At 30.4% G+C, this 52,434-nt stretch overlaps 6 protein-coding genes and 1 pseudogene across 20 annotated transcripts; all 7 read left to right on the top strand.

Moving 5' to 3' along the window:
• The first annotated feature begins 4,004 nt into the window (after positions 1–4,004).
• On the top strand, positions 4,005–5,845 carry LOC145949270 (sugar carrier protein C pseudogene; annotated as a pseudogene).
• A 2,037-nt stretch (positions 5,846–7,882) lies between these two features.
• Positions 7,883–10,418, top strand: LOC109807303 (elongation factor 1-alpha). The gene is made up of 3 exons (XM_020369826.3): positions 7,883–8,037; positions 8,615–9,105; positions 9,215–10,418. Exons 2-3 carry the CDS (start codon positions 8,644–8,646, stop codon positions 10,094–10,096), a joined length of 1,344 nt encoding a protein of 447 aa, XP_020225415.1. The 5' UTR covers positions 7,883–8,037; positions 8,615–8,643; the 3' UTR covers positions 10,097–10,418.
• Positions 10,419–14,727: 4,309 nt separating this feature from the next.
• LOC109807297 (elongation factor 1-alpha) lies at positions 14,728–17,628 on the top strand. Its single transcript, XM_020369818.3, has 3 exons — positions 14,728–14,884; positions 15,535–16,027; positions 16,454–17,628. Exons 2-3 carry the CDS (start codon positions 15,566–15,568, stop codon positions 17,339–17,341), a joined length of 1,350 nt encoding a protein of 449 aa, XP_020225407.1. The 5' UTR covers positions 14,728–14,884; positions 15,535–15,565; the 3' UTR covers positions 17,342–17,628.
• A 716-nt stretch (positions 17,629–18,344) lies between these two features.
• On the top strand, positions 18,345–22,642 carry LOC109805700 (pentatricopeptide repeat-containing protein At4g39620, chloroplastic). Of its 11 annotated transcripts, none has more exons than XM_083060000.1 (5): positions 18,345–18,833; positions 19,538–20,830; positions 21,600–21,664; positions 21,761–21,947; positions 22,333–22,642. In XM_083060000.1, the coding sequence occupies exons 1-2, from the start codon at positions 18,543–18,545 to the stop codon at positions 20,801–20,803; spliced, it is 1,557 nt and encodes a 518-aa protein (XP_082916126.1). In that variant the 5' UTR covers positions 18,345–18,542; the 3' UTR covers positions 20,804–20,830; positions 21,600–21,664; positions 21,761–21,947; positions 22,333–22,642. The 11 variants fall into 11 exon arrangements, with proteins under 11 accessions (XP_082916126.1, XP_020223491.2, XP_082916125.1 ...); XM_020367902.3 differs by having other exon boundaries at positions 21,751–21,947; XM_083059999.1 differs by having other exon boundaries at positions 21,596–21,664.
• Positions 22,643–25,223: 2,581 nt separating this feature from the next.
• Positions 25,224–35,603, top strand: LOC109805988 (alpha-taxilin-like protein). The gene is made up of 13 exons (XM_020368310.3): positions 25,224–25,381; positions 26,037–26,252; positions 26,333–26,488; positions 28,597–28,685; positions 29,802–29,907; positions 30,184–30,251; positions 31,548–31,625; positions 32,475–32,539; positions 33,475–33,541; positions 33,638–33,820; positions 34,809–34,865; positions 34,986–35,081; positions 35,270–35,603. Exons 2-13 carry the CDS (start codon positions 26,042–26,044, stop codon positions 35,402–35,404), a joined length of 1,311 nt encoding a protein of 436 aa, XP_020223899.1. The 5' UTR covers positions 25,224–25,381; positions 26,037–26,041; the 3' UTR covers positions 35,405–35,603.
• A 1,141-nt stretch (positions 35,604–36,744) lies between these two features.
• On the top strand, positions 36,745–39,813 carry LOC109818606 (ER-based factor for assembly of V-ATPase). Of its 4 annotated transcripts, none has more exons than XM_020384146.3 (5): positions 36,745–37,063; positions 37,157–37,295; positions 38,534–38,619; positions 38,727–38,895; positions 39,494–39,813. In XM_020384146.3, the coding sequence occupies exons 1-4, from the start codon at positions 36,800–36,802 to the stop codon at positions 38,883–38,885; spliced, it is 648 nt and encodes a 215-aa protein (XP_020239735.2). In that variant the 5' UTR covers positions 36,745–36,799; the 3' UTR covers positions 38,886–38,895; positions 39,494–39,813. The 4 variants fall into 4 exon arrangements, with proteins under 4 accessions (XP_020239735.2, XP_020239725.2, XP_020239743.2 ...); XM_020384136.3 differs by having other exon boundaries at positions 39,461–39,813; XM_020384154.3 differs by lacking the exon at positions 39,494–39,813 and adding an exon at positions 38,978–39,253.
• Positions 39,814–45,522: 5,709 nt separating this feature from the next.
• On the top strand, positions 45,523–48,507 carry LOC109791052 (uncharacterized). Of its 2 annotated transcripts, none has more exons than XM_020350307.3 (4): positions 45,523–45,703; positions 46,627–46,765; positions 47,181–47,474; positions 47,760–48,507. In XM_020350307.3, the coding sequence occupies exons 2-4, from the start codon at positions 46,649–46,651 to the stop codon at positions 48,375–48,377; spliced, it is 1,029 nt and encodes a 342-aa protein (XP_020205896.1). In that variant the 5' UTR covers positions 45,523–45,703; positions 46,627–46,648; the 3' UTR covers positions 48,378–48,507. The 2 variants fall into 2 exon arrangements, with proteins under 2 accessions (XP_020205896.1, XP_020205903.1); XM_020350314.3 differs by lacking the exon at positions 45,523–45,703 and adding an exon at positions 45,730–45,852.
• The last annotated feature ends 3,927 nt before the right edge of the window (positions 48,508–52,434 follow it).

Below are 52,434 nucleotides of genomic sequence, written 5' to 3'. Positions count from 1 at the left end.
AAATTATTCGGAAATGCTTAACCTAAAAGAATTTTGGTGAGTTGAAATATGTTCTAGAATTTTTTTTTTTTAATTATGTAAATTATGTTCAACCTCTTCCAAATATGTTATTATTTACATATAGAATTGAACGTTCCTTAGTCAAAGGATTTGAATGGTCTTTTTATGTAAGAGATAGTGTGTTGTGACTAATTGTCAGTTGATTTTCAGTAGTGATAAATTTCAAATGCAAGTTAGTTCATGTTTTGACCTTTTTTTAATGGTGAAATTATTTTCATGCAATATTTTTCGTCTCAGATGTAATTAAGTTCCTTTAAATAAGATTAAAAGAAGTTTTATGTAAATCATCTGCTGCCATTAATTATTTATTAGAGAAACTAATTAGTTCTAATTAATCAATACCAACATTTTTTTTTTGTTGCTGAATACCGATGTTTGAACGTGAATATATAGCTAATTAAAGACATAAACAAATTTATTGCTATCAAAAAGTTTAGTGTTAATGTAAAGATTAAAATTACCTACAAATATAATTTTAATAGTTATAGAGAATAAGTATAATAATTTTTTATTATATTTAAAATAATATTTTAATGTAAAGAATTGTTGGTGTAAAAAAAATAGTTCTAGCTAACAAAACAATAATTTACTCTTTTTAAATAATTTACTTTTAGTTTCCATTTTTACATGAATTATTTTATCCTTTGTTTATTTTACAATAATTATTTTTTTATGAGTAACTTTTCATTTTTTTTTATTATTTATTTTTTTAATACAATTCAGATACAAAATATCTTTTTCCTGCTAGTATGTATAAACGTAATAGTTCTAGCCAAATTAGAAGATTATTGATATTTTTTAAAGCGTTTTTTCTTATCGTGAACTAATATTTTCTGAAATGTTAATGCTCACTTTAAAACAAACAAATGAAAAAATTGTTTTCGAATTGACGTAAGTACAGATTTAACGTGTTTTTAAGTCTTCATGATTTTTTTATTTTGATTTTTCATAAATTTTAAAATTAGTTTTTGATAACATATCGTGAATTTAGTTGTAACACACCGCATGTTCTTTTTTGAATTTTGAGTGCTTTTTTTTTAACTGCTTTTTTTTTTGAATGCTTATTTTAATACGATATGACTAGATCCACGGTATTGAAAAAATAATTTTAAAAAATATTATGTTTAAACAAGGAATTTTAACAATAAAAAGTATATATATTCTCATTACAAAAGAGTTTATACTGACACTGAAATCACAAAATGAGATACATGATATTTTTTTAAAAAATTTAATAATTATCTTAAAAATACTGTATCAATAATTTTTGATAAATTACTAATATAAATTTTTAATTTGTGTTCAACGGGACAAAAAGCTTAAAAAGAAATTACACAGATATAATATGAGAGTAGAAACTCCTAAAAGAATTCCTAAAAGCAACTTACTCAAAAGAGCATGAGATTGCTCAAATATAATATTATATATATATATATATATATATATATATATATAAACCTATATGATCGTTAAATCGATATTTTAAAACACTAAAACTAATTAAAATCATATTTATATATAAAGATTTAAACATATTTCAGTGAAAATGAAGTATATTTTAAAAATATGTTGTTAGGATTTTTATGTGAAACAAAATCATAAGCGAGACATGTGCAGTTTCAAAATGAACCCTAATTTACAAATGGACCGCGTAACATATTTAATCTAATTGGGCCGCGTAACATATTTAATCTGATTGGGTTCATACTTTATAATGAGTTCGGGCTTATGATATATTCACTTTTTTTTTATATAAATATATGTCTTTTATTTTTTTAAATCTTAAAATATTTATAATCTTTTTTTTATTTTTTAATTTTACATTTTTAACTTTCAATTTACTACTTTTTTCTTCTTCTTTTTTTATACATTTTATTCATTCTCTTTTAATTTTCACATGCACCTGTTTTTATTTTTTCATTTTCTACTTATTTCAGTAGTTATAAATCTATTTTCATATTACTCTCTTTCCCCTCACCTCTTCTACTTTTTTACATATACCCAGGTAGTAAAAATGGTGCATGATGGTATTGTATGCACGTACGACTTCTTTAACAGTTTTTGTCAAGTTAGATGCATATTTTTTCTTCCAATACGTCCTCCCCTTTATACTTTTGAAAACCTTAATGTTAAATTTAATATTACGAAAAATACATTCTGGAACACTAGTTTCACTATTTTGAAGTATTTTCTATAATAGTGAAATTAGTGTTTCAAAAAGTATTTTTTAGAATTGTGTTTTCACATACTTTTGAAAAGTACTTTTTGGAACAATAATTAAAAAATAACATCAATTCAGAGATCAACTTACCTACTAAAGAGTTTCAGACTCTTAGAGCACATCAACGTATACATGTACAATGGGATATCCTAATTTCAAAAACAACATACTCCCCTCTAGTATTTGTGTATCATAACTAAGACATGTATCTAACCTACATGCCTATAACTTAACAACGTAACAACTTTATCAATTATAACAACATGCAACTCATACAACACTCAACTTTGAGCTTCACAACATATCGGCTTGAAACAACTTGAACATCATACAACTTTACAACATGAACAACTTGATAGAACAACAACATAAATTAACTTAAACAACATAAAATAGCTCACAACTTCACAACATTTTCAACTTACTATATACCAACACATAAATCCTCTAACATCATCATTCATACAATTACGTCATCATAAATAAGTTGTTAAACAACTTAAACAATCAACTTTGCATCATAAAACTCATTTACCATCAATCAATTGTAAAGCAACATTATATAACAACTTTTCATCATATAACTTGCAATCAACACCACTCATTGGGTGCCTGGTGCCACTAAGGCAAGGAACTCCTTGTCTCGTCCACGTCTAACGTTGGACCATTTGTGTTTGACATGATTAATGTAGAGAATGCCTCCTTGTCTCGCGCTTGGCGTAGTGACACCCACAACCAACCTCATTAATGCAGATAACTCTTTTCTTGACTCTCGCCAAGCATTACTCCACTAGCGTTTGATGTGAATCCAGACAAAGATCAGCTTCTCACACTCGACACCATTTAAATCACGCTCGACATAATTCCAACTTGAAATGAGTCTCCCTCCTCATGCTTGATGTCATCGATTCTACATCAAACGTGAGTGAGACAAATACCTCTCTTTGGAACTACGTCTGACGCCATAAAGGCGTACTTAATGTGATATTTGGTTTTGCACTTTTATAGAACCCGATTTTGTCCAATCTATCTAAAAATCAACAAAATTTCCAACATGCAAGCACATACTCCATGAATATACAACCTATACAACTTAAAAACAACTCATGAAAACACATGCAAACAACGATGTACAATAATCATGAACTACACTTCATGCACCATGTCTTCCCAATCTCAACTTTCAACATTCATCAATTTAAAATTCAATCCCACGCAACTGATGATCAACGTATTCAATTTGTTATCATCTTCACGCAATCCAGCAAAATTTTGAGCACAAGCTTCCCTTACCTCTCAGAAAAAATCCACAAAGAGAAAAAGAAGATGACTTTGTACTTTGACCACTTAAGCTTCAACCTTAGAAGCTCGGATCTTCACTTTCTCTAACTAGAATCAGTTCAAAAAATGATAGAAAATAAAGGTTCTTAGTGAAATGAAGAAGAAAGAATGGAGAAGGAAAAGGGAATTCTCCCCCTAGTTTCACTCTGGAATTCTTGAAAAACTTGAATCATGGTAATTTCTCTTACTAGAAGCTTAGAAATATTATATATATTGTTATATTCTTTATAAATTAATATTTAATAGTATATATGTATATTGATTATGTATTTTTCTATTATGTATGTATTGTAATATATCACATGATATATATAGAGAAAATAGATTAGAGTTTATCCTATTTTATTTTGTTACTCCCTAACCTAAGTTTCTTCTTAAGATAAAAATATATATAAGATAATTATTCAATCATTTTGTATCTTGTTTAGCAAATAGTACTAAAGATATAATTAATGAAAACAAGATATAAAAGAAATATAAAAGATAAAATTTTATAGATAGAGATATGATAATTAAGACAGAAAGTCGGCATGGGTGTTTTCATCAATGGCTTCGCCCAACACGTGTGGATGTTGATCATGGATTGGATCTTGCTTGGCTTTGGTATCGAATTTGCCAATTAGTTTGTACCACTCTACCTCTCTGAAATGGCTCCATACAAGTACAGAGGAGTACTCAACATTGGCTTCCATTTATCAATCATTGTTGGCATACTTGTGGCCAGTGTGTTGAACTACTTCTTCGCCAAAATCAAAGGTGGTTAGGGATGGAGGTTCAGTTTGGGTGGTGCTATGGTCTCTGCCCTCATAATCATAGTTGGATCACTAGTCCTTCCCAACACCCCCAATTCCATGATCGAAAGGGGTGATCGTGAAAAGGCCAAGGCTCAGCTCCAGGGAGTTCGTGGCATGGATGATGTTGATGAAGAGTTCAATGACCTTGTGGCAGCTATAGTGAAGCTTCAAGCATAGTGGAGCACCCTTGGAAAAACTTGTTGCAGAGAAAATACAGACCCCACCTTACAATGGCTGTGTTGATTCCAATATTCTTCCAGCAACTCACTGGAATTAACGTGATCATGTTTTATGCGCCCATGCTGTTTAGTTCCATTGGGTTTAAGGATGATGCTGCTCTAATGTCAGTTGTCATCACCGGTGTTGTGAATGTTGTTGCAACATGTGTCTCGATTTATGGAGTTGATAAATGGGGTAGGAGAGCCCTTTTCCTTGAAGGTGGAGTTTAGATGCTCATATGCCAAGCTATAGTTGCAATTGCTATTGGAGCCAAGTTTGGAATGGATGGAAACCCTGGTGATTTGCCAAAGTGGTATGCTATTGTTGTGGTTCTCTTCATTTGCATTTGCATGGTCTTGGGGTCCCCTTGGTTGGTTGGTGCCTAGTGAGATCTTTCCATTAGAGATTTGTTCGACTGCTCAAAGTATCACCGTTGCGGTCAACATGCTCTCCACTTTATTGGTTGCGCAAGTATTCTTGCAAATGCTTTGCCACATAAAGTTTGCCTTATTCATCTTCTTTGCCTTTTTTGTGTTGTTCATGTCATTCTTCTTTTACTTCTTTTTGCCTGAAACCAAGGGTATTCCAATTGAAGAAATGCCTAAGGTGTGGAAGGCACACCCATTCTGGGTTAGATTTGTTCAACATCATGATTATGATAACAGAGTTCAGATGGGAAAGGGACCTATAGTCAAGTGTAGTTAGAATGACTTGTTGATATTAATCTCTCGGTAATTAGAATGATTACTAGAACATTAATAATGGAATATACAAGTACAAAAAAAAAAAAAAAAACTCCATATCTCCAATATATTGAATTTGAGTAATTATTTTTAAATGAAATATTTAAAACATTAACATCAGTGTACTTAAAAAAAAGTTATTTAATCCTAAATATAATTTAAAATTTTTATTTTACTATATCAAATTAATATACATAAAGATAATGTAACGTAATTTAATTAAATATTTTACTTTCACAATATTAACATTAATTTTTTATATCTTAAATTTGTTTATAAAGTTATATATAGTTTATCACTAAAATAAATCAAGAAAAAAATGTTTTATATCTCTGTTATATATTAAAAAAATAATAAAAATTAAATAATAATATGTGGCTTTCAGTTAAAAGAAAATATATTTTAGTGATTTGAGAAAGTTATAAGATCGAGTAATATAAAGTTAAAAAAATGTATTCACCAAAATTTCATATCTTCATTATTTTATATATATATATATATATATATATATATAATTTTATTTTTATGAAATACACTGGTACCTTAACTCATCATTGATAATATGTGAAACAATACAATGTGGAATCTACCTTTAATTTCTAGACCTACAAACATTCAAAGTTAGAAAATAATAAGTTTTTTTTTTACACATATAACAACAGTAGAAAAAAAATTATACTTATTAAAGGAGAGAGTGCACATGAATAAGTTGTTGATTCAAGTTGTATTGGATTCGATTCTTTTAAGTAAGATATTAGATTCGAGTCTTGTATATCAAAAAAATGTGATTGGAAAGAAAGATCTCACTAAAAGTAGTAAGCATAATTTTTTAATAGAGATTAGTTGTGAATATTTCGTATCAATAACATAATTTATAAATAAAAAAAAATGAGTATGTGTGCAAGTGACAAATAGGGATAAAAATAAAAATATTTAAAAATAATACAAATTAATTAGTTAAAAGGTAAATGTGTCTTAAGAAATGTAGAAATCAAAAAATGATATTTCCTTTATTCATTGTTATAGTCTATAAGAAAAAAATTATAAAGTATAAATAATGTTCCTTTATAATATGTATAGATTTATAAATGTATAAAATACATGTATAGAGATATTTATAAATATATCGTTATAGAAACATGTGATGCTATTATCTTTTAAGATAAATAGCACCTTTAATTCCCATTTAATTTTCAATTTACAAATTTTGTCATCTTATTTTTTTTTAAAAATTATTTAATTTCTAAACTTTACATCTTTAAAAAAGATATCATAAATTTTATTTTTATTTTAATTAATTGTTAATTTTTTTAAATAAACATTATGAATTTCATTTTTCATTTGATCTTAAACTTAATTAATTTTACAGATAAATACTTGAATTGAATATGAACTTTTGTCAATTTTTATTTTTAGTCTTTGTTTTTTTCTATTTTTTTTTGTCGATTATAAGTTAACTTTTAGATTGTATCATCAAAATTTTTGTTTATAAAAAAAATTTCAAAGACTAAAATCAAATAAAAATTATTTTTGGGCTAAAAAATTGATAAAAGTTTAAATTAAATACATATTTAATCTTAAACACTTTAGTTTTAATTTCACATTAATTATTTTTTAAAATTTATCTCTTTATTAATTCGTCATTTTATATCAAATTCAAAGAAAAACAACAAACAATTGATATTTAACATAAAATTTAATTATAATTTGATTAAAAAATAATTTTTAAAACTAATTAAAATATAATTAAAGTTAAATGTGCCTGTTTACAAAAACATAAAAATTTAAAATTTAATTATAATTAAATTTATATATATATATATATCAATCTTATATATAAAATACAAACAACTATTTTGTGTGAGAGAGTTTTTAAACTTTTTTTACGAGAAGAATTTTAATGATTTTTTTAATTTTATATCTATTTTTTTTATTTATCATAATTATTTATGAATTAAATTTTAATATTTTTAAATAAATTATTAATAAATATTTTTTTATAATATAAATTATTTATCATAAATAAAAAATATAATTTATATACTTAAAATATTTATACACTCAAATTTTTATTATAACTTATATATGTAAACACGATATTTATTTATATACATAATTTATTTTAAATCTTAATTATATATAATAAATATTTAACTTGTGTATTAAATAAAATTTTAAAAAATATCAATTTATTTATAAATAAGATAAAGTTTAAATGTGTCCATTTAAAAAAATAGTAAAATTTAAAAAATAATTATAACTAAATTAAAGTTTATATATTTATTTATGAATTAAAAACTAGTTTAAATAAAATTAAAACTTAAGATATGATAAAGTACTTTTTCCAAATTTAAATTACACAGGTAGCATCGCCTTTAGATTATAGCTGAACCCTAATTCCTATCTTTGTATGTTGTGCCGCCAGAGGAGATAACGCAACAAGCAATACGCGTGAGAATGGGGTTTCAATTGGAGCCACGTAAGCATTGAGTAAGGATAAAATCGGAAATATATGGCAGTATAGGAAGGGTAGTTTCGTCAACACAAATAAACGAGTTGCAGTATATAAACCCTCTAACCCCACATAGTCAAGCACTTTTCTCAGCTACACTGCTTCTCTTCTCGCGGCTAGGGTTTTAGCGCAGCTTCTTTCTCAAAGGTTCTTCCTTTTGTCCAATTTTTATTGGTTATTGTTGATTCTTGTTCTTATTGTTTATTATTGATTCTTAGACTTGGTAATACGGTGTAGTTTATCTCTTTTGCTATGGTGGATTATTAGTTTTCTGTTTGTTTTTGTTCGTTTAATTTGATCTTGGTTCGATAAAATTGCCTGTTAAATAGAATTTGAAAATTCAGATGATGTGAAATTCGTGGAAATTTGAATCGGAAGTCTCTGTTTGTAATTGGTGGCTGTAGATCTGTGTATGGATCTGTTTTTCACCGAGTACACGGGTCTTACGTTGTTTTATTGACAAACATACATGCATCTGAATATTGTGATACTTGTTTTTTCTCGAATCATATACCTCGTATTTTTTTTAAGTTTATACTGTTTTTGCTCTATCTGCTTTAACATGTGGCGTCTGCTTTGTTTGATCTACGTTGTATAAGCTGGGTGATGTTGTTGGTGTATGGTCAATGGTTTTTCTTATATTTGAGTGTTGAAGACTCAAGTTTTTTTTTGGGGGCGGTGACGTTTTGTTCTTATATGTTTGATTTTTGTGTTTGAATGGCAGATCTTTCTAGCTTTCAAGTTTGAGGCATAATGGGTAAGGAAAAGGTTCACATTAACATTGTGGTCATTGGCCATGTCGACTCTGGGAAGTCAACCACCACCGGTCACCTCATCTACAAGCTTGGAGGTATTGACAAGCGTGTTATTGAGAGATTTGAGAAGGAAGCTGCTGAGATGAACAAGAGGTCCTTCAAGTACGCGTGGGTGCTTGACAAGCTCAAGGCTGAGCGTGAAAGAGGAATCACCATTGATATTGCCCTGTGGAAATTTGAGACCACCAAGTACTACTGCACGGTCATTGATGCCCCTGGACACAGGGATTTCATTAAGAACATGATTACTGGTACATCCCAAGCTGATTGTGCTGTTCTTATTATTGATTCCACCACTGGTGGTTTTGAGGCCGGTATTTCCAAGGATGGACAGACTCGTGAGCACGCTCTTCTTGCTTTCACTCTTGGTGTGAAGCAGATGATTTGCTGCTGTAACAAGGTAAATAAAATGTTAAGCCATTACCTCGCTTCACTTAAAATTTACATTTACATATTTGATTATTTTCAGTTAATATATCAAAGTACTCATTTTTGTCTCTCTTTAACAGATGGATGCTACCACACCTAAGTATTCTAAGGCAAGGTATGATGAAATTGTTAAGGAAGTTTCCTCCTACTTGAAGAAGGTCGGATACAACCCTGACAAGATTCCTTTTGTTCCCATCTCTGGTTTTGAGGGAGATAACATGATTGAGAGGTCTACAAACCTTGACTGGTACAAGGGACCAACCCTTCTGGAGGCCCTTGATCAGATCAACGAGCCCAAGAGGCCATCAGACAAGCCCCTCCGCTTACCCCTTCAGGATGTCTACAAGATTGGAGGAATTGGAACTGTGCCTGTTGGACGAGTTGAAACTGGTACTTTGAAACCTGGAATGGTGGTTACTTTTGGACCAACCGGGCTGACAACTGAAGTTAAGTCTGTGGAGATGCACCATGAAGCACTCACTGAGGCCCTTCCCGGTGACAATGTGGGGTTCAATGTTAAGAATGTTGCTGTCAAGGATCTCAAGCGTGGTTTTGTTGCCTCAAACTCAAAAGATGACCCTGCCAAGGAGGCAGCTAACTTTACCTCCCAAGTTATCATCATGAATCACCCTGGTCAGATTGGAAATGGCTATGCCCCTGTTCTTGATTGCCACACCTCCCACATTGCTGTCAAGTTTGCCGAACTTGTGACCAAGATTGACAGGCGTTCTGGTAAAGAGCTTGAGAAGGAGCCCAAGTTCCTGAAGAATGGAGATGCTGGTTATGTGAAGATGATTCCCACCAAGCCTATGGTGGTTGAAACCTTCTCTGAGTATCCTCCACTTGGTCGTTTTGCTGTGAGAGACATGCGTCAGACTGTGGCTGTGGGAGTCATCAAGAACGTGGAGAAGAAGGACCCAACTGGAGCTAAGGTCACCAAGGCTGCACAGAAGAAGAAGTGAATCGTGCAGGATGGTTTATCAAGGAAAAACTTATATGTCTACAATAAATGGTTTCTTGTTCGTAGTAATACATTTTTTCGTGTAGGGAACTTGTTTATCGGTTTTTGTGTCAGGTTTGCTCCGTCATCTCGGAACTTTTGTTCCCAGAACTGGGTTCTTGATCGACGGTGGCAACGCCATTTATTTTTGTTTTTATGCTTTATCTATTTTATAATGTGTTTTCTGTGAGAACTGTTACATTTTTGTAAGCTGCAGTGAGTTTTATGATTGTTCCTATGCTGCAGGTATTGTTTTTGAATGTTAAATCTATATTGTGCTCTTATCTCTTATTTTAAATATTTACTGAGTAGTTCATGTGTCTATTAATTCCGGATATTTCGGATGCGGCTTTGAATATTTATTGGGTAGTTCATGTGTATGGTCCTTGGTCGAAAAGCTTAAGACGGGCTTAAAATCCTGAAAATTTATTGTTTTGTGTATGATTCTTTTGACAAGTTTTAATGTAGTACGAGAAAATTACTAAATTTTTGCGGGTGTTACTCTGGAAGTGGTTCGTAACCATAATTTATAACAATAATAAGCGTTAGATATAATATTTTTGGACTTTTATATTTGGTTTTTATTCATTATAAGATTTATTGTTATCTTTTACTTGGGTCTTATTTGAAATGTGTGATGAATTTTTTTTTTTGTCGACTGATTATTACATAAAGTTATTATTATAACCATAGAAAGAGTTTTAAAAAGTTAATGTTTTAATTTTAAGCTAATATTTTTTGTCGACTGATGAAATTGTTTTTTCTCTCACTTAATTGTACCAGATTTTGTAGGGTTTTTTTAATCTGGATAAATAATAATTATAAATTAAATGAAAATCATTGGAAAAAAATCACTTCCCGCAAATAATTTTCATACCACAAACAGGTTTAAACCCGCAAGTATTTTATGTCTTTTCGGGTCTAAAATTTTAAATGCTAAATTCATATCAATATTTTGAGTCTAAAACTTTTAAGTTCTTGATTATTTCTACAAAGAGCATGTAAATTCTTTACTTTTGGCATTATAAAAAATGACATGAATGATGGCCCATTTGTTACATATGTTTATGATGGAATATGATAGAATATTCACTCCTAAATCAGAAGCCTGTAAACGGTATTTCATATGGTGCTATGCTTCAAAATTAGAAAAAATACCCACAAAATTGCTTTGTGCTAATTCATATGCTACCGCTATGATGACTCGCGCGAGGAGAGGATGAATGGTGTCCTTTTTTAATTTTTATAAGTGAATGGAGTTTAGCCATAAGCAAAAATATCTTGTAAGATCATTATCATCAAACAGATATGTCTGTTTGTAACAAGTTTATAATCAAATGAATATATCTATTACAATGTAGATCCGAGATGATAGAAGGTGGTTTTCAGATATTTGTTGATTCAGGTAAGTTGTGTGATAATTGTTATAAGGGTTTAATTGTCCTTGTCTAATCAGCCTTCGTAAATGACCTTAGTGCTTGAGTGGTACATACTTGAAAGTTAAAATTCATTCTAGATACAAATTATGGCACTAATATAATGTAGTCCTACAATGAAATTTCAAATCTAGTCTTGATGCAGTTGAATTTGATTGGAGAAAAAGTTATTTATCAATATTAGGCTAATTTAATTTAAATAAACACATTTATTACCAAATTTAAGGATACACTATTCGAGTGGTGTTATTAATTATTAATTATTTTGTTTGTTTTTCCTTTTTTAATATTTTATAAAATATTTATTTGTATTTATATTTAAAATTTTCAAAATAACTATTAAGTATTATTTTAGTCTCTTCGAATGTTATTCATCAACTTTTCTCCGCATGCAATCTTGAATTTAGAGATGTAAATGTTAATCTATATTAGATTGTGTCAAGTTCAATAGTCATAACGCAACTGTAAGTTTTGTTCATGTAAAAACTCTCTTCGGTCACTCTTCAATTAAACTATGTGTTACATTAAATGCGACGAACTTTTGTTTCTGTTTTCTTCTCTGTAATAATAAGTGGAAGTGCGAAGAAACGAGATGAAAAACTAAACATTATTGTTTATGTTGTAAACTATAATCGATTATATAATGCTTTTTAATTCACTCTGTTATTCCTCTCCCCTAACAAAACACATACGGACAAAATCGATTAGCAGCGACCATTTTCTAGAATAATTGAAAGAAAAAAAAATGAATCCTTCCCCATTTCACTAATCCAATAATAAAATTAATTTGGGTAAAAAAATAATGAAAATAATAATTAGAATAATAATAATAATTTTTTAACATCTATGTTCCAATAATAAAAAAAATATAAGTAAATAGTGAATAAGAAAATGACATCCCAGCCTCATTGCTTGATCGATTGAAATCACTGAAAGTTAAAAGAAATTCTTTGAAAGAAAGTATAAGAAAGTGAACATAGTAGAGCACTTGCTTTAAACCTCATGGCTATAGTTGATACAATAAGTATATATATATATATATATATATATATATATATATATATATATATATATATAAGACAGACAAAAAATAGTTAATGTTATGGTAGATTCACACCCAAGTTATTCTACCTTGATAAAAATATTAGACTTTCTAATTTAAGTGTGAAATTCAAGAAATCATGTTATTATGGATTAATATTCAAATTGGTTGTTAATATAGTTAAATTGAAAATATTACATTGTTGTTGGCTCGATAAAGTCAAACCACTTGGACTACTCACATGTGTTATAAGAGATCTGTTAGTAGAAATACGTGATGACACATATAGTTGATTTGTTGTGCATATGTGATTGAGTTGTGTGATTCATATGTCCTAATGTATTATTGTTCAAGTTGAAGAATAACTTATTTGTATGATTGTTGACATTTTATTCTATGTTATTCACTTGTTATGTTGAATCGTGATGAATTGCCTAATAGTGTTGAAAGTTGAACATGTAATAAAATTGAAAGGTTGTGAATAAGTAGTTTATTCTTGTCATTTGGATTTTTTTTATTACTACCTTACCCTTGTACATTTTTATATTTTTGGACTACGATGATTATGACACACATGCATCACGGTTTAATGTAAGACTTTACTTGCATCTCAACAATCCTCTCCTCAAACTTGGATCTACTTGCCATTGTTGAGTACTAGAGTTTACCACACACATGCACATGCCTCTATATTGGTAAGATAATGTTCGCTTTGGGTCTAGCCCTCACGGTTTTACTTTTGGATACCACCTAAAAGGCTCATCTCCCAATGGAGCCAATCATGTGTATATAAACTTATGTCTATTCTCTTGTTTAAATGATGTTAGACTTTGCTTGCATCCCAATAAATTGACAACCTATGTTTATACATTATAATTATAATTTTTAAATTTATATATATATATATATATATATATATATATGTATGTATGTATGTATATGTATAGTTGATGATGCAACTTTTTGTTCACGTATGTGTGTATCATTATTTGTATATCCAATAATTACTTATATAATAACCTTAGGTAGTGATATGTCTGTCTTGTATTATTAAGTGTAAGAATAAAAATGAGTAATTACAAAAAATATAGAAAAAATCTCTTATAAAGAAAATAAATCATCAAGTATCTTTAATGTAATGTAATTACAAGTTAAAAATTCATTGTTAACATTTAAAAAACAATTATCAAATTTTCAAAAATCTTTTCAATTTTTGAACCCGTGCTTAACATGGGTCATATTACTTTTGAACCCCCCATTGACCCGAGTTTTTTTCTTCTTCCATGTTATACTTGAATATTCTCTCATAAATTTTCATGATTAGGAAATTTATTTTGGAATGAAACTAACGGTTCAAAATTTATATCAATGTTAAAACTTTTCATATCCAAAATAAATTCTTCAAAAGTTAAGAATAATTATACATGAAATTGCTCAACGAAACTCACATTTCACCAATATACATTGATATTTAATTATCAATTTTAAAATATTACGTGAATTATGTCCGTAAATAATGAAACTCAAATAATATTTCATTCATTTAAAAAATATTATTAATCAAATTTCTCAATTAGAATATATTTAATCTCATTTATACATCTACAATCTGATACATTAGTTACTAAATATATCTCCATTCTTTTTGTTTATATATTTACATAAATACCCTTTTATGTGAAAAGAAGGGAAAAAAAAAAGGACTCATGAAGAAGTAGTCAAAAAATTTTCACAGTAAATAATATTATTGAAGTTTTGGTTTTAAATAATCTTTTCACCTATAAAGAAAGCTAACATCAAATGAGGAAGACTGGTCCATTCGCCTTCACTACTAAAATTTTAATGAAAGAATTAAAGTTTAGAAGAATTTCTTTCCCCTATTTTTCACCAACGAAGGCACAATTGACATCTGTGGAGATGAGGCCCGGCGCGTTATGCAGATCAGCATATACTCTTTTTTTCTTTGACGTTGACTTGTTATTTACTTTTCTCAAAGTGTTTATAAATAAGCTTATTAAACAAAAAAAAAAAAAAAAAAAGAAGTCTGGAATGTTTTAAATTATGTAAAGTTGTTTTATCGTCATGACTTGGTACGCAAGGCTACTAGATATTGTTTATGGTCTTCATGACTTGTTAAGAAAGCCTACATATATTATTAATATATGATTTTTCCACACCACTTGTATTATTATATAAACCCTCTCTGTTAACCATTTTTCTCTGCTCTCTTCTCGCTGCTACCAAGGGTTTTACCTCACTTTCTTTCTTCAAGGTTATTTCTCCCTATGATCCATACTTAATTCCTCTTTTTTTATTTATTTATTTGATTTGATTTTGGTTTGGATTTATGTTCCTGTTAAATTAAATTAATGAATACAGATCGTGTGAGCATGGTTTAAGTTTGAATCAGGGGTGTCATATATATATTTTTTTCCCACGTATAGGCATCTGAATATCGTCATGTTATTATTACTTTTTTTTTTCTCAATCGTAGACCCTCGTATTATCTTGAAGGTTATACTGTCTTTACTTCATCTGCTTTGTTTAATCTAGGTTTACTATTTTTTTCCTTGAAATTTAACTTTTAGCTCTTATAATTAAAAATATTTTATTTTACTTCTATAGTTTAATAAATGTTACCTTCTATTAACAATAAACAACATGAACTGAAAAGAAACAGGATAGTATGTATAATATAGACTATAATAAAAAAGTTTTTAACTAAAATTTATTAAATTTTAGGACTGAAAAGTACCTTTAATCTATCTTGCCTATTTAAACAGTGATTTTGATTTATCTTCTGGGTGATGTTGATGGTATTTATTTGGTTCATCTGATTTTTGCTATTTTCGAGTGTTGAGGTTTATGTTTTGTTGATTTTGTTCTGTTGTTAGATGATTGATTTTTGTGTTTATATGACAGGACTTTATTGGTTTAAGTTGTTGGAGGCCTAATGGGTAAGGAGAAGGTTCACATTAACATTGTTGTCATTGGGCATGTTGACTCTGGCAAGTCAACTACCACCGGCCACCTCATCTACAAGCTTGGAGGTATCGACAAGCGTGTTATTGAGAGATTTGAAAAAGAAGCTGCTGAGATGAACAAGAGGTCTTTCAAGTATGCTTGGGTGCTGGACAAGCTCAAGGCTGAGCGTGAAAGAGGGATAACCATTGATATTGCTCTGTGGAAGTTTGAGACCACTAAGTACTACTGCACAGTCATTGATGCTCCTGGACACAGGGATTTCATCAAGAACATGATTACTGGGACATCCCAGGCTGATTGTGCTGTTCTTATTATTGATTCCACCACGGGTGGTTTTGAAGCTGGTATTTCCAAAGATGGACAGACTCGTGAACATGCTCTCCTTGCTTTCACTCTTGGTGTGAGGCAAATGATTTGCTGCTGTAACAAGGTATATGATTTTTTTAGGCCCCTGCATTTTGAAAGACACTTTTAGATGGTTATTCGCAATTGTTTTTTCAATTAATTTTTGGATAAAACTTAGTACAATATCATAAATACTGTTGATTCTGTTTTCCAATCAAAATTAGATTTTTATGCAGGTAATATTCATAGTACTATAGATATTGTTGATATGGTTCTCATATCAAATTTGGAGTTTTATGTTAGTAATATGCATAGTATTATAGATATTATTGATATTGTTTTTCAATCGAAATTGAAGTTTTATGTTGGTAATATGCATTGACATTTAATCAAATCTATTATTACGAAAAGTGAAACTTCAATTCTAATTAGAAAATAGCAGCATTTATGGTATTGCATATAAGTTTTATTCTTAATTTATTCAAGTTTTCATTTGGTATCTCGTGAACAGATGGATGCCACTACACCAAGGTACTCCAAGGCAAGATACGATGAAATTGTGAAGGAGGTTTCTTCCTACATGAAGAAGGTTGGATATAACCCTGACAAGATCCCTTTTGTTCCCATCTCTGGTTTTGAGGGAGATAACATGATTGAGAGGTCCACAAACCTTGACTGGTACAAGGGTCCAACCCTTCTGGAGGCCCTTGATCAGATCAACGAGCCCAAGAGACCATCAGACAAGCCCCTCAGATTACCCCTTCAGGATGTCTACAAGATTGGAGGAATAGGAACTGTGCCTGTTGGACGAGTTGAAACTGGTATCATGAAACCTGGAATGGTGGTTACTTTTGCACCAACTGGACTCACAACTGAAGTTAAGTCTGTGGAGATGCACCATGAAGCACTCACCGAGGCCCTTCCTGGTGATAATGTGGGGTTCAATGTTAAGAATGTTGCTGTTAAGGATCTCAAGCGTGGTTTCGTTGCCTCAAACTCTAAGGATGACCCTGCCAAGGAGGCAGCTAACTTTACCTCCCAAGTTATCATCATGAATCACCCTGGACAGATTGGAAATGGCTATGCACCTGTTCTTGATTGCCACACCTCCCACATTGCTGTCAAGTTTGCCGAACTTGTGACCAAGATTGATAGGCGTTCCGGTAAAGAGCTTGAGAAGGAGCCCAAGTTCCTGAAGAATGGAGATGCTGGTTTTGTGAAGATGATTCCCTCCAAGCCCATGGTGGTTGAAACCTTCTCTGAGTATCCTCCACTTGGTCGTTTTGCTGTGAGAGACATGCGTCAGACTGTGGCCGTGGGAGTCATCAAAAGCGTGGAGAAGAAGGACCCAACTGGAGCTAAGGTCACCAAGGCTGCACAGAAGAAGAGTGGCAAATGACTCGTGCAGCATGGTTTATCAAGAGAAGTCTATCATTACTACTACAATAAATGGCTTCTTGTTCCTAGTACTACTATTTTTATGTTAAGGAACTTGTTTGTCGGATTTTGTGTCTGGTCTGCGCCCTCATCTCGCGACTTTTGTTCCCAGAACTGGGTTCTTGATCGACGGTGGCAATGCTATTTCTTTTTCCATTTTTATGCTTTGTTTTTATTGTAATGTGTTTCTGTGAAAACTGTTACATTATTGTAATATAATATGCTGCAGATTTGGTTTTTGAGTGTTAATGTTAAGTTGTCAACTCTGTTTTGTGTTCTTATTTTAAATTTTTGGTGATTCATTCTTGTGGCAGTACGAGATATTTTGCAGCTAGGATGTAGCAAGCATTTCGAAACTGATTAGTTTACCATGATTGGTTCTGGGGCAAAGCTCAAAACATGCATCAAAATCCTGAAAATCAGAAAGATACATGAATCAGGATTTGAGAATGTGTTCATTGCATCCCTTAGTAAAAGAAACATTCTCACATACACAATTGATATGAATGTCGATGCTTTCAATTCATAAGAATCATCAATAATGATTCAAATAATTTTGAAAAAATTAGTATTACCAACAATTGTGATATATTTTCTCCACCATGTCTTCTTCAAACACTTGTTATCAATCACCTAATGTATTTAAAAAACTATTTCCAACCATTATTGGAAGACCTGACGATAATAATAATTATAGAGCTGTTAAAGTAAGCTAACCCGGCCATTATGGATTTAAGTCGGATTGAGTTGAAAAAAATTAAAAATTTTAGTACAAGTTAATTTTAAACTCGGTTTACTAACAATGTAGCTCACCCGAATTGAATCCGTGATGAATCGGGCTGTCTCACCAGCTGTCTCACCAATCCGTAATAAAAATAAATAAATAGTTATTGGGCCGGTGTGTATGTGTAGATGCAGCCCAATGGATTTCAAATTTCAAGTTTTCAATTTCAGAAATCAGAATAATTAATTTCAATGCCTCCGCACCATAACGCATAGCTGCCACGGCACCCTCTTACTCTCACACCCTCTCACACGGTCACACCGCACTCACTGCACCATAGCTGCCACCGCGCACGCCGTGAGCCACTGCGCGCACCGCGAGCCACCGCGCGCACCGTGAGCCACCGCGCGCCCTTCACTGTGTTTCAGTTCCTGTTCCCATGTCTAGTCTCTCTTCTTGCTCTTCTCCTTTGTTTCCAAGTTACAGTCCTAGTAGCCACCCACGCGCGGGCTCACTGAGCCGAGTTTCATGCGGCCCGAGCCCCAAAAGGAAGAAAACCAGCCACAATTCAGAAGCCCAAGAACTGGTTCGTTTTCTCACGCGCAAGATAAGCGACAAAGAGCCTCTGGTGAAGACGCTGAACAAGTACGTGAAGCTGGTTCGAACCGAGCATTGTTTTTTGCTCTTTGAAGAACTAGGCAAAGAAGACAAGTGGCTGCAATGTCTTGAGGTCCCTTCCCCTTCTCTATTACGAAATGTTATCAATATCTTATCTTTATGAAATTGATGTCTGGCTTAAGAATTTTACATTTTTACTATTATTATTAATATTATCAATTTGACTTTTTTTTTTCCCTTATAGAAGTGCTTATTTGTCCATACAGACTTATAACATGTAGTATGCATTAGTTAAAATAATTGAGGCTTATTTGGATAAATTTTTCCATATTTTCATAAGCACTTCCTGAGAAAAAAAATAGGAAGGAAATGAAATAATGCACATAACTTCTGTAATTTAGTTTATACATAAGCTAATTTTAGCGTATTGAGAGCATCATTAATGTAGGTATTTTATGGGTTGCTTGAAAATAAGCAGAGGGGAAAAATTCAGTAAATCATATCTAAAAAAAGATTTAGTAAGGATTGCTTAAAATTTTGCCGTTGGAGTTAAAATGTAATAGGTTGCTCATGGATTGGTTAAATGTGATGTGGCAATGTGAAACCCAATAAAGTAAAATAAGATGCATGATTATGCAACTTGCATATTGCATTGTGGATGCTTGGTAAATTTATTTCATTTTGTCCGTCTTTTTTGTTCTTCTACGAGTGTTTCTAGAGAAGTTTATGCAAACATGTCCTAAATTAGGGAACGAGAATGATAATGTCAATGATTGACTCTGCCTCATTTAGGTGTGAATTTTGTTTGGCGTTCAGGTTTTCAGATGGATGCAAAAACAACGATGGTATATTGCTGATAATGGGATTTACTCAAAGCTGATATCAGTTATGGGAAAGAAAGGGCAAACCAGAATGGCTATGTGGCTTTTCTCTGAGATGCGTAATACTGGTTGTCGTCCTGATACGTCTGTGTACAATGCACTCATCACAGCACACCTTCATTCACGGGACAAAACAAAGGCTTTGGCCAAAGCCATTGGCTACTTTCAGAAGATGAAAGGAATGGAGCGGTGCAATCCCAACATTGTTACATACAACATTCTTCTGAGAGCCTTTGCTCAGGCGAGGAATGTGGAGCAGGTCAATTCTTTGTTTAAGGATCTTGATGAGAGCATTGTTTCACCAGATATTTACACTTTCAATGGGGTGATGGATGCGTATGGGAAAAATGGGATGATTCGGGAAATGGAAGCAGTGCTTGCACGAATGAAAAGCAATCAGTGTAAGCCTGATTTGATTACCTTTAACTTGCTGATTGATTCCTATGGGAAGAAGCAGGAGTTTGGTAAGATGGAGCAGGTGTTTAAGAGTTTGTTGCGCTCCAAGGAAAGACCCTCGCTCCCTACATTTAATTCAATGATTTTGAACTATGGGAAGGCGCGGCTTAAGGATAAAGCAGAAAATATTTTCAAGAAGATGACTGACATGGGTTACTCGCCGAGCTTTGTTACCCATGAGAGTCTCATCTATATGTATGGCTTCTGTGATTGTGTCTCCGGGGCTGTACAATTGTTTGATGAGCTGGTTGAGTCAAAAGTTCATATTAAAGTTTCAACTCTTAATGCTATGCTTGATGTTTACTGCATAAATGGTTTACCACAGGAAGCAGATTCACTGTTTGAGAGAGCGAAACATATAAAAATATATCCAGATTCATCAACATATAAACTTCTTTATAAGGCTTACACTAAAGCCAACCAGAAGGAGCTTCTTGATAAATTGCTGAAGCATATGGATAAAGATGGTATCATCCCTAATAAGAGATTCTTCTTGGATGCTTTGGGTGCTGTTGCATCTATACCAGCAAATTCAAAATCTGCTGATGCTGCAACTAATTCAAACACATCAAATTCAGAATCTGCTAATGCTCCAACTAATTTGAACCAAGTAAATTCAGAATCTGCTGATGGTTCGACTAATTCAAAAACAGCTTTAGAATCTGCTGATGCAGCCAATGCAAACAACCCCCAAGATTTTGCAAAGTTGGCAACTCACGTCAAGAATTTTTTGACTCATCTATGACTTGCATACAGGCAGCTCAGTTCACTTGTGAGATATTGTACTATATCTCTTTGCCATCACTTTCCTATCATTCTATTTTACATCTTATTGATTCTTCTGAGGAACAAAATTTACTTTGGTCATCATATCACATCTCTTGACTTTTTCTAATTTTTATAATGATTACATTTACTTGAAATTAAATAATTCACTTGACTGACCTTCAAAGTTCAAATTCAGTCTTTTTAGTTGGGTTTTAGATGATAAGCTCTGAAAATTTATCCTTTATTATTAATTTAAGCAAGTACCTTTAATAAATTAGGAAGTCACAACAACGAAACCTGGGGCAACTTTAGGCATTTTAAATCTGATGCTGAAAATATCCGCAGGAGTTAGGACAAAAGAAACAAGAATGATAGATGATGTGTGCTTAGTGTTCTTAGCTGTGTATAAAATCAATGTTAATGATTTGTTTTAATCCTTATCTTGTAAAGAAATTTTGGTTTCCTTAAGTTATGTCTGTTCTCCTAAACATGTTTTTTTTAATTGTTTGTTCATTTCAAGTTTGCCACTAAACCCATTTTAATGAAGTTTAATCAACAGACATAGAGAAATAGAAGATGCTATTGCCTAGGCTTCACATGTTTATGTTAAATACTCAACTAGTTTATCTGAAATTTCAACTGCTTTATTTTACTGGTAATGGTGCAGTACAACACTAAGATGACAATGACTGCCAAAATTATGCTTCTTTGTTAATGCATTTTAAATTTATAATTGCCTGGAAATTTCTTTTCTATCCCTTACATTAAGGAAGAATTTGTTGCGGATGCGTAATCCACTGAATTTCTGGTTCAGTGACGCGTTGGAAAGTACCAAGAGGTATTCATATTTGATTGTCATATACTGAATTTCTGGTTCAGTGACATGTAGGAAAGTACCGAGAGTTATTCATATTTGATTGTCAGCAACTTGCAGGGACAAAGCTTTTTAGTTTATATGTTCAGAGTCTCGCGTTGAAGAGCATAAGAATCTTGACGTAGTACTCTAGTCATTGAAAGAAAAAGTGAAAAGAATGCGTTGAATAGCATAAGAATCTTGACGTAGTACTCTAGTCATTGAAAGAAAAAGTGAAAAGAATGGAACGCAAGCTCGTGTCACTCAGGTGAGAAAGAACATTCTCCTATATAATAAACTAGTCTTTTGAATTGGTTTTTCTTCTTGTACATAAGTTCTAATACTGTATAGAAGCCTTAGCATACTAAAACTTTTGTGAAATAATTTTATACTATTTTTATATTATTATTTAAATGGTTGGCCATGACCATATAAATATCACACCCCCATATATCCATCGAATAATGCAACAACTCAATTGAAAAACAATAGAATTATGCATTATTTGTTTATAATTATAAAATCATTTTTCCTTTGATCATAGGTAACTTGAATATTATTTTGGCGATTTTGTTAGCATATTTTTTCGTTGGCTTCTTGAATAAAATTTGTCTGGCTTCGCCTTTCGTGACTGGGTTCATTCTTGTTCATAGATGTAGAGGCTTGCCCTTTTCTTCATGGCCCTATGGACTATGAAGAATGCACAGCTGCCAAAGGTAATTAGTTGCTAACAGCCAATCCAGAAAAGAACAGGCTGGCTACTAGAAAGCAATGAGTAGTTGTGTACACGATGCTCATTCTGATGTAATTTGAAATCCAGATTCAAGACTAAAAGATCGACTTGTCATGTATTCACAGTACTGAAAACAACTGTTACATCATAACTACATACTTACTCCACGACTTCAGTTGTTTATTTGTGTAGTGTTATATTATAAATTAATTGTTTTATTATACTCCCCATATTCAGCTCTCATTCTCCAATTCTTGCCAAAACAGAAATGTAGACAGAAGCTTCACGATGTCTGTCTTTTAATAATGAGAAAATTATATATTTTAAAAGAAAATAAAGTATGATAATAGATATCTTTATTATAAAGGATGAATATTTAGATAAAAATAAATAAATTAGTGTTATTTTCATTATCTTTACTTACGATTTTACTAGCATTATCAATTAGACTCAAATTTCCTTTACATTAAAATATACAAATTAATAATAACAATGGCACAAAAATAGTAATTAAAACAAATGACTTAAGATTAAAAAAAATATCTTACAATTTCATATTAAACAAATGATGTATATATGAGTTTTATTTATAATATTCAAAAATTTGGATCAGTGGGTTGGTTCAAGAATCGAGAGTAATGTAAAAATTGAGAGAACTAAAACTACTCATTAAAATAGGTAAAGAATTAGAGAAAGACAAGATAGTGTATGTGAAAACTAAAAAAGAAAATGAAGGAGGTGTGTGAAAAGAAAAGGTAATAAATTGAAAGATAGAGATGTAAAATTAAAAAATACAAAAACAATGAATATTTTAGGATTCTCCTGATGAAAAAAATAAAGTGTCAACCATCATTTTATTGCATGAACTGATGGAAGGGTATACTACTGTGATATTAATTTTTCAAATTAAGGCAAAATATAATTCGTTAATCATATTATTCTAAAACTTAACAAATAAAATGTGATTTAAATAATAATATTAATACATGTGTAGAGATCAAATTAAATGATAATAACTTGCTAAATTTGAGCGCTTGTAAGATGAAATAACTAAAATATTTATTTTAAGAATTTATTTGAAATTGTTTTAGTTTCATAAACTATCGTGACATTCAAATAAATTTTTAAAGACTAAAATAATGTTTTGTTCAAAAATAATTAATTACCCTTCTCCATCTTAAGATAAGGTTTTGACATTTTATAGTATTAGGGTGAAATACAAAATAATTATATAAGGGATAGATTCATGCATATATATACTTTAAGCGAATGTTTAGTAGAAGAATTTTTTTTAATTATAATTATAATTTTATATTGGGAATATTTATTTCCTATGATTGATATGGTATCTATTTAAAAAACAAGATTTGCAAGAGATATGATTTTTCAAAACCATTTTATCCCAAATTTTCACAAAGGATTAGTTTGTTTAAGTTTTTTTTTTTTTTAAATCTAAGCAAGTGTTTAAAAAAAATAAGTATTTATGAAGCTAATTAAAGTTGCTTATTAAAAAAGTAGAAAATTGCTTGCTTGTTCACAAAAAAGTTTAGAAAAGCACATAAAAAAATATTTCACATAAAAAACATTTTTATAAGAAAAAAATTAAAACAAATATACCCAAAATCATTCTCATTGAAGGTTGAGAATCTTACTTTCTTGACTTAGAAGAAATTTTTTATTATATATAAAAATATACAATATCTTCTTTCTAAAAATAGAAAATATATTATTAGAATTTTTTGTATTTTTTTATTTCAAAATATCTCTCTCTTATTCTTTCTCTTTCTCTCTCTCATTCCTTCTATGGGGCTATCCCTTCCCCTCCCTTTACTCCCCCCCTCTCTCCATCTCTCTCACTCTCTTTCTTTCTCTCTTTTTTTACGTGTCATTTATTTTTTTATCTTGTCAAGCTTAATAATATTATTAGAGTTTGTTTTATTTTTACATTTTAATGATATTTGATAACACTTTATTTTTTAAAATGAAATAATATAATTTTATCCTTCTTATAAAATAACATCTTTTTTGTTAATTTATTTTATTGAATTTTTTATTTAAATAATTTTAATTATAAGTTATCAAATTTTCAAAATAATTTAAATTTTATTAAATAAAAATATTATTATATAATTTATATATTATTAATTTTTTTATAAATTTAAATAAAATATTTATAATAATATTTGAGTAAAAAAAAATATACAATGAAATTATCATTTAGTTGATTGTAAAACACTCGACTGTGTATACTTTCTTTTTAGAAAGAAAAAAAAAGTTATAGATACATTCTCTGTTTTTTTTCCCAAATTATTCTGTTTTTGGAAAATAATACGCTCCCTGTTACCCATTTTACTCTGGACTTGAGGAAAAATATTACGAAAGGGGATATGCTAGTAATGTAGGAGGTACAAATAGCAACTCGTCTTGCATTAAGAGAAAAAAGGCCCAGTTATTCTCGGCCCAACCCACGAAGAAATTGGTGTGGGTATATCGATGAGGTTAAAGAAAGAAAAAAGACTAATATTTACAATAATAAAGATACTCCCACACCGTGCCACTAATTATCATATTCATATTAATTACATCATTAAGAATATTAACAACAAAATGTTCATAACTTTCATGCGGGTGGTGGAATTAAAATGCACAAGAATTGTACATATATTCATTGAGTATTTAATTTTTAATTAATTAATTTATTTAACAGTTTAACTTAAAAAAATTACTGTGGCAGATAAGCAATCATAAAAATTTTAAAGAAAATAAAATTTCTTATTATTATTAATAATTTAAAAAAGAGAGTTACTTGGTGCGTAGTCATACCCAGCTTATATTTATACAAAAGAAGAAAGAAAAGCGAAATTTGGTGTGAGAGAGCGAAGCAGCAGGTGCTCAAGTTCCAGTACCACGCCCACTGTTGGATCTTCTCCTCCCTCGACTCTTCCATCGATACATTCTGCAACTGCTAGGTATTCCCTTCGATTTTCCCTTTTCCATTTCTTCCTTTTAAATTTTCTTTTTTACTCTAATTCTCAATCACCCGCATCATTCATTCTTCCACTCAGCTATTCGCACTGCATTCCTCCACTTTCTTCATTCTTCAACTTCTCCGTATAAACGATCAGCGTCCTTTATTCGGTGTCGGAGCGGAAAATATTATTTTATTTAAGAATAAAAAATTGGGTGAAATTGTTCATCTGCCCATTTTATTTTAACAGCTTCTTCCACAACGTTTTTGTGTTTGTTTTGTTAGTTTCCTTAGGGTGTTACTTTTGTTGATATATCAAGGGACTGGATTTGTGATTCATGATGTTGTTGTACTTGTTAAATTTTATTGAAAATGTACTTGATATTTGATATGGCTTTCCATATGCTTGATTTTTGTTGAAGTAATGTTGTCAATCCTTGATGAAGTTTTAAACTAGTTTAGGTGGTTTTGGCCGGCTATCATATTTTCTTGTTATAATAAGATTACAAAAGCAGTTGTGCAATGTAATTGTAGGTGGTAGGTAAAAATTTTAAAACTCATCATGACCGTGGTTTACTTGTCTACCCTTAGTTTTGTAAACAGTTGAACTTTAAATTGTAGTTAAATAATTTTAAGAATGGGTGTTTGAGATGTAGGGGAAATGCAGAATCCAGACGCAAATCAGCTTCCTGAAGTTGATTCATTACCGGATGGGTTTGTTGAGAGTACTACAGAGCCTCTTGCTCCTGTATCTCCAACTCCTGAACAGGAGAAGCCCCTGAATAGTTACAAGGATGATGATTCCTCTGACCTTAGTCATTCTAATGAACTATCAAATGATTTGGGAGAAAAAGAGTTTCAAAATAATCATGGTAAGCTAGATTAGTGAGCATTGAGCAACTAGTAACTTATCATGTTTCATTATCTAAGGCACATACTTTTGATGCCTCAGAATGCTCAGGGGAGATTCCCTCTAATAGCTGTATGCAGCAGACAGAAGGTGCACAAATTACATCTGCTGTAGCAAATTCTGTTTCCGAGTCTCCGCTATCCACATGCTGTGAGGTAAAGGAGGAGCAAGAAGAAGAATGCCAAAGTTCAGATAAATGTAATTATCCTAACTCCTAAGCCTTAGTGCCTTTCTCGTAGATTTTGTAGCTGGCAACTACATGTTATTTTTTTTAGTTTCATGGAAATTAAAAGAGTAATATATTGGTCTTGACTAAGACAGTTTTTTTTTCTTCCCTTTTTCGGTGACTCCTTACAATTGGGTTTACTCTCCAATCTCCATCATTTACTTATAGACACTATTTATATATGCTTCTCTGTAGCATATATGCTTTACTAAGTAGACTAGAATATTATCCAGTAAGACCATGGTATTATACAAAATTTCCTCTTTCCTCATGTATTTTCTTTTTAAAGGAATTAAGAGCCTTTGGGTCTATAATGATTTTTAAAAAGCCTATAGATTTTGATAATGCACTTCTAACCATGCTCAATACATACACGACTTTAAATTTGGAGGCTTCCTTATTGGTGTTGTTGTGTATGTGTATGTGTATGTGTAAGTGACTTATAAACCTCGAAAAATTCTTCTGTCTTTAGTATTTCAGTTCAAACCTCAAACAGTATCCATATAATGTGGAATAAGATATTCTCATTGTTATGGCCCCCAAAGTTTATATTGAACTTATTAAAATTGATAACAAATTGGGCCTAAATTGACTCTAACCCTGTGTTTGGATAAGAATTGAAATAGGAAGGAAAGAAATAAAGAGGAAAGAAATAGAAAGAACGGAAATTGTAATGAATTTAAAGTGAAATTTGAAGTTGTTTGGATAGATAGAATTAAGAAGGAATGAAAGGAAATAATTTCTTTTCAATTGTTTGGTTAGATTAAGAAGTGAAAGGAAACAAATAAAAAAGATGTTGAATTGACTATTTTATCCTCCATAATATATTTTTTTTCTTTATATATTTTAATTCTTGGAAATTTTCATTAGATAAGAGTATCTAATTAGTTTTCCTTGTCTCTAGTCATCAAGTCCTAATTCACGTAAGGAAGTATATTAAATATTTAACCTTAATAATATTTTTATATTTATATTTCCATAGTAATTATCCAAAAATGAGTTGTGGTATATATGAAAGCAGCAATCCTTATATTATTGTCCAGCAAAAGAGTTCTATTCCTCGTAGTTTTTAAGAAAAAAAAAGCAAAAGAACAAGGTGGGGGGGTAGCTTGAAATAGAATTGGGAGTCATAACATAAATAATAGAGGATATATTTGGAAATTTTTGGTTATTTATATTTTTCCTCTCCATTTCACGGCAGAGAAGGAAGAAATGGTTTTATGTGGGATCCACAGAAACATAACCATTTCTTTTCCATTTCAACAATATCCAAACAGTGGAAGTTACTTATCTACTGCTTAATTCCTTCTTTGTTATTTCAATCTTCTCCAAATCATACCATCCAAGCAAAGGCTAAAGAGCAAGATCAAAGTAGGCGGATTGCCCAAGCCATTATAAGATGTACTTTGACCATATAGCTAATGAAGGATCTTAACATCCCCTACACCCAAGATTGGACATCTGAAGTGTGAAATTGGCAGGGCTAAACATCTGTGAACTGTGGCCAACTGAACATATTTGGATTGGGATAGGACCTGATACCATGTTAATTGAGAACAGACCGGGTATAACTCATCTCAAAAGCTAGCTCAGGGGGTGGGACCAGACTACTCAAGTTATTACTATTTGGAGTACTTTGACCATATGCTTGGTGTGAGATCTTAGCATAATGGGCTTTTTTTCTTCTTCCTTTTGAATTATCCATATTATACAAGTCTGTTTATCAAACAACAAACTCCTTTTCTTGGATTAAAAATTCTTCATCCAAAAGAAAATTGAAAATGCATGAATTAAATTTTTTTTCTGTTGGAACGATGAACAAGATCTCTTAAACTAACATTTCTTATTTCTCTTACATTGCTGGAAACTTTTACTGATACTATACCTAGTCATATACTAAATGTTTGGAGTGATTCCATAAACTTAAATAATAAGTGGATTACCTTGTATGCTTGCACATGTCTGCAAACCTATAAAACACATGCATTTAGATCTCCATGTTGAATTACTGATGTCTTTTAGTTCTTCTTTCTTTGAGTATCTAACATGATTGTGTTGTTGTTGCTGATTGCTGTTGCAGCAACTGTTGTAGCATTGGAGACAAAAGCACCACCTGTAAAAAATGCGTGTTCATCAGAGACTGTTGATTCTTCAAAAAACAAAAAAGCAGTTAGTCAATTACTTCTGTTAATTTCTATATTCCCACATGCACTAGTAGTACAGTTCATATAAATGTCTGTTCTGCTATATATTTTTCAGTATCTGTGTGTGCATGTTCCCTCTGTCTCTCCTAAATTTCTGCTATTTATTTGAACAGTTGATTAAACACATCCTTGACTGTTCAACTGTCAGGTATTATTTGACCTGCAACTAGTTTTTTGGACATTAGGTTTGGTAGGAGACTAACTTGGACAGGATAAAGTTTACTGGAAATAAGCAGAGCGATTCTTTTTTGCTTTATAATAAAATGTTAATAATTTGAAATTTTGAAGTTTGAACAATGTAGATTGTTAGGCTGTAAGTTTACAGGTCTAATGTACCTTTTTCCCCTTCAAGAATAGTGATAAGGCTGCATCAGATTGATTATAGAGTTGTTAGGTTACCTTTGTGGGAATCATATAGACAAGTGTTTTGGGAGGTTAACATTGTTAGGTCAATGAAATATAGCTTAGAATCGATAACAACATCAGAATTCTGGAATCTGAATAATAGGGCAGTTCTATAAGTCTTTATATGTTTAGTTTGTTTATAGCAGAATCTTTGACAGAGGTAAGTTAAATATCTCCCAGAGTATATAGATGTAATTGAGGCTAGTCACTAGATTAGATTCTATTGAATAGGAAATTTGGACGGAGGACCATAATTGTTCCATACAAAAACAAGCTAATTTCCAGACAGTTTAGGTCATGTTGAATTCAGCAAGTACATTGAACAAAAGCATATGTTCTGGTTTTGCTAGTTTTGTGCAATCATTGGTTTAACAGAGAGCCAAATATACTTGTGATGCACACATCAATTTTCTGCCTAGTTAACATTCAGGAACCTTTGAAACAAACCCCCTTTCTTCACATTCTAAAATGAACAGAGTCATTAATGTGATTGATTCACCTCATTCCTTTTATTGTCTCTATTAGTTTAAAAAAAAAAAAGTGATATAAATTTATCTCATTTTGGTCGACATGAGCATATTTGTTTTATTTTTCCTTCTTTCTTATGTCATGTCACATATCACTATATGAAACTACGATTAGGAGAGACTGAATGATGGAACTTCTCAATTATCAGGAAACTGGTGAAAAGCGCAAAAGTTCAAAGCGTACTCTTAAATCAGAGAAGGAGCTTTTAGAATTTACACTGAAGTATCAACAAGTCTTGGGAGAAAGAGATGCAGGTATATTTCAATGAATATATCATGATATCTGATGTTGGGTTTTGGAAGTTTTGAATATGCCCTGGAAAGCATTTGTGAAGTTTCTGATCAAATTATTGGAGTTCTTAATCAGCAAGTTATTTCTTTAAAATGGCCTTTTAAACATGTTAGCAACTATTTCGTTTGATAGTTTGGATTAGGTTCACTTTTTTGGAATCTTAAGTAAATGGAAGCATCTAATCTGTAACCACATTTATGCTAATTCTTGGTCATTGACTGTTTCCTTTCTTTTTGCAGCTCTTGCTGTCCGAGATAAGCTTGAGTCACTGTGTAGAGAGTTACAACGCCAAAATAAAATGCTGATGGTATTTTGCACTGCTACCTCTGAAACTGATTTTATAATATACAATTTGTAGATGTTGAAGTGGAATATCTCAAAGATTGTCTTTTTTTTTACATGCAATGGAGTTCTGTTGGTCTATGCCAAATTTGCTGGGAAGTTAAATTCCTGGATTGAAACTATCTTCTTTTTTTTCATTAAAAGTTCTATAGAGAGCACTAGCAGCAGTAGTGAAATTTAGGCATGAGGATAACATATCCCCTTGAATAAGAAACATAAACAAATTTAAGCCAATTCTGATGCTCATAATGCATTCTTTATTTCTCTTGTGTTGGAAAACCTGGTCATGGGTTTGAGTTTTCATTAAGTCACATGGGAAGCAGATATTTCTGATGCCATGTTTTGGTGCTTGAAAATAATTAGTAAATTAGCTCATCATGAGGCTGGGCATCCTACTAATCCAACACCTTGATGAGGCACTTCCATAAAGTGTTGCTGGTAACTAAAGGAAGGCCTTTCTCATGTTGAGTTTATAACCAACTACTAACACAAAAGTAACAGTCCACTAGCATAAGCACATAAAAAAGGCCATGTGAAAGCAAATCTAAAAGACCCAAACTAAAAATAACTGATCATGATGAAAAGAAGTAGGAAAATACTTATGTTTAGGTGAGTGCAGCCATACTGTCCTGCCAAACTATTTTAGTGTGTATTTCCCCCACTAAAGTATTTATTTCCCAAATTTTCACATAATCATACTTGCACCACCTTTCAGTTTCTAACTCACTTTCCTACGCATTCAAAATGTTCCTTGACAAACCCATTTAGAAGTCCAATATCCTCACTCTTGGTTCTTGGTCACCATTTAGCGTTTAGTGTCCTCCTCTATGGGGTAGTTCTTTGTTTTTTCTGCTGCTTATGGCTGTTGCAGGGGAGTTGCTGTCTCTGATATGCAGAGAGATTTGGCAGTCTTGTTGCAGTATTGAGTTTTTCACATTCCATCTTGTATCTCTTCTTTGTCTTAATGAACTTTTTATTAAAAAAAAATTACATCTTGGACCTGTTTTATGTTTTGGTGGATATTTAATCCCTGCCCTAGTTATGTTTCGCCTTTCTTCTCCCTAATAATATTTGATTTTCTATCCTGGTAAATTGTCATCTAATTAGAAAATGGCTTTGTATGATTTTTTTTCTCCAGTTTATTTTATTCAACATTTTGGTCTGTTACAAAACTATTATGGAATAGTATGGTTGGGTTCTGATTCATCTTACTTTAGGACTTTGTTAATGAAAAGGCTAAGATTCATTTAATTATTTTCAGGAAGAATGCAAACGTGTATCAACTGAGGGGCAAAACTTAAGGCTGGACTTGTCAGCTAAGTTTCAAGATGCAATCAAGGTTTGAACATTGACTTGTCTAGAATGTATGATATTCTGATCAGCATGCCTTGGGTATACTCGCACTATGTAAATTCTATGGGTGGAATGCTATCATAAGTGATTATGGAAACAGTTATGTTATTTCTAATTAATTGTAATGTATTAATACTCAACAAAATGGGCTGAAACTTTGGTTAGAATGAAATTTTTTTTTTTGAAGGACACTTCCTTATTTTTAGACTTGCTTTGGAATAGTTTTTTTTCCCTCACAATCCTTTTGGTGCCGTGCTGATGCTTTCTTTAGATCAGTCTCTCTTGACAGACATGCAGAGGGGGTTGCACAGTAGTGTGGATTTAACCTTATCTGTTTCTTTTTTGTACCCTCTGTTTTTCTCTCTAATAATCCTTTTACTATACTGTTAAAAAATCTTGCATACTAAATAATGCCAGTGGCCAACAGATGGCAACGGTATTAATTGAATGCTAAAGCTATAGAAAAGTCATATGGAAAGCAAGTGATTCAGTGGACTCTTGTTCCTTAATCTAAATGTCTTCCTAAAGATTGGAAAATTGATTATTTTGATCTCAGGATACAAGAAGACACGTCTTTTCTAGCTGAACCATGGTTATAGCATCGTTTATTACTTCTCACTAAAATGTGCTAAAAGCAGCCATGAAATTACTGTATCTGTTATGTATTTCCCTCAATAATCATTTGACACAGCAATTATTCTTCAAGTTGGGAGAATGTTCAGTGTTTATTATAACCTCAGAAAAGTTTGTTTTATTCTGAGTTCTGAGATGCTTCACATTTTGGTGATTACATTATATGCTCGAATTTTCTTCACAATTATTCTCTTTGCTACAGGATGTCAGTATTAAGCTTGACGAACGAAAGGATGAGTGCCTTTCTCAGCTAAAGGAGAATGACATGTAAGACCCTAACAAGTTGTGAAAATAAAATTTTTATATTTGCCCATAATGTCTCAGCAAATATGTAATGTTTCAGTTATATAACACATGTTCAGACCTGAATCAGACGTATGTGTATTTTATTTTGCCCAATGGTATTTTATCTGGGTCTTATATGTCAGCAATTTCTATGCAATGCTCGAGTGTTGAATGCAAGTCTGATTATATTAAGTATTTTATTTGTTTGGAATTGCATTCTTTTTCCCATCCGTGTTTTAGCTTTGCTTCTTGATGTTTCTCAATTTTATTTTCTGCTGCCTTTGGATAAGGCAGTCTTAAAGAAAATTTGTTGACTGGCTTGTCCTTACTATGCTAAATCTTTATTTTGATTAGTGTTTGGTTTGATATTTTTGGTCTATCACTATAGATGATCTCTCACCAAAAATTGACTTTGGAGCTCATGAATGCTATTCACAAAATAATTTTGCTTTCCACCTTTCGTAGGAATTTGAACTTGTACCCTTGACATCTTTTTGAAAGAAAACCCTGGGACCGCAAACTTTTCTATGTAATTTAGGGCTGAAAAATAAGCATATTATTTGTCTGTTTGCAATCCATGGGGAAATCTTCTAAAAAAAAGAAGCTTCATGCTAATATCTTGGAACCTGGAATACTGCTTTATGACATCAACAGTATCAAAATTTTATGTATTAAATATTTTATGATCACAGAATACTCAACAGTAAATATATACTTCTTTTGTCTGCATCTGCTTCAACCCCCCTTCCCTCGCCCGTAGTTGGCTATGTTCTTGGTTTGTCATTTATTGTGTTGCGCTGCACTATGCATTTGTTTTTTTCTTTTAAATAAGTAATGTATGCAATGTTGGTTTATTTAAGGATCCTGTAATTGTTTTGCGATGAGCATAAAATAATTTGCCTTAAACTTTGATACAGGTTAAGAAATAAGCTAAAGCAGCTTGCTGAACAATATGATCTCTCTGAACAGCAATACGCACAGAAGGTGATGGCTATTTTGTTTTCTTGTGGTAGACATTTGTGATATAGTTGTATTTATTAATTTTTGGCACTTTAATGATTATGTATTATGACTCCGCAGTTGAAGCAAAAGTCATTGGAACTACAGCTTGCTGATTTAAAAATTAAGCAACATGAGGAAAAATTGGTTCAGGAACAATCACAGATAAAAATATATGCGGAACAAGTATCTCAGTTATTAGCAACTGAGAAGAATTTACGATTGCAGCTGACAACTGATGGAGAAAAATTCCAACAATTCCAGGTTTTATTTTGATTCTTTTTTTAGTATTTGTCACAATTTTAATTTATATTTTGTTTTGCTACAATGTGCTCATTGTTTGCATAAAGGTCTGGTTTGTCAAATATTTGTAATTTGTAACACTTTGATGTTGAGGTAAACAATTTGTGGATGGATTCATAAAGCTCTTTCTCTAATGGTGACTTTGGTTTCACATCCTCTATGCCATTTTATTTATTTATTATGATTGAATAAATATTAAGATATGGGTTCATATCCCGGTAGTTATTTGTGCTTGGTTTTGTTTTCCAAGATATTAATATATACTTATATAAGTTAAAAAGGTTTTTAGTTCCTGTAAATATCCACAAGTCTGCTTTTAGTCCTTAAAAATAATTGTCTCCCTTTAGTCTCTTATTTATAGAAATTTGTCAGGTATGGTCCTTATTTTCATAAGCTAGGGACCAAAAGAAGATCTTTTGTAAGGACAAGGACCACAATAACACATTTCCAAAAAATGAGGGACGAAAAGGAGACAATATTTTTTTATGGACTAAAAACAAACTTGTATATATTTACAAGGACAACATATTTAAACCTTAATGTCTTACACTAGTTCTGTATATATTTCTTTCAGTCGACTGGCCCCGCTTTTCCATAAAAACCCTTACTTGTGCCAGATCGATGTACTCACTTCTGAGGACTATCAGCTGAACTAGCTACCACCTTCTCTAGTTCATCTCATATCCTAGCCTACTGATCTTCCCATGCATGCTATTTTCAGATCTTTATTTGACCCCCCTTCAACTATTGCTTGTTGGCGTGTCATTGATAACTTGGTTTTTTGTACATCTTGTGTCTACAACTTGGTTTTTCCTTTTGGTTTCTTGTTTTGCTTTTTTGAGTTTTGACTTAGCTTCTCGTTCAAGGCTAGTTTAGAATGGTATTAGGCTGATCTTTCCATTCATACACTAATCTGATTGCATGTTTTTAAACATGCATTGAATTTCAGGAAGCGCTGTCAAAGAGCAATGAGATTTTTGAAACATTCAAGCAAGAGATTGAGAAGGTAAAAATAATTTCTCTTTCATCTTTTATTTGTTCAAGACCGAGTCATTTTTGCTGAATCATGTCTTGGATGAATGTATTTCTAAAGTCCTCTGCTTTTTCCTATATTGTGGTTAACCAGATGGCAAAGTCAATCAAGGAACTCAAGAAGGAGAATCAATTCTTGAAGAGTAAATCTGAGAAGTCTGATATTACACTTATAGAGTTGGTTGATGAGGTATATATTGCTTGTGTTTCCTGTTCTTGACCATTAACTATTTTAGCATGTTATAAGAATTAAGAAAGAGAAACATAGATAAAGAGATTAAATGGCCTCAACTGTGTTAGACACTATAACATATATACATGTACCAGTAGCAATTGTTGACAACAAATGTGTAATTTATTTTTTCACTATCTGAGCAGCGTGAGCGCTTGAAGAAACAACTGGAGAAAACTAAAAATCAGAAAGAAAAACTTGAATCGTTATGCCGGTCACTTCAGGCAGAAAGGAAACAAAGTTTTGCCGAGAACAAGAGCAATAACTCAGATCAAATATGAAGAAGAGTTGGTTCCAAATTCCAAGCTTTTACTGAAAATAACTTGTGGAAGCAAATTTATCTTTCTAATACCTTGTTTATCTATCTAGCATAGTGGCTTGGCTTGTGGCTTGGCTTGGTTTGACAGGGAATTTGCATGCAGTTACATTAATGTCATAAATTCTGATGCTATGTTTTATTTTTATTTTATTTTTTTTCCATTTCAAGATTTAAAACAGGGTAAAACGTTGACCTTGTCATTCTTAATTTTTTTATACAGCACTCTCTCAAGGTAAACATTTTTCACGAATTGCAGCAATTGTTTAGGTATTAAAAGCAATCATTTAATTATTTTTATCATAAAAATATACGGGGTTATGCATACACATTACATAGTGTTGTGTTGACCATATAGGCATAATTAGTATGCACAATATTAATGAGACTATAAATTGTCAACCCACCAAAATTTTTAAAAAAGACTAATGTGATAATATATATAATTTTAGGTAATGAATTTGACAGTTTATATATACTAGGAGCCATTGAAATATTCTTTACCTGTGAATAAGGCGACGATGTCAAGGTAACAAGAGTCATTTTCTTAACAAACCGGCATAAGTTAACATTTTCTTAAGGAAGTTTCTTTGTAACAGTACTTAAACGCAAAAAAAATAAAATGAAAAAAATAAGTCCATGAGTACTTGTATACGTTTCAAGATATGGATTTCTTGTAATAAAAAAAGAAAAAGAAAAAAAAAGTAATCTCTGAAATCTGAATGTTGCTAATCCTATGAGTTACTATTTTGTTTTTAGTTTAAGGATTGCTTACTTGCCTTTTTTTTATTTTCTGTTTTATTTTTTAATTATAAAATTGTCACTTTATTTTTAACCAATTTTCTATTTTTAAGGATTTATACAAGAAACAGAAGAAAAAAATGCATTTAAAAACGAAAAATAATTTTTTTGTCGTAAACAAGAAGCAAATTGCAAGCAACTAAGTAGTTTTGTAACCAAAAAAATTATAACTAGTAAACGAAAACACAAGTAATCGGACCTAGTTTTGTAATTAGCTTTGAAAATATATTTCATTGACTTTTAACTTTTTATAAGATATAAAAAAAAAACAGAAAAATATTGAATCGTTTTTTTTATTATTATTAAAGGGAATTCAAGTATTTCAATTTGATATTTTTATATGTAATTATACAATCCAATTTATTGTATAATATTAGTATGATATATATCTTATATATAAATATAAATTTAAAACAACTGCTGAAAAAAAATGTAAAACTATTGGTAAAATTTACTGGTAACTAATTTTTTAACTAGGACTGATTTAAGTTTTTTAAAGAGTATCATAGGTATTATGCGGTGAAGGGTGGTGCGGTGTGGAAGATAGTAGCAGAGCAGAATGAGTAGCGAAAACTCAAAGCGGGTCGGGTTAGTTATATCGAGCACCGAATCCATTCGGTTTTTCCTCTCCGGAGCGTCGAAAGACGCCACTCTCTCCGACGAGCTCCGGCAAACATCCTCCGATCTCCTCCTCCAATCGGAGTTACCCTACGCACCGCTTCGTGCTCTCTGGACTGCCTCTCATCCATCCACCAGACCCGATTTGACCCGACTCTTCTCGGGCACCCGTTTCATCTTTTCCAGCCCTAAGCCCAGAGAGAAGGTCACTTCAATTCCCTGCAATTTCTTTATCCATTCAATTTTATGTTACTACTCTTGATAAATAACTATTTCTGTTATGTTGTGACTTGTGAAGAGTGAAGAATTGAAAGCCAGGCTCAAAAAGTTGGAAGATTTAGCCGAGAGGAAAGCGTATCAAGAGCTTGTCAAGGATATCACACCGCCTAAGGATGTCCAGGAGCCATTCTCTTCTTACAAGGATCAATTAGGGTTTGGTAAATCCTTCTTCCCTTCAATCTCCTACAACTATGCTGGACTCTAGTTTACCATGTCTATTCATGTATCATATTAATTTAATTACAATGCAATACATGTCAACCAGACATTGTATAGTAAAATAGTTGACTTTAAAAGTCGTATTTAGGATCATTTCTAATTGATTGACAATGTGTTAAATTAAACTCATACAATTGTTCCTTATTGAAGATTTGGTGTTCATTGAGTATGAACACCCTTTGCTGGATTGACTAGTTTGTTTTTCTTTACAATCTCATATGAGTACCGGGTTTTGTTGCTGAACCGAGTATGCCATATGTTGTAATGCAGTTTGGCCTGGAGTTTTGTTTAATTTAATAAGTGATTAGTATTACTGCAAAAATGTAATTTGGATGCAGTCTACTATTGTGTTTCATTGCATCTTTCATGTACATTAATGGTAACGTGTTTATTTTTTCCTACGATGTTTTCAATATAACTTTACAGTGTAAAACACAATGTTTGTATGAAATTAGAAAAGGAAAAGCGCACAATGGGAAATAAAAAGGAGATATTACATTTTATTGACTTTCATCCTTCATGATCGTGCATTGAATGTATGACACTTCATGCATAGCTGTTGGCTCTGGATTTTTCTTTTTTAATGCTTGTTAACTACATGTGAAGAAATATTCTTCTGGCATTGGAACTGAGATCTCTCTGCCCTGTTTTTCTGTTCTCAATGGAATTGATTTCTGTGTGGGCTAGTTTATTGGTGGTACCGATGGATTGAATGGATTATTAGTTACGTTGTGTGTATAATAACATATTACAGACTGCAGTACTTATTAAGTTATTATACATACAGGCACAAGATATTCATATTAGAGTTCAATTTCTATGTACTGTCAACATAAAGATTTATACATTGTCATCCAATTAGAAATCACCCTAGATATGACCTTTTAAGTACTTGTTACAAAAGTGCTTTCTTTTAGCATGCATAATAATCTATGATTGGATATGTCAGTGTATTTATTTAAATTAAATCCTTCATATTAATTCCTTGAGTTTTGATGGTTGAAAACTGAAAAGTTGTGCAGATATAAGATTATAGTCAAACTTTTGTATATCATTTAGGTTAACAACTTCAAATGTGCTTCAGTTCATGTATTTATATAATGTTTGTACTTTCCTGCATATATCTGAAGTAGCTTTATTTGATCTTTTCTTCTATTTTTTCCTTTAACTTTTTCAGGTTTGCATGTTCTGGTTACCATGTTTACTGGCTATCTTGTCGGATATGCAGCATTTAGAGCGTTGTTTAATCACAGCCCTGCCATGGTACTGACTGAAATCTATTTTTCATCGTTGTTCTATCCTCAATTAGTTGTTATGAGCTCTCATCTCCTCTTCATTTCCTTTCCTTCCTTTTTTGTCTCTGTTTCCAGAATGCTGCTGGAGGAATTCTCGGGTTGGTTGGTGCCATGTTTGTGGAAACTTTTCTTTTCATTATTAGAAGTTCCAATGCAGATGCCAACAAAACAAGAAAATCCAGTCAGAATCCGAGACCATCCTTTTCAACATCCCGGAATAAGAAAAATCAGTAGACATTATCAGGTTGGTTATTATTCAGTTTTACATTGGGTTGTAAAACAAAATCATCTAGTATAGTCCATTGAAAATTAAACACTCTTCTCAGTTATAAATAATTCAAAAGTGGCCGTTACTTGATAAATCGTGGCACCCCCTCCTTGGCCTTATGCAAAGGACATGAATATTATTGCCTGAGGATCCAAGAAGTATGGACACTTCGTGTCATGTCAAAGCTATGTTAGATACATGTCCATGTCAGATACTACATAGACACTTAAATTCTTTTGATTGTAATTTTACTATTTTTATACCTTCTTTTAACCTTTGTACCAATACTAATTTGAATATTACAATAGTTAAATAATTTTGTTTTTTTTTTGAATCATGATTATAATGTGACTTATGCTCATGTTTTAAACACAATTCTCCCTTGTGATTTGAGATTTTTATTTTATATATCATCGTTATATTAATTTTATTTGTTATTTTATAATCGTGTTGTGTCCTATATGATTTAAAATTTGCCATTTCCCCTTATATGTGACGCGTCTTATTTATCCATATCCCATGTCGAATTTGTGCTACCTAGCTGAAGATGACTTATACCTTGCATTTCAACAAGGTGTTCGGACCTATCTGGAACCTCATAAGTACTGTGGTAATGTTTTGCCTGGATCTCAACCTGGCATGACATGAGCACCTGCACCAGAAAAGAAATAAGTAGCAATTCTTAATGAACTGACCCCCAGTATTTCACGATCTTTGGCCTCTTGAGATGTGGTTGTGAGGATTATGCAGGGATTTTTCTTTCTCTCCAATTATTTTGATTTGAATATATATTTAGGGAGGCACATGTAATGCACCCTTAAATTGTTGGGTGTTTCATATGTATTTTAAAGGTATTTTAAGTGAATAAATGTCTCGGCTGATATTGCTGCTGCATCATGTTTGGTAATATGTCAATTTAAGCTATATGAACAGCGGAATTTACTTGTTTATTCAAGGATTTTTGTCCTTAAGGTCGTGTTTGGAAATAAATTGACAATGAAAAGCATTTTGGATTCACTTCAGTATTGGTTGAATGTGAATAGAAGTAATAATTAGTTGTTTTTATATCAATTTTGTTGTGATTCCGGATTAAATGTGATTCATGGGTGCTGAATCAAACATGTAAAAAAAAAATTATCACATTCACATCCAATGGCTGAAAGATGGAGAAGCTAAAGGTAGTGGCTTCTAAAATTTGACGTCAAAATCCAAAAGCGTTTCCGAACACATTGTAAGTGTGTAACTAAGACCCTAACTTTATGATATACTAAAAGTTGAATGCTTTCCACGTGCTACTACAGACATCGTTAGGTCTTATTATTTTGGAAATTTAATGTTAACTTTTCCTTTGAGTGGTTGGATACAGCTGTTTGTTGATACGAAGTGATGAAGAGCCTTTAGTTTTACTGGTTTTGTATTACGTGCGTACGCCACCTTTATATTTTTATATGGCAATAAGATTTTTCCCCCCTCAAGAGTAGTATCTTCTAATTGCTTGATGACAAGTTATTTAAATGAAAACACTTAATAATTAATAGTTAATAGCATATTTTTCTATGCATATAAATCTTAAATTAAATTCAAACTCACATGCTTCAGGGATTTGAGTCTTTTACTTGAACTCAACAGCAGTAGTATTTAGTCACAATAAAAGTGAATCATGATTCTAGATGCAAGACCAGAGATTACAATCTTGAAGTTGTCACATTGAGGAAAATTTATTTGACTATTATTCTTAACTTGGGATTTGTTTGCTGCAATGTTCTGTGGAATCAGATCAACAAATGTTTAAGGATATTAGTTGAAAAATAAACGTAAAAAAAGTATTTATTATATTAATATATAATAATATTCATTTTTAAATGTTTTAAAATACTTAATAAAGTGTATTAAATATATTTAACTATTATGTTTAATACATTTAACAAAATTCATATACTTCATTCATCTCATAATAAGAATTATATTAGAACAAAAAATAAGTTTCAAAATAAGTTTTATATTAATTTTTTAATATATAATTAATTATTTCTCATCTATTTATACTCCTAATAATATTATGTAAAAAGTATATTTCTGTTGTATTATTTTTATGAAATAAGATTTATCGTGAGGTTAATTTCATAAAATTATTATTCTTTTTTCATCCATTAATTAATTTTTTTATGTAAAATAACTTAAAATGTGATTTATTATAAGATAAAAGAAATATTTTGTAACAATAGTAATTACACAAAATTTTGCACATTTTTCATTATATATATCTTCGTTATTATCGATGAAAAAAATATCAATCGATTAGGCGAACCTATTTTAATTTTATAAATAAAAAAGAATCTAGTGGAACAGGAAATTAATGTCATATATATATATATATATATATATATATATATATTTATTTATTTATTTGAATTACAAACATTTATAAGTTAGCAGTGTGTATTAAAATATACTTTTTATTTTTTAAATATAATTTTTTTTAAATATACTTTTTATTTTTTAAATATAATTTTTTTAAATAAAGAAAATATGCATGTATCAAATGGAAGAGAGACAAGTGCCCCCACTATGGACAACCTAGATCCGTCCCTAAGTATAAGTTTTGTAATTATTATAGTATGTAATAATTTTTTGGAAAGTCAATTTTATTAACGTAGAGGAGATTGGAGTAGTAGGTGTAGGGTCCTAAATTCAAATTTTGATGTAGTTATTATAATTTTTATGAATAAAAATTATAATAATTCACTACTATAATTTTTATCATATATTTTATAAATAAAATGATAATAATAAAGAATAAATCAAATAATACTTATTTTTATACATCGAGATAATGTCTTTTTTTTTGTTGACAAAGTTTAAACAACCTCATTTAATCATATAAAAATGTGTTAAAATTTGATGTAAAAAACATATTTTTAATATATTATTATAATTTAATATTTTGGTGGATTAATTTTATATTATATATAATTTATTGATAATGTAATAGTATAATCCATATCGATGTAATTTGGTTTAGTAGTTCAAATGAAAAACTCAAAAAAAAAATGTAAGAATTTCCCCTTAATTAAGGAGGAGTGGGAGGTGGGGAAAGAAATGGTTTTATTAAAGTATTAAGTGTAAAAAAAGTGTAACAGCAAATATCATTTCAAGTAAAATATAAAAAATACAAGTTAATGTAATATTGTTTATTAAACATTATTTCAATTAAACAAAATTATAAATTAACCAAATAAAATGTAAATTATCTCTGAAGATCAATTAAACACAATTTTAAGAAACATAGGTGATATTAAAAAAAAGTTAAATTAATACTTTTATTTTTTAAAAATAACAAATAAATTGAATAAATAATTTAAAACTGACACATTTTAAAATAGGCTAAATTTCAATTTTTGTACATCTAAGTTGATATGCAATTTTAATCATTTTATTTTAAAATATAATTATTTAATTTTTTATTTTTAAAAATACAATTAGTCTTACTATTATTTGATTTTATTGATCATTAAATTTTATTGTTGTTCATAACCTGTCACCACCACTTAAATGATGTCATATTCAATAACATATATTTTATTTTATTAAAAAATATTATTTGCATGATTACTTTTTTTAGTTTATTTTCAAACATCATAATATTAAATGTCACATCATTTAAATATGTATAAAGGTTTAAACTTAATAAATAACATATATCAAATTAAGAGAATGACTTAATTTTTTTTTAAAATTAGAAAATTAAATATATTTATTTTAAAATAAGAAACCAAAATTATAGATCGACAAAAAAAAAAGTTAAAAAAAGTAGAATTTAACCTTTAAAATAATAAATTCGTGTGAAAGAGTTATTGCAACAATGTATTAATAATCATGCATCCACTATTATATGTGAAGTTAGGGGTGCTCATTGCTGCTATTGTAATTTTTTACTGAAAAAAATACATAAGCACCTCAATTATATATTTATATGGAATCAAAATGTATATATTTAAATATATATAAAATGATTCTCAATTCTCAGCATAGATAAATTACATTTTTGTGGTCTGTGAGGCCAACTAAATAAATTAATTGAAATCCAGAAAATGTAAGTGACGCCGCAATACCTTGAGAAAATCTGAAGAGGTGTGAAGAGAATCAAAAGGATAATCTTTTGAGCTTTCGATGATATCAAAGAAGCGTAGATGAACAGCTACCAAACCCAATACCATACCAAGTCCAAACACTAAAGGGAGGGTTCACCAAACCAAACACAACCAAATAATTCATAATGGCTACATCGTGGAATTAGTATTTAGTCAATTATTAAATGATAGGTATTTATTTTTATATAATTTAATTTTATAATAAAAAATATTTTTAATGTATTAAATATGTTATAATTATTTTAATTATAGATAAATGGTTTGAATACATAAATTAAATTTACATAAATGAAATAAACTGTGATATAACTTTTTAATTAATTACAAAATATTTAAAAAAATTTATTAAAATTCAATTTAGAAATAGAAATAAGATATGGTGGATTAAGTCTAATAGGCTATTAAAAAATAGAATCAACTCCTATACAAATCATGAATGATTATCTTGATTCTTGTATGATAATGTTTTTAGAAGTTTTTATTTGATGAGAGGATTTTTAGAAGTTTTTTCAAGTTCATATCTAATACAATTTTTATTTATTATAAATATTTTATGAATTAAATTTTAATATTTTTAAAAATAAATTATCAATAAATAAAATGATTTTGTATTACAATATAAATTATTTATCATAAATTTAAAATATAATTTATATATTTAAATATAATATTTATTTATATACATAAATATTTTAAATTTTAATTATATTTATTACACGTGTTGAAATACTAATGTACATTTAAAGATAGTATACATGAAAATAGTTTGAAACAGTCAAGGGATATAATTTTTTTTCGTCAATTGAGATAAATGTGAAATACATCCGAATAAGAGAAGAAAATATTAATAAACTCAAGTTGAGAAAATGGGAAAAGTAAGAGATGCACTTTGTATCTTGTGTAATTTATTTATTAAAACTTTAAATTGTTATTTGTAATTTTAAGATGTTCTTCCTTAATATCATTTTATTTTTCACTTTGAAATTTTTTTATTTTAAATTATTTGTCTCTTTGAAATATAAAAAACATATTAATGGTTTTTTCAATAATATCTTAAAAAATAATTACCTAATGAATGTATAGTTTCAATTATAGAATATAATTATCAATAAGTAGTTGATTTGAGATTTATCAAGTTTAAATTTTTTAAGGTCTTATATTTAAATTTCGTGGATAAAAAAATGTTGAAATAAGAAACATCACTAATAATGATTAGACAGATTTTGACAGAGGTTAATTATTGTATAAATTTTCATATAAAAAATATGATTTGAAAAAAATGAATTATAGTCTAATTTTAATTTTTTTAGTGTATTTTTTCCTATGATAGAAGTGCAGTTAATAATAAATTAGTATTTTAAGTTTTTAACAAATGCATAAATATTAGTTTTATATAATTTAAAATATATAATAAATATACAAGTCATATTATAATAAATAAATATTTTAACATATAAATTATATTTTAATTTTATAATAAATAATTTATATTTTAATACAAAAATTAACCAATGGCTATTTGTAGAAAATATATAAATTAAAATTAATTTTTGAAATAAAAATGATAAATTATCTCTCTTTCATTATTATTATTATTATTATTATTATTATTATTATTATTATTATTATTATTATTATTATTATTATTATTATTATTATTATCTTCTATGTTATAAACACTTCATTATTCTCATTCTTCCTCATGTTCATTTTCATATGAATACTTTTATCTTTTCACAAAGAATTAAATTTTACTCTCTTAACATGTAAATATCTCTTTGTATATTTCATACCAAATGAACAATATATTATTAACTGAATATCAAAATATAATATGTATTATCTTCAAAATCTGTATATTATCTATTTCAACTATTTATATTTTTAAGCTTTTATTTATGTCAATATATTATTTTCATATTTAATTAATTTTCTAGCTATTTTTTATCTTTTTAAATATATAATTTTATATTTATTTTAATATTTAAAATTTATCGATAATTAAAAATAATTTTGTATCATAATATAAATTATTTCTTATAAATTTAAAATGCAATGTATATGTCTAAAATTATTCATTTATTATGAGTTTTAATTTATTACAATAATCTTTTAATCAATAGTAATAAAATGTATATAATAAAATATTTATTTACTATAAATTTAATTATATAAAATAAATAAATATCTTGTACATTTCACAATGCTATCTAATTAAAAAAATTATTTGATATCTTGAATAATTAATTGGAAAATATCTTAAATAATTTGTAATTGGTTGGTAATATTGAAATGTTTATCCTGGAGATATGTGAAAATTAAATTCAAAATATTATATGAGTGGATTTTCCAACATGCATAAATGGTATTCAACTTTGGTTAGCTTGGGGCGTGTGTAGGCCACAGCCACAGCCACATTTGACTCCGTTTCTTTTAATTTTGTTGTCATAAATCCAAATTTCAATAATAATTTAGGAAGAAGAGAGAGAGAAGAGTTTGTGTGCTTCTTTTTTCTCTGTGCAACTGTTAGCAAATTAACATTTTCAATCTCTTTCACCTAACACCTTCTTTCCATTCCTTTCTTCCTTCCTCCCATTCTCCAATTGGCGTGTGCCTCTTGCAATCCTTCAAAGGTATTATTCCCATAATTATAATTAATGCTTTAGATTTTTCCTTTTTTGATCTTTATATTTTCTCCATTATTTTCTGCTGCTGCTCCTTCATTCTCTCTTTCTGCGCTTGAGGCCATTTCGATCCAGTTTTTTCGTCTTTAATTTGGGAGGTTCATCCCTCCTTTGTTTTTTTTTTTCTTCCTGTGATTTTTTTTTTGTGTGTGTGGTGCTATCGTCGGAAAGTTTCGATTTTTTAGTCCTTTTGGAATTAACAGGCGAATTTTTCTGATGGGTTTGAGCTGTTATGCATTTTTTTTTGTTTGTTTGTGCAAATTTTCATGATGGGTAGCGGTGAGGAGGTTGAATCTGAGAACTTCATTGGATTTGCCTTGAGTTGACTTCTAGGGATGCGGAAGATTACAGATAAATCTGATGATAGGACCAGTGGGGTTGTGAATCAATGCTTGTTGGGAAGTTGGAATGCTCAACATGCTTAAATATCTGGTCACTAGTTGATATTTATTGTAGCTTTCTTTATTTTATTCAATGACAAAGGGTGGAGAAGGAGGTTGAGGGATAATTCAGGTCCAAGCTTCAAGTCTTGGCAAACTTTGAGTTATTTCTCTTATCCTGGACTGCAAAAATTATGAAAAAAGAAATGAATTTTTTTGGATTTTGTCCCATGATATGATATGGATTTAGTGTTGTATTAGGTTTTGAATCATGAATCATCCTGATTTGAACTTCAGGGTTTGTGTGCATGTCTTTGGTTTTCTCGACTAGATAAATTTCAGAATTTTAGTCTGATTTTGAAGGTTTTTGACCTTACAGTCTTAAGGTTTCAATTATCTTTGTTTGTGAGAATTATGAGAATTTGAACTTGCTGTGTCTCTTACTCTCAATTCCGTGAAGTAATCTTATGTATGCCTTCCCTCCTATTGCAGGTCTGTCAGATTTGAAGCAAGAATGGACCTCTTTACTAGAGACATAAATGAGGACTCCATGCTTAGATGTCCATTCTTGAGGAACATCAATGAGCCTACTAACTTCTCATTCTCTTCACCTTTGGCTTTATCAATGCCTGTAAGCTTTCCTCCATAGTTGACGTAGTTCTCGTTTTATCTTTTACTTTAGATTGCATGTATGGGTTTTGCTATCACTATCCATGGTTGTGGAGAATGATGTCTATCACCATGCTCTTCTTAGATCTATCAAGGCTGGGCCATGTTTATTAGGAATGGTTCTAGTCATATCTTGCTCTTCTTAGATCTATCTGCTGAATCAGGCCAAAAGATGTCTATTGTGAACTAAAGTTTCTTTCTCAAGGAACAAATTATGTTTTCTGATCCCCATGTTTTATGTGTCTGTTCCTTACAGATTATTATATGTCATAATATGTAATATGTGGTTCTGGGACTTTCAAGCACACCATTTACCTGTTCTGTTATTAATCTTGATAGCAATCAGCATACTTATGAAATAAATAACTCTTACACAGGTTCGTGGAGCTAAAGGTCCAATTTTTGAAGATGGTCCCAATTTTGATTTGGCATTTAGGCTTTTTCACGGGAGTGATGGTGTAGTACCCTTATCTGACAGATCTTTTCGGCATTCAGAGAAAGTAAAGCCAGAGCCTCCCAAATCCCAATTCAATCCTTTAGCTGCAAAGGCAGCAACTATTAGTCTGTCATCATTTGGATTTGGTGGGCATTTCGGTTTTGATGCATTTTCTGAGAAATGGAACAACCAGAAGAAAAAATCCAAATCATCAAAAAATGAACCTTCATCAAAGGTATATATAGTTCATTCAATCTGCTGTTCTAGCCACTAGCAAGACATTTTCCATAAGAAAATTCTCTAGTGAAGGTTTTAAAATTATAAATTAAATGTTTGGGCATCCTAACTTGATTATTCCTTTTCCTCTTTTTTGGAAGGGGGTGGGTAGGGCTAAGAAATCTTGTAATTGAAGAGAATAACCAAGATATTTTGTTTCGAAACATTTAAAAATAGTACAAATTTTAGTCATCATTTAGATTACTTTTTCAATGTCCCTGATGTGCATTTAACTGTTGTTCAGGATGGTTCTAAGCACGAGGCAGGTAATGACTGGCTGCAAAATGGGAACTGCCCAATCGCAAAGTCTTACCGTGCAGTTAGTAACGTCCTTCCACTTGTTGCAAAGGTTATTCAGCCTCCTCCAGGGATAAAATACAAGTGCCCACCAGCTGTGGTTGCAGCACGGGCAGCTATAGCACGCACTGCATTTGCAAAGAACCTCCGCCCTCAGAACCTGCCTACAAAGGTTCTTGTGATTGGGATGCTGGGCATGGCAGCTAATGTTCCATTGGGTATATGGAGAGAACATACTAAGAAATTTTCACCAGCATGGTTTGCTGCAGTCCATGCAGCTGTTCCATTCATAGGAATGCTAAGGAAGTCTGTCTTAATGCCTAAATCAGCTATGGCATTTACTATTGCAGCATCAGTGTTAGGCCAAGTAATTGGTTCAAGAGCTGAAAGGTACAGGATGAAAGCAGTTGCTGCAAGAAAGGTGTCTATAACAGAAACCTCTGGTGTTGGTCCAATCCAGTTACCAGTGCCTGAAACAAAAGACAAGCATTGCAGTGATGCTGTGGACTGGAATGCAGTTTCTCTTCAGCTGGCAGCAACTTCATCAACTGATGTATTTGGTTGATGATTTATATGTTGTGTGTGTGTAATTTGTCTCTCTTCTGAGTGTAATTTGTTACAACTTTTTTGGTGCTCCCATTTCACTCTGAGTGCCTCAGTTGGCAATAATAAAAGTATTGATGTTTTTTCACTTAGATTATTTTCCTTATTTACTTTTTCTCAAGTATGTTCAAACATAAATAAGAAAAAGCCAATGCAAAACTAGTGAGTGTTGGCTTTATTTGCTCGTGTCATCAATTCATTCTCAACTATGCTCTGGAAATAGGGAAAGAATGTGAACATGGAAATATTGCAATGACTGTATTCCTTAATGATATTGAGTAGTAGACTTATATATGTGGACAATTTCTTTCATAACTTTTCTGAGATTTATTCACTGCCAGATTAACTTGATTGCTAAACCATTAGAGTTAATTATTTGGTGAATGTTGGGATATAATGTATTTATATGGAGAGAAATCATGAATTTGAGACCGACAGGAAGTTTGGGGTAATTTACATTTTATAGGTATATATAAATATTATGTTGGTTTAGCGATTGGTTAACTTACATGTATAATAAAATTTGATTAAATGGTGTTCCCTTTTATTATAACTCGATTTCTTGAGTGGCGAAAATTCGCTGGCATTTGAGTCGATTAGCAGAAAGTTAGGTCTCGTGCACATGCTAACGAACGAGTCTGAGTCATGAAAAGCAGTTTTTTTTTAGTCTTGTATAATTAACACGGTTTTGTTATCTTATCTTCAAGGCACTTTCTCATCTTTAAGGTATTTAGGGGGAGTGAATGACACTCCAATTCAAGAAAATTCTTGAAGGCAACGGCTGAGGCGTTAAAATTTTATTTTATTTTTATTAAAAGCGGTAACAATAATGTTTTTAATATATTATATTGTGATTTATTTCTTTCCTTTTTTTATGATCAATAAAGCAATAAGCTCAAAGAAACACAATTAAGGAGTCATTCTATTCCTAGGAAAAGAAAAATGACAAGCCTCTTCTCTTGCGTAAGGACCATAACCATATCCAAGGGGGGAGAAAGGGGGAAAATAGTAATACCTTAAAATTATAATTTGACTCATGCTTCATACTAGTCAAAAGGCTTGTACTCCACTCACTACCAATAACCATAAATACCATACACAACAGATCCCAAAATTCAACCTTCATATGATACAACTCTAAGCCTTAATGAATGTCACTAGGCTGTCAACAAAAAAGTCCTAAGCAAGATACTGAGCACTTGACATATTAATTAATGTATCCATGTTTAATTTAGTAAAAATGTGAGTAGGAGGCTACCAAGTAATGAGTCTTTTTCACATGTGCTTCTGTTAGCTGTTAGGGGAGAAGGGTGAGGAAAATTGTTGGTGATGAACTTCACTTGACAATTGACATTGTATTGAGGCCACTAGGCTGCGCTTGTGCAAAAGTTGACATTTACCCTAAAATACTCATTTCTTCCTTTTGTTTCCAAATAAGCCACATTACTATTGCTAATAAAGTACTCCATCCATCATATAACTTACTATTAGGAGATGTTTAGTAGAAGGGAATTTTTCTATTCCCGAATTATAAATTTTGATAAAATGATTAAAATGTATTTAGTTAATTATAAAGGTTTATGAAAATATTTATATATATTACTTGAGATCAGTGATTTTTATTATATTAAATTGAAAAATAAAGGAAAACATTTTATTATTTTTTAGTTAATAAACCAAATGTGAAAAACTATTTTTTTCACCTTCAGATTCATTAAAAAAAAATCATGTATTAAACGCTCCCAACTAAAAAACAAGCTTCACCTAAGGTGTTATTTGTAACCCATCAGTGCAACCCCCAACTAAAGAACAAGCTCCAGTATTAGGGGTGAATGAAACAATTTCAAACCTCTTCAGTATTTTTGTAGCTTTCGAAAGGTGCATGATCATTTCTGGGCCCAAGTTGTAGCAGAGGTAAGTTGCCATTGTGGAGAGTGGGCTTAAGGTACATGATTGTTTCTTCCTAATTATGCAAATTGTATCATGGTCTCTAAGACTTCGAAAGCTCGTAGAACCTTCAAACTTAAGAGAACAAATCTTTTCTTCGGAAATAAGATGACATTTTTGCTTGTTATTAGAGTCGTCTCAGATGAATTTCCTACATGGTTTTTCTATTTCGTCACAAAGGCACAAATGAATGTGTTGTTTGCAATTTTGCAGACTATATCCTGGTAAACTCATGACAATAAACGTAAGTCCAAACAGTGTTATCAAAATTTTACTCATCGTTAGCTCAGATTATTGGTCATTGTTTGAACCACATAAGTCAATATATATAAATTATATTTTTCACATGAATATATCAACTAGTGTAATGATAGCCCATAAAAGGGTGATTGTGTGATATAGTTTGTTAAGTCTCCTTGTTTTTACTAGTTAAAATTTGAGCTCAAATTTAACTTTTTTTGTATTTTATATCATTTTATGTAGACTTATTTTAGAGATATGATAAACTATCTGTGATCTCATTAGAAATTCTTAAAGAAATTAGTAGTTGACTTTACATGAAGTTGTGCATTATGCTTATCTAAAAATTTCTCGAGTTATGCCAACTATAAGTTCAATTTCATGTTCCAATGATTCGACCAACCAATCCAAACAAAGTTTAATAACATTGTAGCGAGGGTAACTTGTCTTGCAAATGATAATGAGATGACTTTTAAACCGGTAGGGGTGTATTTGTATTTCTGTTTTCTTCACTTGAAGGAAAAATTCTGTGAGAAAGCTTTTCGGTTAAACGCATTGAAATTCAGGAACCCACAAAATAAACACACAAAGACACTTTCAAACTTTGTCCATTAGGAGTGATAAAGGATCTTTCTTCAATCAAAAGTGGTGAATAAATACTTCTATTTTTCACTCTTACTAGTGATTGGGATCTTAATCTCCCTCAAAAGCACTCGGCCATTATAGGAGATAACAAGATCCGTAGACATGTTAAATGAACTTTTTGACTCAAAGTAACAAATTAAAAATCATTAAAAATGGTACTGATGATACATAATTGTTCCATTGAGGCTTTAGCTATAAAAAAGAGATCTTTAAGAAAGACATCAAAATTTATCCTATACAACTTGTGCATACTGCATGTTAAAAATATTAAACAAATATGTTATCATTTATAAAAAAATCAAGTGAAAATTATTCTATGTAAAATTATATACATATATATATATATATATATATTAATTTGTTAATATTTTATTTAAAAATAAGATATCAATTGTTTTTTCAAATAGATGTATACTTTCTTGAACTTAAAATAATTATTATGTAAGTTCAATCTTTTTCTTTAGTTGACTAGTAAAAATAATATTTTTCTCTATCTAGAGAGTTTTGTTATTTATGAATAGTTTTGTTTGACTTAAACATGAAAATTAAAAAAAAAATGTCTTATCTCACTCATTTAATGTGGTTTGAAATTAATTTCAGTTGGTTGAGATTGAAGTTATATTTTGAGTTATTCAAATTGTTTTAAAAAAATTATAATGATGTACTTATTTGTGACATTTTTAATTATGCATTATTCATTCTGATATTTATTATAAGATACATTTTAAAAGAAAATGATAGTCTGTTTTGCAAAATATTTTATAACTTCTATAAGGAATTAATTTTTATTTTATTTTTAATTCTATTAAAAATTGTAAGTATATGTGATTTTTGCATTGAATAATGAGAAAAAAAATTAAGAAATAAACTTTGATATCAGGTATTATTTTTACTTCCCATATTATAATTTAATGATAAATAATAAAAATAAAAATTGTATATCATAATTTAAAAATCAATAAAAAAAATTGAAATAAATATTTATATTAATATTTGCAATTATGTTATAAGTGTCTTGTAATAGAGAATAATAATGTATTTAGTTAATGTAAAAAAAATTATACTATTAATTAATTAAAATTATATAATATAATCTAAATGTAATATATCAAAATGAATACATTTGTCATATATAATAATTTATGATTGAAAGATAATGTAATGTTAATAATAACATTTTTTATTTA

Source organism: Cajanus cajan, chromosome 7 (assembly GCF_000230855.2).
Source record: "Cajanus cajan strain Asha chromosome 7, NIPB_CcT2T_4, whole genome shotgun sequence".
In the NCBI taxonomy this organism is placed as follows: domain Eukaryota; kingdom Viridiplantae; phylum Streptophyta; class Magnoliopsida; order Fabales; family Fabaceae; genus Cajanus; species Cajanus cajan.
The sequence above is the reverse complement of the archived record's forward strand: the minus strand, read 5'-3'. Positions and strand labels throughout refer to the sequence as shown.

Coding starts and splice junctions, on each gene's coding strand:
- LOC109807303 (XM_020369826.3), top strand. CDS start 8,644: ATGGGTAAGGAAAAGGTTCACATTAACATTGTGGTCATTGGCCATGTC. Junction 9,106..9,214: donor TGATTTGCTGCTGTAACAAG/GTAAATAAAATG, acceptor TCTCTTTAACAG/ATGGATGCTACCACACCTAA.
- LOC109807297 (XM_020369818.3), top strand. CDS start 15,566: ATGGGTAAGGAGAAGGTTCACATTAACATTGTTGTCATTGGGCATGTT. Junction 16,028..16,453: donor TGATTTGCTGCTGTAACAAG/GTATATGATTTT, acceptor TCTCGTGAACAG/ATGGATGCCACTACACCAAG.
- LOC109805700 (XM_020367912.3), top strand. CDS start 18,543: ATGTCTAGTCTCTCTTCTTGCTCTTCTCCTTTGTTTCCAAGTTACAGT. Junction 18,834..19,537: donor AGTGGCTGCAATGTCTTGAG/GTCCCTTCCCCT, acceptor TTTGGCGTTCAG/GTTTTCAGATGGATGCAAAA.
- LOC109805988 (XM_020368310.3), top strand. CDS start 26,042: ATGCAGAATCCAGACGCAAATCAGCTTCCTGAAGTTGATTCATTACCG. Junction 33,542..33,637: donor AACAGCAATACGCACAGAAG/GTGATGGCTATT, acceptor ATGACTCCGCAG/TTGAAGCAAAAGTCATTGGA. Junction 35,082..35,269: donor TTATAGAGTTGGTTGATGAG/GTATATATTGCT, acceptor CTATCTGAGCAG/CGTGAGCGCTTGAAGAAACA.
- LOC109818606 (XM_020384146.3), top strand. CDS start 36,800: ATGAGTAGCGAAAACTCAAAGCGGGTCGGGTTAGTTATATCGAGCACC. Junction 37,064..37,156: donor GCCCTAAGCCCAGAGAGAAG/GTCACTTCAATT, acceptor TGACTTGTGAAG/AGTGAAGAATTGAAAGCCAG. Junction 37,296..38,533: donor CAAGGATCAATTAGGGTTTG/GTAAATCCTTCT, acceptor TAACTTTTTCAG/GTTTGCATGTTCTGGTTACC.
- LOC109791052 (XM_020350307.3), top strand. CDS start 46,649: ATGGACCTCTTTACTAGAGACATAAATGAGGACTCCATGCTTAGATGT. Junction 46,766..47,180: donor CTTTGGCTTTATCAATGCCT/GTAAGCTTTCCT, acceptor ACTCTTACACAG/GTTCGTGGAGCTAAAGGTCC. Junction 47,475..47,759: donor AAAATGAACCTTCATCAAAG/GTATATATAGTT, acceptor ACTGTTGTTCAG/GATGGTTCTAAGCACGAGGC.